The sequence below is a fragment of the Setaria italica genome, chromosome VIII (assembly GCF_000263155.2).
Source record: "Setaria italica strain Yugu1 chromosome VIII, Setaria_italica_v2.0, whole genome shotgun sequence".
Lineage (NCBI taxonomy): Eukaryota > Viridiplantae > Streptophyta > Magnoliopsida > Poales > Poaceae > Setaria > Setaria italica.
In genome coordinates, this window is record NC_028457.1 from 23,603,428 (window position 1) to 23,675,516 (window position 72,089).

The 72,089-nt window shown below is 42.7% G+C and overlaps 3 protein-coding genes across 6 annotated transcripts; 1 reads left to right on the plus strand and 2 right to left on the minus strand.

Annotated features, from left to right (window-relative positions):
- Positions 1 to 18,015: 18,015 nt before the first annotated feature.
- LOC101753475 (putative F-box protein PP2-B12) lies at positions 18,016 to 24,278 on the minus strand. Its single transcript, XM_004979243.3, has 3 exons — positions 23,868 to 24,278; positions 23,667 to 23,785; positions 18,016 to 18,703 (listed from the first exon to the last, which is right to left on the minus strand). The coding sequence occupies exons 1-3, from the start codon at positions 24,120 to 24,122 to the stop codon at positions 18,277 to 18,279; spliced, it is 801 nt and encodes a 266-aa protein (XP_004979300.1). The 5' UTR covers positions 24,123 to 24,278; the 3' UTR covers positions 18,016 to 18,276.
- Positions 24,279 to 25,961: 1,683 nt separating this feature from the next.
- LOC101753889 (putative disease resistance protein RGA1) lies at positions 25,962 to 38,454 on the plus strand. 4 transcript variants are annotated; one of them, XM_022829159.1, is made up of 6 exons: positions 25,962 to 26,409; positions 26,885 to 27,982; positions 31,712 to 34,837; positions 35,996 to 36,114; positions 37,259 to 37,536; positions 37,966 to 38,454. In XM_022829159.1, exons 1-6 carry the CDS (start codon positions 26,092 to 26,094, stop codon positions 38,001 to 38,003), a joined length of 4,977 nt encoding a protein of 1,658 aa, XP_022684894.1. In that variant the 5' UTR covers positions 25,962 to 26,091; the 3' UTR covers positions 38,004 to 38,454. The 4 variants fall into 4 exon arrangements, with proteins under 4 accessions (XP_022684894.1, XP_004979301.1, XP_022684895.1 ...); XM_022829160.1 differs by lacking the exon at positions 37,966 to 38,454 and adding an exon at positions 26,532 to 26,656 and having other exon boundaries at positions 26,269 to 26,409; positions 37,259 to 37,897; XM_004979244.3 differs by lacking the exon at positions 37,966 to 38,454 and having other exon boundaries at positions 25,963 to 26,409; positions 37,259 to 37,897.
- Positions 38,455 to 41,838: 3,384 nt separating this feature from the next.
- Positions 41,839 to 43,382, minus strand: LOC106804470 (pollen-specific leucine-rich repeat extensin-like protein 4). The gene is made up of 2 exons (XM_014805637.1): positions 43,089 to 43,382; positions 41,839 to 42,027 (listed from the first exon to the last, which is right to left on the minus strand). Exons 1-2 carry the CDS (start codon positions 43,380 to 43,382, stop codon positions 41,839 to 41,841), a joined length of 483 nt encoding a protein of 160 aa, XP_014661123.1.
- Between the last annotated feature and the right edge of the window lie 28,707 nt (positions 43,383 to 72,089).

Consider the following 72,089-nt stretch of genomic DNA (forward strand, 5'->3'; position numbering starts at 1 on the left):
ATTTTGAGCACTTTTATCTGACCAGTCTGACCGGTTGGGTGACGGGTCTGGATTGCCGGATCGGCTACAGGACCAATAATCGGTCAGACCGCTTCAGTAGGCTGGTCAAACTGGTTGGTTTTGTCACATCAGCCATGTCTGCTAATTTTGGTGTTGTTCCAGGTGCTTATTTGTCCCTTTTAACAAAATCATGTCTAGAGCATCCAAAATGACCCTTCTGTCCTGCACAATTCATACTCAAGCCAAACATGCAAAATATCAAGAGTTAGTACTAAGCAACTCTGGTTTTAACTTCACATATCTCAGACCGTGCCATTTTTGGTCATCAACACATGCCCCTCTATTTCTTGGTAAAGCTTGCGTACCAAGAAACATTTATCAGAACTAAGACTGCACAGGAATAATGTATACCACAAGTACATCAATAATGTTTCACTTTTAAGGACGATAGTGTCTATCGGCCATATTACTCGATTATGCCCAATATAAAGAAATCAGCTTATTTCTAATGTTGATACATCTTGTGTGAGTGAGATAAGCCTGAGTACATATTGCCTCGGCTATAGATTCTTGAAATAATAATTTAAAGTCATTCTCACACTCGCAAGCTATTGTGGATACATAAAGCGACCAAATTGCTATAATATCAATTGGTGTTTGCAATACTTCTCAAATTGAGAATGAAGAAAGATAAGATGATTCAGCATTGCACCCACAAGTTATTTTGACCATAAATAAAGTAAGGTGAGTAGCCAACCTAAAAGGTGAATATGACACAATCACCTCAAAATTAATGATGGCTAGATTACTCTTGAACCCCTCTTGTTTAGTTTCACCTTGTCTTTCAATGCATCTTGTATTATGCAAATAGACAATAATAAACTTTCTCCTACTACCAACTTGGCTTCAACAAGTGCTAAAACTTCATTAGCCAAAGTGGTGTCCATACCGGTCAAAATTGATCTCAAATAGCGGTCAGACCGGTTTGCACAGGATGTGCCCTCTGACATTACCCAACATCAGCCTTTAAATATCAAAGCATCCCCATAGATGTTATAGCCCGATGCTTGTTATGTCAGAATGTTAACCTCTGATTCTCGTGCCTAGGTACAAGATTGTACTTATTGAATATGACCTCTAGGCATTTACCAATATAAACATACAATGATCCATTTACACATGGATATCTGCCGCACTACCAGCAATGAATCATCAAATGCCTCTACACGATTTACGCTCATGGATCGCAAACTTTCTAGCTCGAACTGAAAAATTCAGATTTGGCTTAATTCCTAATGTTATATCTTTTAACTGGCTAAAGATCAAAACAACATCATGTGATGAAAAGATATCACCAATGTGTGGAAAAACCCTTTGAAAGCCGATCCATCAAATATAATCTCCATGAGGTAAATTAGCCACACCGGTAAGACCAGCGTCAGATGGCGGTCAGACTGGTTGCCCAGGATGTACCCTATGACATTGCTAAACATCGGTCCTCTCTCATGAAAATACCCTTTTGGACTTTGCGACCTGATGTTCATTATCCTAGAGCGACGATCCTAGATTTTTGATGCCTACAGACATGACACATAATAGAATTGAGATGATCCTCTAGACATCTACTAAGAAAGACATCTAATGACTCATTTAAGCATAAATATTTGCCACACCTCTAGCAACGAGTCATTAGATACTTCAGCATGCTTTCCAACCATCAATTCCAAAATCACTAGCCTAAATAGAGAAATGTCATATTTGGCTTGATTACTGACACTAAATACTTCAACCGGCTAAAGGTCTCAAAACAACACCATTTGGTGAAATAAAGATAGCACCAATGTTTTAAAAACACTTTGCAAGCCGATTTAGTAAATACAACCTTCATCGTGGTAAATTACTCATTTTGCTAATATCTTGCCCCCGAGCACTTAATGCACCAATAAGGTCATAAATGATCTCTCATCGGGAAGCTATTACTTTAGGACGATGATCAAAGAGATTCGTTGGCCATATACATTGCCAAGGACGATAATTCAATATCATCCTTCCGTAAGAATATGCACAACCGAAATAAAAGTGTATAGAGATATATAAATTTAGGAATTAACACCATCTCTAAGAACTAAATATTTGAAGTTCTGAAAATCAATAGCAACACCTATTGCAATCTAATCAACATGCATAGCAACTTGGTGATAATGCTCCATGATATAAAGACCCACGTGGAATCCAAGGATCAAAATAAGAGTGTGAGGGATAATCAAACATATCCAAGGATGAATTCCAAGATATTAGCACATATGGAATTTGTAAAGCAAATGGATGAGGTAATGACCAATAATTTTCATGATTCGGTGCAAACCTCAGTTTTGGAGATCGTCTCTCAAACTTCTTCTTCTCCTTCAACTGTGTTGCATCCTTTAATTGAATATCATCCTTGCTTTCAGTCTGAATGCTTCTTTTAGGAATCCATGCTATGCCCTTCTTCTTCTGCCAATTTCATAAATAGGGTGGATGGCTTGGCTTTGCTTCAGTTTTAGACAGCAGTGCCCTTTTCTTGTTTTCTGGCTTCTTCAACTTCTTTGGTTCAAATTTAACACTTGGAGGATCAATGGCTGATTTCTCCTCATCTTTGATATAAATAGCCGAAGTACTTAGCATGTCAATCGGCTTTTCACTAATTGAATTCAGATCTGAACTCCTATCTTTATGACCATATCTTTTCACTTGATAAACTTGCTTGACAACCTTTTTCTTCTCTTGGACATTAGAATGATCCTTTTCTTAAAACGGTGATTTTTAACATATGGTTGCTTTGAACATGATAGTTCCCTTGGTGCTGCATACTCTACATGATATGGTCTACCTGTCAGGATCGACAAGTATCCTAGTTGGTAGGGACCCATGGGTACCCTTATCCCTCAAGCCCCCGAGCAATGTGGAGTCAAATAGGAGTTTGACGGATGTGCAACGAAGCTTGTAATGCATTCGATTGAAGTTGCGGTGTCGTTATAGTGATGGAGAGGCTGCGCAGCGCTCAAAAAAAGAAGAAAAATTGAAGCTTCCACAGCCGTATGACCAAATGTGTATGGCTATGTGACTGCCAAGTTCCGAGACGTCTGGCATCCTATAGATCGAAGGGAAGCACATGGAGGGCGTCACAAGATGCACTCCATATTGAGTAGCCCCCGAGCATTGAAGTGATTAAAGTAATCGATGCAATGGTCAAGAATCTGAAGTGAGACTTAACGGAAAACCCATGGATTCCGTCCATCGCTTGCACCATAACATGGGACCTGCGGATCCCATCGCTAGGTTCATGCCGCCAATGCCTTCAAAAGTGGAAGAGGCGCAATTTCCTTTTCATTTCCACTCCACTCACCCCTAAGCGCCACCACCACCAACGCCATAGCCTTCGCGACAGAGAGCCCTAGGTCACGGTGCCATGTCCGCTAGCCACATCCACCACTCCTTCGCCCAAAGGCTGTAGTCACCGCCACCACGCTTTCATTCCCCAACGTTTGCGAACTAAGAGGCCTGCTACATCCGATCTGCTCCGCGAGGATTTGAAATGGAAGGAATGGTGGCGGAGCAGGCACCGGACCCATCCACCTACTAGATGAAGTCCGTGATGACTGAGGAATGGATCCAGGCCCTCGTCGACCGCGGCCTGCTCAGACCCAAGTCCCTCCTTGAGTGGAAGGTGAACGCGGGCTAGGAATTCTCCACCGAGGACAAGATTGAAGCCGTCGTCTTGGCAGCGTTCTTCAAGCGGGGATTCGGGATCCTGATGGGGGATTTCATTCTCGGACCGCTCAACTACTACAATATTGAGTTAGTACATAAGAACCCTAACTCCATCTTGGATATCACTGTATTCATCAACTTTTGGAAGCATTTCTTGAAATCCCCCCATCTCAATCTGTGGAGATATCTATATTAACTGAAAGTAGTGATTGTGGCGGAACCACCCAAATTAACCCGACTAAAGTGTTCTCAATGTCGCCTCATATGCGAACCACACTTTAATCAAGTCAATTCGGCAGTCCATCGGGTTATACCCGATAAACCACTTGTTTCGGATCGAACGAAAAGCATCTCACACGAAGGTGAGTCCAGAGATTACACTTTCAGTACTTAAAGCATAGATCTGAATTAAGTTATTACACATCCATTGTTCAAAAGTGCATAAGTAAAATGTTCAGAGTTTCAAAGCAGCGGAAAAATGATAACAACTACACGTCGAGATAAAATATCATGGCGAAGCCAACCATGATATCAATAACCCGATCCTCACCGCTCGAGGATGGATCCCACTCGACCATCCAACCTGAAGGTAGCTGGGTCAACCAAGTTAGACAAGTAGCAAACTCCTCAACATCTAAGTTACCTGAAAGTAAGGCCACAAGCACGGCTGAGTATACTAATACTCAACAAGACTTATCCGTTAGGTGGTAACTACTCCACCGACTTGTAGACATGCAAGGCTTTTTGGCTGAGGGGTTTGTTTTGCCAAAAGCATCTAAAGTAGGTCCTTATTTTCAAGTTTTAGCATCATGTTCTAGTTGATTAACCATTCTAGGTAAGCACCTATTCTAAAAAAGCATGGTGAACAAGCAATTAATTCAAACATCAGTATTAAATAATCATTCTTTGTTCCACTTCTTACTCAGTGCAAAAGCGCAGTCAAGTAGTCTCAAACTGTGAGAGGTAGATGATTCGAATCAAGTTTTTTAACCTTGAAAGGTGAACCTAACCCCACGATATATGCTACTGCTGTGCTGGGTTCACATATATCAGCTGTCCCCATCAATTTGCGGCGTTTGTCCAGAGCCCACTTCCCTTGGCATACAATGCTCCAACGGTCCCGGAACGACGCCGTACCGAGGCTGCACTTGTACCCACATCATGCCTCATTGGAACTCGGTTCCAGAGAGAGTGGGGTAAAGGTCCACGCCGGTTCAATCAGGTTTGAGATTAGTACTTTCAAACACTTGACCACTGTTCTAACACATCTCGACCTTAGTAGTTTTCCACTAGACAGACGGGGCAATCCACCATCCACCCAAAATAGAACATAGAGCCCAGCCCTGCCCATCAATCCTTATGGTTGCAACATAAGAAATCAGGCAACTCCTATAGCTCGCGAGTGATAGGAAATCACTCGACTTTTACCGTATCCCTATTTAGCATTGCAACTACTCGCCTTAACATACTAGTATTCAGTACATAGGTACCTAGGATCGTGCAGCTAGGGTTTCAAGCAATCCTTATAAACTTAATGCACAAACATAACTAGCATAAGTAGTGCATAATTTTAGAAACCAGGGTTATGCTTCGGGGTTTGCCTTCCTGAACTATGTTAGTTAGCGGGTTGTTGGAAGCTTCGGGAATCTCCTGCTCGGCCTCAACATGGTGCAGCTCTGCAGATCCTTCCTTGGTAGCAGGCGTCAGCTCGTACGTTCCGTCTGCAAGGTTCGCTTCTACACAAGATGCATATGCAATGTTCAAGTTTCATGAGTTTGTGAGCAAGATGCATTTCAAGCTAAACAGATGCATTAAGTGCAACGACCACTACACTTAGATAAACATTAAACTTTTTATGCTAGATGAGTAATTTCATGTTTTACTCCTCGGGTGTATTTGATAGTGATTATGTACACATATACTAGGTTTGTTATTACTAACTTCCAAAAAGAGAAATGTTACCATCCTAGGGTTGATCAATCTTAGATCGGAAAGTTATCCTATTTCTGAATATTTTTCTAGACCTCTTTTAGTATTTACCATGTTACCCTTACTATTACTTAATTTGTTTTCATTCATCTCTTCTGGGTTTAACTTGCATAATTTGTTTCTGCATGCAAATAGTGAGATATGGCACTGAAAATTAAACAGGAACTTAACCGTATCAAAGATAAGCTACTGTAAAATGTTGAGGCTCGGTAGACTTCTACAAAAACAATTAAAATTAACTTAAGATCCTATGGTTGTTTGCACTTAACTATTTTTATCTCCAGTCTCACAGAGATTTTGGCTCTGATGTTTTTTTAACAGTAAGTTATACAAGTGCAACACGAGTTCCAGTGAATTTTCTATGATTTTTGGTGAAGGACATCTATTTTACATAATATTTTATCATTTAATCTTGTACAAAAATATAAGCATGTTTCACCAAGTTTCATCCAGTGAACAATATTTTTCCTAGCAAGTATGTTTCACAAGTGATCTAAGCAAGGTGGTTTCATATTTTTCTCTGACAGATTCTATTTATTATGCAAAAAGCAAGATTTCACCCTAGATTTCAAAGTTAAATCTAAAATAGTGTGTAAAACATCTAAACAAGGGTCACAACTATTTTTATAAGCACAAGTTCAAAGTAACAAAGCCAATAGAGGTGGTTTCGCTATTTTACCATTTTTGTGTGATTTACCAAGCATTTAAAAGCTTAAACACTAATTAAAATCCAGTTCTAAATAAAGATCAGAAACATGCATATGAGTATATTTAAAAGAAACTAGACATCACCAGAAACCTATCAAACCAAGAATCACATTTTTCCCCTTTTTCTACATTTTTCTATGCCTTTTCAAAGTTCTCAGCTTTTAGATCTAGGAAAAATAAACAAAACCGAGGTCAACTTGCAAACTAGCCCCCAGGTCTACGGTTTAATCATGCAAAGGTTCCTGGATTTTCCCATACCCCTCTATCCTTTCTTCTTCTTCTCCACACAAACCCTTCACGCATACAAAACAGAGGCATGGCAACAGACATGGCGCCTGGCACTTGGGGGTAGGCCGTGGTAGGAGGAAAGGATGGCACACGGCAGGGGAAGAGGAGAGGGGTGGTGCACAGAGGCTAGGGCTCACCAGCAGGGGCAGGTAGGCGGCGAGGAGGGGAACGGTGCCCTCCTGGAACTACTAGACTGGCGGATGGAGGTGCTTGCCGTGGGGGGGGGGGGCGCACGGTGATGAAGGACGGTCGGCAAGCGGCGAAATGGATGGGGCACGTCACGAGGATGCTTCTAGTGCAAGGAATTGGCCGGAGACCTTCCCATGGTGGTGGATTTGGCCGGCAAAAATTTGGGGATTTTGAAGCTTTTGGCACTGGTAATGGTGGAGGAGGAAGGGGAAGCCGGTGCTTAGGTTTTATAGGCGGGGAGAGGCCAGGATAAGAACAGGCAGATGACAAAGCACGGGGCGCAGCCTTTGGAGGGGAGGCGAGCGCCAGGCATGGTGGCCCCGTGTCGTCGATGGCGTGCGTAGGGGTCGAGCTGTGGCGCGGCTATAGGGCAGAAAGGATGCGCCCATGGGGGTGGAGGTGCGCTCGGGCAGTGGTTGCGCAGCGCGGGAGCTCGTCCGGTCACGTCGTGGCCATGGGTTGGCCAGCGTCGGCTTGCCGGTGAGGCGAAGCCATGCGACAGCGGCAGTCTAGAGCACGCGGCGAGCATGCTCTGGCTACGATGGTGGAACATGACATCACGCGTCTAGGCGATGTTCAAGCGCCGTTTTCTCAAAAAAAATTTAAAGGAATTTGAAAATTTCCCAAACTAAGAAATGTAGTTCTGACTTCACTCTACAAGTCTTAGAAAGTCCATTTGTGCAAATTTGAGCTAAATTTGAAGTTAAATGAGCTCAAACTTGTCAGGAACGCTGAAATTCCAGACTTAGCTTTTTGGAGTAAAGCTGATTTTGACATTTTAGTTGACTTTGGCTCAGTTTTTGAATTGGTTCTGTTGAGATTTTGGCCAAGGGCAAAAGGGTGAAGTGGTAGCACACATCTATTACTCAAAATTTTATAAAAGCTTCACCTTTAGACAAGGACTAGAATTTGAGATGACAGAAGCCAAACTTCTCTAACAACTATGTTATTCAGGACTTAGTGATTTTGAATAGGGCTTTGAATTGCTACTGAATTTAAATCTAGTTTTTGAACATCTTCCTCTTCAAACTAGCAAAAAGTTCAAATAAGAAAAGTTGTTTGTTTTGTCAAGTTTTACAACTCTTATATGGGCAAAAATTGAAATTGTTATATAAAATTTTAAATTTATGATTTGCCTCCAAATTAAGCTTTTAAGGGCATTTTGGTCCTTTTTAGTGCTAGATTAACTTCTAAACTTTCTACTTAAGCTTTTACAAGACTAGTTAAAACTAGGGTTGTTACAGTGATGACCAAGGGGAAACCAAGGGTGATTGGTGGCTGTGGGTTTTTGTTGCTTTTGTAGAAGGTCGCCGAGTACTTTGATCTGATGATCAAGGACTCGAGCAAGGCATGGGACAAGGAGTAATTCCTTGTTACCAACCAGAAGTAGGAGTTGCCACCTCACCTCAGATTTGCACTCGTGACAAGGCCAAAATTGTCGAACCAGCTGACCTCCGAGGAGATGGTCCAATCAACCAGCTACTGAAGGAGATCATCGAGCTGAAGAAGCGTGGGCTCACAGCTGTAGCTGTGAGCATCAATTTCTACCGGAGGTTAACGGAACCGATCAAGGATAGGATCCATTGGATCTAACCCGGGAGGCGCAATGAAAGGTTACTAAGGAAGAGGTTGCCGACCGGGTATGCAAGTTCTTCGGCGGCATCATCAAGAATAAGCGCTACCCCAAGGCCTATTCCCTTTTGAGGCCGGTCGAAACGGTAAGATCTTAATTTCATCGTTTGGCTAGCTTGCTTTGCTTTTACATTTGTTTCTGCTTGATTCTATTTTACTTGTCAGAGCCAATAGTTTGCGTTTTTCTATCCGGCACCACTTTCCAGAGGGGCCGAGCAGCAGCAACCCAAGATCCGCCCGGCCACCGAGACCGACCAGCCGCCTGCTGCCCTTGACTGGTAGTCGGACTCATCCATCGACTTCTTCGACAAGGATGTGCCTATCCAAGGCAATGGTACAAAAGCCAGGGGTGCGGCTCCTACTAGACGGCGGACGCACCGGGCCATTCGCAAGGTGGTAGTGTCCAAGGTGCTGGAGGTAGAGAAGTCAGAGGCGGAGAAGAAGAAGTGAAAGAAAAGGGGTGCCACAAAGCCGAAGGCACCTATTGTGGCAGTGGCATCCCATGCGAAGACCTCATCCGGGGTGCCAAGCGACGACTCCGACTCACCCAGCCCGGCCGCTAAGAAGAAGAAGGCTGAGCTCCTCGAGACGACCGCGGCCGATGTGGAGAGGCTCAAGTAGAAGATGAAGATGGAGATCCACATGGGAAAATAGAAGGAGCCAACCCTGTCGCCACCAGCACCTCTTCGCCCAAAGTTCCAAGCAAAGAAGAGCATGTTGTGAGTATGATCATGGCGTTGTATATTGTTGGAAGTTTGTTGTATGTTGCTTGACTCTATACCTATGCTGTGCCAACCAAGCAGGGAGGTAGTGATGGAGGATGAGCCGAGCCTACATGACGTTGGCATTGGGACCCATGCAGAAGGTTGGACTCCTGATGCAACCATAGGGGCTACATCTATGACGTCTGTCCAGGTTAGGAGCGAGAGTGGCCTACTGGTGGGACCTAAGGTGCCCGAGCCAAGGTCTTCGCTACGCCAGGATGTCACCGAGGGTGCCACCGTTTCCTCGCCCTGGGCCACAGTTGCCAGAGGTGCAGATTGAGGAGACCCCCTGGGAAGCGCTAACTGCGTGGAGGCGGCGAGCTACGATGCCGATGTCGATGCCCACGAGGAGGATGATTCCACCACCCTCGACTTCTCTAGGGCGGCCCTAGCGTGGGATGCTACCGCTGACAAGAGAGATTTTGCCCAAGGTCGGAGAGCTGTTATACGTAAGTTGGATGGCCTATCTTGGTGTTGAACATCATCCCTATCTTGCTTCGTTGAATATTTGGAGTAACTTTGGTACAAAACCTAGCCAAGCGTGCGCACAAGAGGATAGACAACATCCATTGTGTTGAGGAGTACCACCTCAAGGCCGAGCGCCTAGAGGCCAAGCTCAATAAGGTCAGGAAGGATGCTATGGAGCAGATCCGACAAAAGGATAGGGAGATCGAGGAGCAGAAGAAGATCACAAGGGAGGTCCAGGGCGACCTTCGTGCTTTGCTTACTAGTACAACTTCATCCCTTATGGAGGATCTAGCTTGGGTAGATGAGGCCAGTATCTTTTCTTGAGTTTCATTGCTTTGCAGATGCCCAGAAGAATGAGGAGAGCCTCAAGAGAGACCTCGAAGAGTGCGAGGCCGCCAATGCGTGATTGCAGCAAACCATGACGTCGCCGTGCACCGTGAGTATGCTGTGTCATAGAAACTGGCCTATGAGGCTGACTAGTGCAAGGACATGGACCGGTGCTTGATTGCTACTATGCATAGTCTTCAGCGTGATCAGGTGATCAATGCAGGGTTGGAGGTGGAGCTGGAGGACCTGCGGTTGGCCGTGGGCTACGTGATGGACATGGTCTAGCTCGAGGCCAATCTTGCTGAGCCAACACCGTTGCTGGACCGCCTGAGAAGTACTCCTGGTCGGCTGAAGGCGCTGATAAAGAAAACCATCATGGAGAGCACGAAGAATGTCATTGCGCTTCTCAAGACGCATTTCCCTTGCCTAGCCGTGGAGCGCGTCGGAGCGGGGGTTGCCAAGGGCTTCGATCCTGATAGCCTTCCAGAGTTGGCCGACCAGTATCAATAGGTTGCGAAGGAGGTAGTCAAAGAGGTTGACCTATAAAGGAAAATCTATGATGTGTATCAATATGTATTGAGAGACAAGTAAGCTAGGAAATTAACTTGTGCAAATGGAAAGCTTCCATCCCTCCTTTGGTGTATATGAAAGGACATCGTATAGATTAGGCCTGTAGCCACTAAGCGCCCAGCCTTGCCTGGGTAGCACTTTGCTGAGAGCAGATCTCGAGCTTGTAGAGGGGGCGGACACAAAGTTGTTTGGGTTTTGCAAGGTAGGACGTTGTCTACATTAGTTGTATTTGCCGTGAGAGGGGTAGGAGAAGGGGTGAGACCCAGGTAGGCATGTAACAGGGGAAGCCCCCGAGCATACCTGCATTGTGGTCTATCGATCAGATCGGATAGCCCCCAAGCGTGAGTCCTCAGGTAAGAAAGCAAGAAGGTAGTAGGTACGCAAAGGACCTTTGAACTTTTATTTATTCAATACAAAATGTAAAAAGAGTACATAGCTTTTAATTCCTAGGGGTAGAAGCGCCACAGGTGTTGGATGTTCCATGGGTTTGGGATGCCTGAGCCATCTGCCCACTACAGCTGGTAAGTGCAAGGCTACATGACTTGTTTGATGATGAAGGGACCCTCCCAGGGGGCTGACAGCTTGTGCATGTCCTTGGTGGACTAGATCTAGCGGAGCACGAGGTCACCGACATTGAATGAGCGTTTTTGGACATTCCTGACATGGTAGCGTCGAATCTGCTGTTCGTGCCGTGTGTGCTGGATGAGAGCTACCACGCGGTGTTCTTCCAGGCTGTCGATTTCAACCTGCCGACTCTTTTCTGCTTCACCCTCCTCGTAGTATTGGATCCGCCGGACGTCGAAGGCCACGTCCGTTGGAAACACTATCTCGGAGGCGTAAACCAGGAAGAAGGGAGTATAGCTGGTAGCCTGACTCTTCTCGGTTCGTAGGCCCTAAATGACATGGGGTAACTTGCGGAGCCAACTAGTGCTGTATTTGGATATGTTGTTAAAGATGTGAGACTTGAGGGACTGGAGGACCATCCCATTCACACGTTCAACTAGGCCATTGCAGCGTGGGTGAGCTACTGAAGAGTAGTACACCACGATTAGGTTGTTTTGGCAAAAATCCTAGATCTCAGATCCTGTGAATTGCTTGCCAAGGTCGGTGATGATCCTATTGGGGAACCCAAAGTGATGGGTGATTTCCTCAATAAACTGGGCAGCTTTGGCCAACTCTGTGCTGGTTACAGCCTTGACCTCGATACACTTAGTGAATTTGTCAACTGCCACAAAGATGTGGGTGTATCCACCCGAAGTGGTCTTAAAGGGTCGGACCATATCCAGCCCCTAGCAAGCGAAGGGCCAGGATGGTAGGATTGTGTGTAGAGCTTGGGCTCGAACGTGTTGCTGCTTGGAGAAGAATTGCCAACCTTTACACCTCTGGATGAGCTCTTTTGCGTCGGCAATAGTAGTTGGCTGGTAAAGGCTTGAGCAGAACGCTTTCCCAACCAACCTACTTGAGGCGATGTGATTCCCGCATGAACTCAAGTGGATTTTGTGGAGGAGTTCGAGGCCTTACTTGTGGAGGATGCACTTCATTAGGATGCCGGCAGATGTGGCCTTACTATACAATTCCTTACCGATCACAATGTAGTTGGTGCTGTGTCTACAAGTTTTTCATGCTCGGCTTTGTCCTCGGGAGACATGTTGTCAGTGATAAATGCAATGAAGGGTGTTGTGCCAGTCTTCCTCCACCTCGATCATTAGGACATTGGTGGACACTAGGTCGGCCTAAGGCTGGGCATTGCTGCCATCTTGGTCTGGGTATAGGATCTTGATGCAGGTTTTTCCCAGGTCCTGGATGAACACGCCGACCAGGACTTGGGTGCGTTTCAAGCCTACCTTGGATAGGATGTCGGTGGTGACGTTGTGTTCCCTAGGGATGTGATGGAACTCCAGGCCGTCGAAATGAGCCTCGAGTTTGTGGACCTTAGTTCAGTAGGCGTCCATGGTTTCCTTGGTGCATTCCTAGGACTTGTTGACTTGCTCGATGACAACCTTGGAGTCGCCGAACGCGAGGATGTGCTTAATGCCGAGCAAGGCGGCAATACGAAGCCCGTGTATGAGGGCCTCGTACTCGGTGTCATTGTTGGTGGCCTTGTAATGTATCTGCAGAACATACTTGAGCTGCTCGCTTTTTGGGGATATGAAGAGAACCCCAGCGCCGGCCCCTTCAAGGTTGAGGGCACCGTCGAAGTACATCGTCAAGTGCTTCGACCTCTCTAGGGAGGGCGGTTCTTGAATCTTAGTCACTTCAGCGACAAAGTTGGCTTGGATCTGGGACTTGATCACATGATGTGGGCAAAAGTCGATGTCGAATTCCTTGAGTTCCACAGACCATTTCACAACTCGGCTGTGAACATCCCTGTTGTGCAGGATTTCGCTGATCGGGTAGACGGAAACCACTCGAATCTTGTGCGCTTGGCAGTAGTGAGGCAGTTTACGGGAGGTGATCAGGATTGCGTGGAGCAATTTCTGGACCTCCGTGTAGATGATCTTGGAGTCGCTTAGGACCATGCTAGCGTAAATATACCGGCCTTTGCACCATGTGAGTGTGGCCGGGTTCTTCGCGTTCTACAACTAGCACCGTGCTTACAACATGTGTTGTCGCGGAGATGTATAGCCACAACATTTCTTGGTTGACTAGGACTGTCAGGATGGGATGGGTGGAGAGGAATGTTTTGAGTTCCTCAAGGGCCTTGCGGGCCTTGTCATCCCACTCGAACTTGTCCGCCTTCTTGAGCGGCTTAGAGAAGGGGAGTCCCTTTTCACCGAGCTTGTTGATGAAATGGCTAAGAGCCGCCATCAGGCCTGTGAGCATCATGACGTCCCTTTTGCTGGCCGGCTATGCCATGTTCCTGATGGCATCCACTTTGACAGGGTTGGCTTTGATGCCTCATTGGCTGACCATGAACCCCAGGAGCCTTCCAGATGGGACACCAAAGACACGTTTGCCTGAGTTGAGTTTCCATCGATAGACCTGGATGCTGTCGAAGGTTTGGGCAAGGTTGGCAATGAAGTTCTCTTCATCTTTGGAGGTCTCTTCCAGGCCGAGGCTGATCTTCTTGACTTGCGGGTCGAGCTGCAGTGCCATGGGCGTTGGATCCACTTCTGGGATCATTAGCTGACTCTGGTCCACCTTCTTGGACTCAGCGAGCATCATGGTGGCTTTGGCCGAGTACTCTAGGGTCTCGGCTTTCGTGTCACACTTGTAGGATGTTTCAACAGCATCGAAGATGGAGATGACGCCGTTTGGAGCTGGCATCTTGAGGATGAAGTAGGTATGGTTGGGTATCGCCATGAACCTCGCAAGTATTGGCCTGCCAAAGATGACATGGTAGCAGGTCTTGAAGTTGGCAACCTCGAAGGTGAGGTGCTCGGTGAGGTAGTTGTTGGGGGTGCCAAACGTGATATTCTTGACGACTCTCTTGATAGGATAGGATCCTTTGCCAAGTACTATGCCGTAGAATGGGTCTTCGTAGGGAAGGAGCCGCTCAAAGTTGAAGTCCGTACACTTCAGGGTCTTGGTGAAGATGATGTTGAGGCTGCTGCCACCATCGATCAGCACCTTGGAGAGGAGAACTCTGTTAATGGTGGACACACTACTAGCAAGTAAGACCTAGGGTCTGGGATGTGCACCAAGTGATCTTCCCTGGAGAAGGTTATGGGCATCTCCAACCATCGCAGATACTGGACTGGTGTGACAGAGAGGAAGTGCACTTCCCGCTTTTGCATCTTGTGCTTGTGATTGCTGCAGAAAGCCTTAGGGCCATCGATGATGGTCTTCACCTCCCGCTCGGGGTGTTGGAACTCGTTGTTGTTGTTGCTAGTGCCTTGGTTGGCATCGGGGTTGCGCTGGTCACGGTGCTCTTCTTTGCGTTGGTCGTCGTGGAGGCAGTTGTCGCAACGGTTATCTTCCTTGCGGTAGTCGTTTCGATGAGGCCGTTTGTATTCCATCGGGGCGCCAAGCTCTTTCTTGAGGACCGTGCGGTCTCGAAGATTATGGCATGCATCCTTGTGGAAGGGGCATGGGGATTCGACATATCATCAAATTCCTCCCAGAGGAAGGTTGTTTGGCTCGCAGGGTCGGCTTTAGTACTGAGGACGTCAGGGGCCCTCTTTTGAGGTCAGGACGGCTCTGACCGGGGCTGGCCCTGGTGGTCTTGATGGGTTGGCGGTTTGTCATCATCATTGTGGCAATTCTTGCTATCCTGGAATTGGATGTGCTCAGCCTCATTTGTGTTGGCGTGAAGGTTGACGATCTGCATCATGTGTCCGACCTTCTTGGAAGCTGTCTGGAACATGATGTGGAACATCGAGTGGTTCTTGAGGCTGGTTCGCACATGATGTCAAGATGATGGAATATTCACCAAGGTGGAGTTTGTTAGATATTGTGTCGAATATTTGTAGGAGTCCGGTTACGATGGGACTTGAGTTGTATTTAGCAGTATAGGGTAGAGTCCATGTCATACTCTATAACCTAGGCTTTCTCATAAATATGAGAGGAGGGCTGCTGTTGTAATAATGATGACATAGCGACAGGCTCGTAGGGGGAGGCGGCACGATGCCAGGACCCCGAACCGACCGATGTTGCAGTATTGGGGAGGAGCGCCCATAGTCATGCCCCGGGGATGTAGGCTTCGGCTGAACCTCGTTAACAAAAATTGTGTCTCCGTTGTCATCTATTAATGTGGAAGTTTGTCTCGGTAGATTTAATCTACGCTTTTCGCTGGTGGACATTAGCGAGCGGCTCGTCAAAGGTGTGGACGCCACAGCCATCCGACGGATCCTGACGAGGGCGTGTGCCCACAAGCCAAAGGTGCAGCAGCTCGGCTCCCAGCGCTATTTCGCCAGCCGTCCGCTCTCGACTCCCGTTCAATGCGTGCCACTGCCGCGGGAGCGTCGGGGCCGCCAGCGGTGATGGCAGCCGGGCGGGCATCGGGGGAAGCTACCTGGGTGCGGAGGTGGCGGCGCTGCTGGCGTGCGTGATGGCCACGCTGCTAGTGCTGCTGCCGCCACTGCCCCCACTCCTGCCGCCACCGCTCTTCCTGCTCGTGCCCGTCGCCATCTTCGCCGTCCTGGTCCTGCTCGTGCTTGTCCCCTGCGACGCCAGGGGCGTCGCCAGCACCACCACGCCCTACTCTTCCTATAGCTAGATACCTGATTAGATTGGGCGCCCGGCCTTGACTCGGTGTGCTCGTCTTCTAGCTGCAGCAACACTTCATGGGAAAGACTCGGTGCGCTCATCTTCTAGCTGCAGCAACACTTCACGGGAAAAAAAATCTGTGCAGAGTAGCGTGTCCATGTTTATTGAGATCTTGCTGGTGTCGACTCTCGGAAATCCTAACAACTGCATGATCCTGCTTGTTTCCCGGATAGAAGCTGCGCGAGGAACACGACGACTATTCACTGGTATGAATTTCTGACTCCCTTGGAAGTTGAAAGTTGAAACTGAACTGAATCTGCCCCCACATCACCCTGGCCCATCTGGTTGCTAGCACGTGAGCTGCCACTCGATCGTCGTTGTGCTCTGCATCTAGTTCAATGGTGCAGAGCTCTCGAACTCGGAGGCGGAATCATAAGAGATCTCTACGAGTTCAGGATCCAAATCTGAATCAATGTCCGGGTCGGATTCTAGATTGCAACTTTGCAAGAATGAACTCAATTCGACGGTTGTCAGTTTGCCACCATCGTACTAGCAGAAGCAAATGCAGAGTGGGAAGAGCCATCAATGAAATCGGGACTGATCGAATCGAGCAGAACAAAATCCTCTCCATGGATTGATCTCTGAGGAACAAGACGAGCACATTTACATGACGACAAGGCCGGGCGCCCAATCTAATCAGGTAGCTAGCTGTAGGAGGAGTAGGGCGTGGCGGTGCTGGTGGCGCCCCTGACGTCGGAGGGACGAGCACGAGCAGGACCAGGACGGCGAAGATGGCGACGGACACGAGCAGGAAGAGCGGCGGAGGCGGGAGCGGGGGCAGCAGCAGCGGCAGCACCAGCAGTGTGGCTGTCACGCATGCCAGTAGCGTTGCCGCCTACTGGCTGCCGTCGCCGCTGGTGGCCCCAACGCTCCCGCGGCAGCGGTGCGCATTGAACGGGAGCCGAGCCGACTGCCAAGAGCGGACGGCGGGCGAAATAGCGTTGGGAGCCGAGCTGCTGCATCTTTGGCTTGTGGGCACACGCCCTCATCAGGATCCGTCGGATGGCCGCAGCATCCACGCGTCGCTTTGTGGGAGCAAATAGGCACACGATCTGGTTTGCATACCGGATGCATGGAATTTTCTTCCATTTTCTAACACCTCACCGTCCGGAGCTTTGGAGTAGTGGAACCAAGCCAAGCGGGATAATACTTTGGCACAAGGAAATGCAGAGCAGGTTCTTCGATAATATCAGGGAATTTTCCCTGTGTCAGGAAGGGTTAATCCATCCATATTTCTTTCCCAAAGGCTGCTAATTTGTTCAAAAGCATAAGCGCGGCTAACATGTACTCCCTATACACTGCTACTGGAAATTTGTGCAAAACCATACACGAGGCCAAATTACTGAATTAGAATTGGAAACACAAACAGATGTGGAGAACAAATATAGCAGAGATGGTTTACCTCCGGATACTCTTGCTTGCCGGTGTTGCGAACGCCGTAGGAACGCTCGAGAGCCTCGACCTTGTGCCGGTTGACCTCATACTCGTACTCCACCACGTCCTCCATATCGTACGCCACCTCCTCGAGCTCCCTGAGCCGCACCTTGGCGGACTCCTTACGGCGTTGTGCAACATTGCCCGGATCCTGCGCATGATCCAGGTTCCCCAGTTCCTCCAGCTTTCAGGTCATCCTTGGTCGCCGAGGACGACGAGAAGGGCGTCGAGCAGAATACTCGCAGCAAGGGCGAGAGATTCTCCCATGCTCCCCAAACCGAGAAGTGCCAAGAATCCTTACATCTCGGCCTGCGATGGCTCTGTTCCAGCTATTTGTTTGCGTTAGTTGAAGCATCTCGGCGGTTTTGACACGAGGGGTGAAGGAAGAGGAAGGCGAGGGAGTCAGAATCGAATTATCAACAGGCTGATCTGTGGTGCCAGTGCCAGTCCATGCTCCCTCCCGTTCCAGGTAATTATCTTCGAGGCAAAGCTTCTTGTTAAAAAAAAAATCTTCCAGGCAAAGCTCTGGAATAGGGCCAAGTCAAGCGGATCAATACACTCTGTTCCTCAAAACTTATTTTTTTGCACAAGGAATGCAGAGCAGGTTCCTCATAACTGTCGGAGAGAAAAAAAAACCTGCATCAGGAACGGCTGCAGGCGTATTTCATGGTTCTGTCTCGCTCTCAACTTTATCTAGTCCACTGTCATACTTTGATTTGCAAAGGCTACTAAGTTGTGCCAAGGGATTTAACACCTTTTTCTTCGAAAATAGACCACCCTTTTGGCACCAAGGGTTACATAATAGCCCTACTTATTCACTTACTCTATATGTGGATATGTTTGCAACATGCATACTTCGTACAAACTTACTTTGGGGACTCAAACAACTCAACTGAAAAATGAATGCACTCGAAACTGGGACATAATTTTATGATCAACTCGGCCTCAATCAGTTCTTAGGTCTAAATTCAAGGCCCTGAACAATAAGCCCTTTCTTCCAGTTGCCTCCAAACCTGGTCTCCTTCACACTGGCACGAACCTCTATGTCGTCGCCTCCATGGTTGTACCAGTCTCCTAGCTCCACCTCCATCCAACCATCAGGCCTCTCATGTGGGAGCCTAGGTGGAAGTCCTTCCTCACTTATGTCGTTCTCTTCGTCGCCCACGTAGCCCTGTAGGCAGACCGAGTGGGTTGATGTGCCCTCTCCGACGCTGACCGATGCCTGCTGAAGAGGAGAATCCAGGCCATAGCAGTCATCGGTCATCTTGAATACCAGGTAGGCTGCATAGCGCGTGTCACCTGATAGCATCCTGCATGTTATGGTACCGGAGATGTCCAGCCAACAAACCGCTAACAGTTCAGCGCATGTCGGGAACCTGTATGTTTTTTGAAGGACAATTCAGTTCATTTGATTTACAAAGGTGTCTAACAATAAATGAGGCACCTCAATTAGCTCCCTTTTTAATGTAATTACATCATGCCTGTAACGAGAGAAAGCCAAAGGTATTTCGAGTGTCCCATGGAAAATTTCTCATCATGGAGAAAGAGGATATAATGGATAGACTGCCCTTTGCAGAACCAAGAAAAAGGAAAACCTAATTCATTTTTTGTTCTATGATTTCTATCTAATGAGACCATTACTGGGGATAATTTATATAATGGTGTTAACTTTTGTCATCCATCTAATGCCTATGGGAATTCCATTAGATTTCACTTGATTGATATCGCACAATTGAATCAGTGGTAAATTTCTTCTGATTAAATTAGTGAGCAACTTGAACAAAACATTGTATCCAAATTCGACATTCTTACATTCTCAAACAAAACATTCTCCTTTTTCATCAGCATGCTTTCCATTTCCTTTTTATTCTGTACCATCTAAGTTTTCTTTAATAAAGTCAAACCAAAGCAATACAAAAATATTGACTTCAAATAGGTTTTAGGGAGTCCGGCCGCCTCCTTTAAATATACTATAGTGCGTCAGAGTCAGGTTGAAAAACCACTTTAATAAGCAAAACCAGGCTTCACCCAAAGAATATACACCAAAAATTTCTAGCAGAAAGACTATGTTAGAATGACATGTCGTTTTCCATCATGGAAATTTTACTCACATAGTCACATTATCCTCTGGGAAAAAGAAAAGGAGTGGTCGCTGAACAATTCTATTTTACCAATGTGAGAATACAAATTATATGTTTCAAGAAAAGCCCAATGATATATGATCCCAGATCCCCATTCAGATAATCATGCCACCAACATCTTAAATTAGATATTATAGTTAGGAAAAAGTTATGATTAGTCAAGTTTTATTAGCTTAATTTGACAGCATTCTACCATTTACATGTTTGTTAATGTTAGCTGTGTGCCACGGTTTATGTAGGCTATTTTAAACATTTTAGGCTCCGAGACAATTATTCGGGAACACAGTTATAGCTGACAGCTGGGCATAAGTTATTAGTTTTTTATGCAATTCCCAACAACAATAGTTTTATTCTTATTTATTGGATTCACCTAAGAATTTTTCCATGATAGGGCAGTCCTGTACAACTCCAGCCTAGAAAGAGTGTCATTCTACTTTTATACGAAGTGAAACTATCCTAAGTTTGACCATACTTTTAAATAAGAGTATTAACAATATAAGTCAAACTTATAAAGAAGAGTATTAACAATATAGGCCAAACATGTAAAGAAGAGTATTAACAATATAACACGAAATGTGGGATACTACGAAAATATATTCGCACCGGTGTGACTAGTCTATTCGCACCGGTGCAAACAAGAACTGACACAAATAAATACATAAACTTACCGCTGTCAATATGCACCAGCACATATATTTCAATATCTTAGATTGTTTGAAAATCAACCGATTATACTAGTATTAAATGTAGCGGTTTGAATTTTGACCGATTCGGATGAATTTGAACGGGTACGTACACGATAGTCGAGAAAGAAGTTGAATATGTATCTTTTGATGACAGGGTGTAATGTCAAGAGAGAAGAGTTGAACCGATGTGGTCTGATGGGGTGTGAAATCGAGAAGTTCAAGCACTTCATATCCTTCCACTCTATATATTTAAAGGCCATACCACTCCAAGTATCTGCACGATCTACTCGCACTCCAAAAGTCTCTTTCTCTCTCTCTCTATCTTTGCATTTCTACTTACCTCTTTCGAGAAGATCAAAGCAATGGTGGTGCCGGAGGATACCCGCCATCAGCCTATCGTAGAGATGTTCATCTCTCGCCGTGTCCTCCAACAATTTGACATATGGGATGGTGATAAGGATCGCATCGTGGTCGCCAACCTGTTGAAGAATCGCTTCGATCCTTTGGTCACCGCAAGAACGTGCATCGACACGTGCTTGGGCACATACAAGGACTGGAAGATCATGAAGGATGATAATGAGGGAGCAGCCATCGCCGACACCTTCCTCACTTCTATCTTCTGCGGACGCTAACAAACTGCATGATCACACCTAGTGTTTCTACGAGGAGTTCATTGCTTTCACGCAGGTGAAGAAACTCCGAATCCACGACACTAACCATGAGTTAGCCGGACATCCTAGGCAGATGTATTGATCGCTTGTATTTAACTAATTTTTTATATATGTACTTATTTGTAATGTAATGGTTTCAATTTATGTAAATAATTAACTTGTACATATTATATTTGCTTTACTTATTTTACTTTTTATTACACAAACATGACGGTGCGATTTAACACCGACACATATATTGGTGTATTCTAGCCAGCTTAGATTTAGATGGATTAGAATAGTTATTTAACGTAGCAGTGTGAATTTTGACCAATTTGGCTACAAGCGTTAGTGGACATAGAGAAATAACTCATTGGCTTCTCTTGGAGCGTGTGCAGTGTTAATTCATGAATCCGGAAGGTTGATGGCTTTCATCTTGCACTGCAAGTTTGTTGCCGCATATATAGCTACTGTTGTGTGGTCATCCGGCCTTACTCTTGGCGTCCACATCGATATATTCTCTTGTTCGGCACTTGCACTGCAAATTTGTTCATCTGCAGCATCGTCGATCTTCGCCAAAGGTCCTGCCTATTATCAGCTTGTTCTTATGCCAATCATCTGCTCAATATATTGACCTTATGATGATCCAACACTGCAGGGGAGGCAGAGAATGGCAGCGCCGGCACCAGTTGAGGAAATGATTGTCTCTCACCGCATCCTCTAGTAGCATCGGGTTTGGGACGGAGATCAGAATCTCATGATCATCGCCTATGTGACGAGGGACAACTTTGAGCTCTTTGTCACCACAAGCGTCTGTGTTGCTCAGGCAATGTGGCACTACAATTGCAAGATCCTGCCCGACGACGATCATGGCCATGTCTTCTACGTCAAGCTTCCTTTGCCTAAGGATGTGGCCGGGTTCCATGTCACTCCTGGGTATGGTGCAACGAGTATGTGATGTTCTGCCACGTCAAGAAGCTCATCATCCGTGAAGCATACTCTCAGCTTCTTGAGGCCAGCCGGGGTCGTGTATGTTATTTTAGTTAATTTGATGTTAGTTTAAATTTCATAATGTGGATGTCGAAGAACCGAACAAGTACTAATATTTAGTGTTATGATTTATTCACTTGTGTTTATTATGTTTTCATTTTTTTCTTATATAAACATTATTCTAACCGGTCTAGAATACAGTTGCTTGGAATGAGTACATATTCTAACCAGTCTAGATCACAGCCGCTTAGAATGAGCACATGTGCCTATATATAGGAGAGGGTGCAACACCTGAACCCTAACCCTGGAACACACTCCTTATCCCTGAAACACATGTGCCGTCCGCGGAGCAGGAGGCCAAGGCTATGGCGGCCGCGGTGACGGGCCTTGCTGAGGTGACATCACGCGTGGCAGTTGCTACAGCCGCAAGGGAGATGGTCCTCCATGCCCTTGCCGCAGCCACCCTTATCGGATCCGTGGTGGAAGCACAAAGGCCCTTGCGGCCTCCACCCATGATTTCGCATATGCGGCCACCGCGATCGTGGGGAGACAGACTGCGTTGGAGACCCGGGCCAGATCTACAGCCACGGCAGCCTCCTTGGCTGCAGCGAAGGCCCGTGCTCGCACAACCTAGGAGCATGAACTCACCATGTGCCGTTGTTGCCTCCCCTTTGACCATGAGCTCCGTCGCAGTGGTGGCGACGGCAGTGGGGCGGCTAGTGTCGTGCCCGTGGTGGAATCTAGTGGTATAAGAGATTTTGTTACGCAGGAATTGTCAATTTTACTCTTTTCAGGATTTATCATTCTCCATGTTACTGATTAACTGCTTAGTTTAGCTCTAGATGATGATGAACTGCTTATCTATGTTGATGAACTGCATGCCTAATTGATAAACTTATCTATGTTGATAATGATGAACTGCAAGAATTGCTAATTATATCTTTGTATGAGCATGTGAATTGAAAATGGATGACCAAAGGATGACAAAGCTACGAGACAGTACATATGTTGTTATGAACGTCTAAAACATACATATTCACATTCCATTGAATGTGCATCTATTGTGTGTGCAACCCATTCATAACAAGCCGTATCTAGTACTGTGTGTGCAATTCATTCATAACAAGCCGTATCTAGTACTCATTGAACGATCTGAAAGATGAAGATTATTTTTTATGGCCAATGAGAGTATTCTAACCGCACTAATCTACATGGTAGCTATAGGTTAACATACGTACACCGCTAGCACTAGTACCCGACACGCATCTGCGTTTATCAAGCACCGGTAGATCTAGGAACTCATCTTACCATCGACCAGCGAAAGTCGATTAGAATAATAATATATTCTAACACGTGCAAAAGTACACCGACAGTTACTTTTCGCTACTTTTCTAAATTTTGGTCCAACTATATGGGTTGGCTGATAATAGGAGCTGGCACAGATAAAAAGATCATTGTCCGCACTAGCATCCGTGTCGTCTTCCTTGTGCGGGATGGATTACTGACATGATTAGACACAAAAAGTGCTGACATATGGCTGAACGTTTGTGTCCTGATCGACGAAGACCCTTGCTTTTGGTTTGTGCTCACGTTTTCTCTGAAATTTAATTTCATCTGGAAACATTAAACAAATATGTGGTGGGTATCCAAAGTCGTGCAAAGCAATGTGAGAGTAGTTCTCTAATCTTATTTACACGTGTGCTAGAATGGACCTACGCATGTGTAGACACAAGAAGTGGTGTGTAGTGGCCGTGAGTATGCATGTGTGTACTCTGACTTCCTCGAGACCTCGAAATTGCTTTGCTCGATAGAACAAGTTTGAAGCACACCAGATCTGAACAAATTAAACTATAGATGCCGGATTAAGCAAACCTTGAGTCTTCGCGCGGGATCCAGCGCCAGTAGTCCGGCGTGTCCACCCAGATAATCCTCATAGCCCTGGCCGCAACCATATAGCACTTAGCGCCGGTCTCCCTGTCCAGCCACGCGCTCTGCGGGACGAGAGCACATATCAGACTCACTTTCTCAGCTTCTCCTCTTTTTTGTTTTGTCATATGAGTAAGCACAGCCTACCGTGAGGCCGTCTTCAAGGAGGGCATGGTTTCCAGAGAGGCGAAGGAAGAGCTCCTTCTTGGATCTTGGCGGAGGCGCCGGGTAGACGAGCGGGGCGAAGTCAGCCGGGAGGAAGCGTGACCAGACGGTGTCGGAGTCGGCCGCTGCGCGGAACGCCGGCGACACCGTGGCGACGATGCAGGCATCCCTCGGCCCCGCGGCGGCGCGGGAGATCACCGACAAGAGGACGTCCGCCGGCAGCCGAATGTCCTCCATCGGTTGTTGGTCTTGGTCGTCGGCGGCCGGCCGACCACCTTCAGTGCTTTATTACTTGATGGACAGGAGAGACTTCGTGGGTGGGAGCAGAAGAGTTATGGCCTTTTACTCACACTGGCCCAGAACATTTCCTTCAGGCTGTAGTGATATGGACTCTGAGCAGGTGCCAAGACCTGGACAACCCTTTATTACATCGGATAAGTTCTTACCAAGCTTGTTGATTAAGAAAAGGGTCACTATCTAAATAAGAAAAGTTTCTATCCCCTTTGTATGTAATAGAAGAAATTGGGAAAAACTTGTCCTGAATATAATATAAGCTATGGGTAAAAATGGATAATCGTCAATTGAAAACAAATTCATCTGTTCAGCCGCTTGGTACATTTTGTTCTTGTGATTTTCTTGTGTGATTAGGAAGCATCCATCTTATCGGCACATAATCCATGCTCTTGCTCCAACTCATTCTAGGCTAGAAAGTTGGGTTATTTGATACTGAAATTAGATGAATCCTTGATAATTAAGGACATTGTATATGATGACTAGCTTCCGGTTTGTCCTGTGAAAGGTCGGGACCATATCATCGACGCATTTTTATGCTTAAAAAAATGACTAAAGTTTTTAGGAAACAAGGGGGTTAAAAGGAACTAAGCCTCCCTATTTCTTTCAGAAATAAAGTATATGTGTGATAGTAAAAGGAATATTGTGTGAGGTTGGACGTCATGGATTTGAAGCCTTGATACCGCTCAGGACTGCCATGGATTCATGGATTGTTGTGTAAGGTAGGAGTGGACGCGGATTCTTTTACACAGGACTTGTGTAGACATGGCAATTTTACTATAATCGCTATGTATCAATATCTCATAAACAAGAATACTTATTTCATTAATAAATTTATATGGAAGCTAAAGATCCATTTACAAATTAAGATCTTCCTTGGTATCTTCAACAAGACGTTATTTGAACAAAGGATAACCTCATTAAGAAGAATTAGTCTGGTAGTAAAAAATGTTGCTTCTGCGATCATAATGAAATAATTAGGCACAACTTTTTTAATTACCATGCTAAGATAATTTGGAGAGTTATAAATATAGCTCCTGGGTTAACCCTATCTCGATCAATAAATCATATGTAGCGGAGTTGGTTAATTGGCATAGAGAATAAGACAAGAAGTTTGATCTTTGTAAGGGTTGTTGCTCTTATGTGTGTGATTTGATATACTCATATTAATATTATTTTTTAGAAAAAAATCACCTGTTTTTGTAGGTGGTATTCACAGGAGTTTATTGGCTGCAGTTTTAATCCCTGCAGCGTGAAAATATATGGCAAGCAAAGCCCTAGAAGTCATCGCTTTAGATATCATCGCAAGGAACGGATGGAGAAACAATAATAGACTTTGCTTATGATTTTTTTAGATTGGTGAACTATATTTCTATTTTGGTGATCAATTTTCAAGGTGAATTTATTGTAAGAACTTATCTAGGTGCAGTGGTAGAGGTCGGAAGCAATTCCAATTTCTAAAATATGCTTTTGAAGCCTTGATACAGCACACATAAAAAAAGTCAGACCTACCGTAAAGGTATCTGGGAGGTTTGCCTCCTGGATTCTGTTTTCCACTAGCAAACAAAACGACATGCTGCCACGGTACCACCCTTCTCGCGTGCTACATTCCTCTCAGTTTCCCCTGTCCCTCCTTACAATTAAGGCCGCTGCTTTTTTCTTGCTCGGAAACTTCTTGTGCCAGACAAAGTCGTCTCCCCCGATCAACTTCGCAGTAGGTGATCTTTCGCTGTTAGTTTGACAAAATGGATGGATATGAACATACACACGTTGCAGTGAAGCTGGCCATGCTGATCCAATAATTCCTTTTCCCTAGCAGCAAAAGCCCGCGCACCTTCGCTCGCACTCGCACTCGCACTCGCACACTATTGAGATTTGAGAGGTTCTTGCTGGAGCAGACCAGCAAGCAGCAGCCATGGTGGGTGTAGGGGAGATGCTGGCCGCGGCCGTGATAAAGGAAGTTGTTCGCAAGCTGCCTGCGCTGCTCCAGGCTTCGGTCCAAGGTCCGGTGAAGAGGATCAAGAGCTTCAAGGATGACCTCAACTACATGAAAATGACGCTCGAGTCCATCGAGGCTGCCATGGCGGATGCAGAGAAGCGGTCAATCAACGATGAAACCGCGCGACTGTGGCTCAAACGGCTCAAGCATGCTGCCTATGATATCTCTGATATGTTTGATGAGTTCCAACACGGCAGCCCACAGGGCAAGCTGCAGGGCCCTAGTTGGTTCAAGGTATGATGCACGTAAGCAATTTAAAATGATATAAATATTTTATTTGATATGTAACTTATAAGAGTTTTCAAAGGGCAACGCATATTTTTGTTATCTCTTATTCGTGTTACAATATCTCGTAGGGATCAAGCTCGCAGTTTGGTAACTCCACGGCCTAGCTGTTAGAGCTATCCAAATACCAATGGGTATTTTACATGGCCTTGTGTGCCTTGCCACTTTAGCACGAGCAACTATATTAGCAGTAGTGGTAAAGGATCTCCATTTTGCATAACATACTTGATTAGCAGTTTCTTCGTGTACATATTTTTTAACTGCTTTTTATCTCCAATCTCTACCGCCAAACTGATCAATATTAAACGTATACATATGCTGCGGTATATAGATTTGTAACCCTTGGATTTGTCTATTTGCATATATATGCATGCTTTCACGTCAAAATAGACATCGTAACTTGATGAATCAATTGTTTGAGCAGATAATGTTGAGCGGTGACATGGCTAAGAAAATGAAGAAAATGAATAAAAGGTTGAAACAAATAAAGGAGCAAAGCAAAAGTTACGGGATTGGCTGGGTATCATCTGAGCCCAAAAAGGATGCTGTTGAGGAACAAGAAACAACATCAGTGGTATCAGCCGTGGTTGGTCGTACAGTTGAGAAACAAGCAGTCATTAATATACTGCTTAGCTCCAATAACAAAGCTTGTTCAACTAACACACACCCTCAAGAAACTAGTCACTGTACTGTTATTCATGGACTTGCTGGTGTTGGTAAGACCGCACTAGCACAATTGGTGTTTAATGACGAAAGAATCCAGGAGGCCTTTCCTCATCGGGCATGGGTTTACTTGTACCAAAATTGGCACGAAAAGGAGATTGGAAGAGCTATAATCTCTGTCGTTGAACATAGGCCTTGTAATCTCGAGATTCTTGAATCTATATACCAACATCTCAAAAAGGTGCTCCTGAGTAGATGGCTCATTGTATTGGACAATCTCTGGGATTCAGATCACTTAGCCAAACTGCAGGGTGTACTAGGAAGCAATGTCTCGATCTTAGTTACTTCACGCAGAGAAATTCGATTGAATATGCCCAAAGCAACATTATTCCCATTGGATCCATTGTCAGACAGACTTAGCTTTGCTTTAGTTAAGCAAGTTGCATCCTCATATTTTCTTGAAGGTGATATTCCAGAAATTGCAGTGGAAAAAATTGTAAAGATGTGCAGAGGTGTACCTTTGGCTCTTAAATGTGTTGCGTCCCTATTGAAACCAGAAAGAAGCGTTAATGAACTGTTGAGTTTAATAAAAGCTATCTTTCCGCCCAAATCAGATTATGGAACAACGGATATCCAGCAAACTGTTTTTGCATCCCTTAAGCTGACATACCACTTAATGACTCCGAGTCTCAAGTTATGCTTTGCTTACTGTGCAATTTTCGCTAAAGGCTATGAAATTGATCGGGAAGACTTATGCCACCAATGGATTGCTCTTGGCCTAACTGAAAAGATGTATGCAGAGGACAGCGTCCGTGAGTTATTGATCATGTCATTTCTTCAGGATTCAGAGCCGCCTGCGGTGAGTTATACTCTCAGTTACACGATTGCAGAACTCAGTAAAATAGTTTTCTTTCTTTGTTCCATTGGTTTAAAGTAGCCGTTGGACTATAGATGGCTAAACGGGCGGCTCGGCCCGGCCTGGCACGAGCCCGATTAGGCCCGCACAGTAACCGTGCCGGGCCGGGCCAGCCCATGTGCCAAAGGAGCGGCCCAGGCTCGGCCTGCTGCCTTCTTAGGCGGGCTGTGATGGCCCGCTGGTCCGGTGGGCCTTAGCGGCCTGGCCGTGCTCATGCCGGCCCGTGGCACGGCTCTAGCTCCTGCATTTCCTCCAAATTGGTGAGGCCACCACCAAATCACGCCAAAATCACCACCAAATCGGAGCAGCAGTATAGCAGCACGGGACTTGCATCGACAAAGGGGCACGGGGAGGCGGTCGGGGAGGCGATGAAGGGCCGTGGGAGGAGGCGGCCGGCTCCGTCGCGAGAAGAGACGACTGGGGGTAGGATCGGAGCAGCAGTATAGCAGCAGGGGACTTGCATCGACAAAGGGGGCACGAGGAGGCAGCGAAGGGCCGCGGGAGGAGGCGGCCGGCTCCGTCGCGGGAAGAGACGGCCGGGGGTAGGGGGAGGCGATGGAGGGCCGCGGGAGGAGGCCGCAGAGGGCTGCGGGAGGAGGCTGCCGGGGAGTTGGGAGGAAGCGGAGGACGGGGGACGGGGGGATGCGGTGGTCATGAGGGAGGCAGCGGTCGGTGGGATGAAGGTGCCGTGAAGCAGATAGGGTTGGTTTGGGAGGAGTAGGCCACTAGTTTTAGATGGACATGGAGGTGAGCTGAACGGGCCTAAACAGGCCGTGCCACCCTTTGCTGTCCCACGGGCTAAATAGGCCAGGCCGTGCCGGGCTAGCCCACGAGCTGAGGCAGCGGCCCAGGCCTAGCCTTTGGTGTAGGTTGGGCCGGCCTGGCCTGCAATGCTGCTGTGCCGGGCTATGCCTGGATCGGGCCAAAATACCGTGCTGTGGGTCGGCCCACAGGCCGCGGGCCAAATGACCAATTATAGGGTGGTTCTTCAATTTTCTCTAGAACTTTTTATGGGGCTTGCTAGCGCCCGGGCGTCCAGCGGGAGCAACTCCCATCGGACGCATGCATCACCATCCGTTTTAAATCTGACGGCTACAGTAGTACCACAATAAATACCACTAATTATCCGACATTCCGTTGCAACATCAAAATAAAATAGCTGCAACATCGAAAATCTATGATTGCAACATGAAAAATATGCGAAAAAATAGCTCAATGTAAATATAATATTCGTGAGGGAAAATTCCCACCGCAACATTGAACACATGTTTCATGCAACATTTCCAAAAAATCATCATATGTTGAGTTGGGGTTGAGCTCGTACGGGAAGAAATATTGCAACATGAAAAATTGACAGATGAAACAACAAGAAGCTAACTATTGCAACATCGAAACATCTCAGAAAATCAATCATGCAACATCAGACAATACGTTCATCCGCAACACCCGTGCGTATCTACAGCACTTGCAACATCCAAGAATCCCTACTGCAATATCGTGAGATACCTATTGCAACATGGCAGTCGGGGGGCTATCCGTTGATGATGAGGAAAAAAACCCGCCGCAACATCTGTTTCGTGTTGCATGGAACATTCAAAATTTTTATTGAAAATGCAACATCTAGATAAAACATGTGTGAAATATATGCAACATCTAGATCTACTTTGCAACATCCACATGAAACACTTGCAACATTCTTCTGAAACACTTGAAACATACGCTTGCAACATGAAGCAAACCTTAGCAGGAGGAGCACTGCACAGCAGGATCCGACGCTAGGAAACGGTGCTGGAGGAGGATGGCGGTAGCTGGCGTGGCTCGCCCCTAGCCGCGGGGGAGTGCAGCCCGCGCCCGGCAGCGCCCGACAGGCTTCCTCGTGAATCTCCGAGGCGGCCAAGCTCATTGTGGGCGGAGCAACTCCTTTAGCGGCCGGCATGGCTCGCCTCCTGGCCGCGGGGGAGTGACGGCCCGCGCCCCCGACGCTCGAGCAGCACCCGACGCCCTTCCCAGGCTCTGGCAGCGTGCGTAGATCGGCCACGGCCTTGCCCCACAGAATACATAAGCTCACAGGAATCGGGCGAAATCATGGCAATCCGCTGCCTCGCTCGTCAGAGTGCAGCCCGTGTCGCTGTCGCGCTCACCACACTGACGCCACGTCTCGCTGCCACGCTCGTCAGAGTGCCATGGCGTGCTGCTTATTCCTCACCCGTCCGAGCGCTGCCCCAATGTCGTTGCCCCCATGCGGCCGCTACGCTCGTTGGAGTCTCATCGAGCTAAATGGTTGGAAATTGGAGAGAGAGAGCAGTTGGGAGAGATAAAGAATGAAAGTAGAAAAATGTGTGGTGCAAGTTAGGTCACGTCATTTTATACTGTTCTAATTTAATTAACTAACAACACAGGGGGTGACGGGGATTAGAGTGTCCGATGCATCGGACGTCCGCTCCTGAGCATTATCGACTTTTTATACAAAGACAAACTGACCCACTCACTAATTAGTCCTTACTACGAACACTTGAGTGCTCAACCCATCTTATACTGCTCAGACTATGTACTCAGAAGAGGCATTGCTTAATCCATTTATTTGGCTCTTTTTGTATTTATTTTTTGAGGAGTAGACAGTTAAAATTAACAATCTTATCTTAATGCTGAAAATGCACGTTTTCTCCATTATGAACCTTTTTAAATTTGTGCGCTTCTGTCTAGACCAATCTTTTTTAATATGTTGTTTTGGATACCAAGCATCTTGATATTATGTGCAGCAAACAACTATTTTGCATGAAGGCTAAGAACAACAATGGAACTTCATAGTTATGTATGATTATCCTGTGCTATTATCGGGACCCTCCACTTGATGATTGAAAATTATTTTATTGTTAATTCATAATAACTTTATCTGTCCTATTGTGTTGCATGACACACCGTTGATTTGTGTTACACTGACATTGCCATTTTTTATTTATAAGGCTATTCCTTTTATTAGGAGAAGTCTATGATGAAGAATAACTCTTTTAACATTTCATTTACATGATACAAAAGTATAATCATACTGAGGTATTTTTTCAGTACGAATCTAATGACATCAACGTTGTATTGCAAAACTTATGTATCGATACAGTCATTGATGGCAAAGGTTTGTTCAATGAACGAAGTAAGCATTATAATTTCAAACTGTGGTAATAATAAGATATGTATCAGTGAATTTCTTTATGAGTATTTTCTAGTATAATTTGAATATTTTGCATAGAAAATTCATACATAATAAGACAGATGAATTTGTCAATAACTCTGGAAATTGTATGAATTAGAAAAATGTTTGGGAAATGTATGAATTAGAAAAAATTAACTATTGTGAGAATGACTTTATATGTCCAAGTGTATATAGTGTCAGGATTGATGCTATTTTCCAATCTCCATGCAAAATTTGCTCATAATATGTATATATTCTTATAAAATACATTGCCTCGCCCATTTTTTTTATCTAGATGCAACATTTGGCATATAGACAGATCTATAGGGCCTATCTGACAAAGGTATAGTAAATAACGATATTGCATTCGTCTGAAAGAAACTAGATATATTAAGTTAAACCAAGATTGCAGCAAGCAAATTTCACCAAAATTATCTTAATTCAGCAAGTGATTTCATTGATCTGATGAGTTACTTTTTTTTTAGATCACGAGGAGCAGTTCTGGAGTTCCTTCCAAACTTAAGATGCATGATCTGGTACACGACCTTGCTAAGTTAGTTGCTGATGATGAATTGGTAGTTATCAATCAGGAGGATGTGGTATGTGCATCTGATTCACCTCGTTATGCCATGGTTTTTGCTTGTAAGTTGGAAAACTTGCATAAGAATAAATTGTTAGCTGGGTTAAGGGCTCTTCATACAAAAGATTCTAATGGACTGAAATTTAAATGGTACAATTCCTCGTTTGTCAAATGCCTGCGGATCTTGGATATTAGTGGGCTATGTACTGAGAAGCTTCCTTCCTCGATTGGAAATATGATGCAGCTGAGGTACCTTAATGCTTCAGGAATACAATGCGAAGTGCTCCCCAAAGCCATTGGCACTTTGTTAGAACTGCAATATATCAATCTACATGGCAGTAGAATTTCAGCACTACCAGACTCAGTTACCAAATTGGGTCAGTTGATGCATCTAGACATTTCGGACTGTGTGCATCTGCAGACATTGCCCAACTCGTTTTGCAATCTCGAATGCCTGCGTTTTTTGTCCCTAAAGAACTGTTGTCGACTAAGTTCATTACCTGACGATCTTGCCAGACTAAAGAATTTAGAGAAACTAAATTTGTCAGGCTGCTCCTGTCTTCACACTTTGCCAAAATCCCTTGGTGGGCTGGACTCCTTAAAACAATTGGACCTATCAGGTTGTAAGAAACTCACCATGCTCCCGAAATCTTTCATTAGCCTTACTGGTCTACAATATCTGAATATCTCAAGCTGTTCTGAGTTAGATATACCTGTCGATGCTCTTAACAAGCTAACAAAATTGAACTATATAGATATGTCATCTTGTCCGAAACTTCTAGGCCTCCCTCAAGAATTTTGCAGCCTTAAACATCTCCACACACTGAATCTCTCAGATTGTTCTAAATTAGCAAATTTACCAGAGAAGCTGGGCCAAATGGAAAGCATCAAGTTCATTTTGCTCGATGGTTGTACGGAATCGGTGAGGAAACCCATTCTACAACATAGGCTGGGTGCTGGTCTGCAGTCCTTACCAGCATTTGTCGTTGAAACAAAGGATGGCAGCATACGGAGCAACATTTCCCAACTCGAGCAGGAGAAGTTCTCTGAGCTGGAACTGTATCGCCTCGAGAATATACGGACAGTTGATGAGGCTAAAGCGCTGAAGATGCCTGATAGATCAGGACTACGTAGTTTGGGACTTATGTGGACATTAAATGTTGACCGATTCGTTGAAGATGAAGCACTGCTTCAGGCGCTTGAGCCACATGAAAATCTTAAAAAGTTAAGGGTGCAAGGTTACATGGGCGAAAGGTTTCCTAAATGGAAACTAGAACTTGGTTCCTCCCGCCAGGGTCAGCTTCAGGAAGTTGGATTAATGCATTTTCCAATGTGCAACAGTTTGCCGCAGCTTGGGCAGCTTGCAAATCTCAAGAAGCTTCACCTATGCCGGATGCACAAAATAAGGACATTGGGAAGAGAATTGTCTAGTAACACTGGAGGACTCAGGAATTTGCAAAATTTCACTTTGGAATATATGGAGAACCTGGAAGAATGGTGCACAACTATGACATCAGCTACTGGCCAGCGGAAGCAGGAAGGGTTCATGTTCCCTGCGCTTCAGGAACTGAACATATACCATTGCCCTCTGTTAACAATGAATCCCTGCCCTCCAAGAAGCATAAATTGGGAAGTAAGAGCAAGTGGTGTCTCAGCACAACTGCTTCTTCAGAAGGATGAGGTGATGCAATCGTTGGCAGACTATATGGGGTTGCAGTGTCCCTTTGCTTACACCACCGAGCTGCATGTTAGTGGCTCCAACAGCAGTTCCCCACTTCTTCCTACTGATGGATGGAAATTCAATGGTTCTCTCATCACTCTAAAGGATTTGACAAGTGATTGCTGCAGTTTGATTGACACATTGCTAGCGAAAGGTAACAGCATGCAATGTTTAGTTAACCTAGAGATTTCAGGCATCAAAGATACAAATAGCTTGCTGGAAGAAGTTGAATCAGTTGCATACTGCACCCGATCGAGCCTCGCCAAATCATGGCCAGATTGGTTTTCACAGCAACCTAGCATAAACAGTGCATCACCACATTTTATAGTAACAGGTTATGCAAGTTGTGGACTCGATGGCTGGATTGATAAAGTGACCTCCTTTCTTGGCAACCTTATACGGATCAACATGGAGGACCTTCCTATGTGCGACCACCTACCACCACTTGGTCAGTTGCCAATGCTGCAGGAGCTGCGACTAAAAGGGATGCCTAAAATAAGAAGTATTGATCGGGACTTCTGTGGGAGTCACCAATCATCACATGCATTGTTTTTCCCAAGGTTAACAAGGTTTGTTTTGAATGGTATGCCAAACCTTGAAGATTGGGTGACAAAGGTGTCAGGTGCAAGTGATCCGTGCGGCCAGGAGGAATTCATGTTCCCCAAGCTTGTCAAGTTGACAATTTGGAACTGCCCCAAGCTTAAGCTGAAGCCATGCCCCCCAAGAGCAATGGAATGGGATATAAATAACAGCGATCAAGTAATAGCGTCAAACTATGATATAAACAGTGGAGGTTATCTTGTGACTATGCTACAAGTATTGTTATGCAAAGTTCTACCCAACGATTGGAAATTGCTTCATCACCTCCCTGGGATCCAAAGCTTGGCTATTGTTAGCTGCCACGGGATGGAAGCTTTACCAGATAGCATTCAATACCTTTCCTCACTCCAGTCGCTAACTGTAAGTAAATGTCATGGCCTGAAACACCTACCTGAATGGTTGGGGGACCTCACCTCCCTTGAGAGGTTGATGGTTGTGAGTTGCCCCTTGGAGTTCTTACCAGGGAGCTTGAAGCGCCTCTCTTTCCTTCGGTCGCTCACTCTGAGCCTTTGTGACAGACTGGCAGCACTGCCAGGGTGGATGGGTGATCTCAAATCACTCGTGAAGATTACAATTGAAGAATGCAAGAGCCTTAAATCTTTGCCTCAGCTTTATCAGCTGGAACATCTACTCATTCAGTGTAATGATGAACTAGAATGGTGGTGCAAATCAAAAGTGAACCAACATAAGTTTTCTCAAACTCTAAAGAAGGTACAGTTTTCTAGCAAATAATTTTTGATGAATTTCAGCATTCAATGTTATTGTGTTATCAAAATGAGATGCACCATAGTAAGCAACCAATCAGTGCTCCTACACGTGCTAGCAGTTTTAAGAAATATAATTATTAAAAACATATAACTATTACTCCCTCCATCCCATAATATAGCTACTTCTAGCATTCAAATTTTATCATACTTTTGAGGTTAAAGTGGGTTCTTTGGCATGAGAGGTATAAAATACACTATTGTAAATCTGCATGTAAATCAATTCTGACATGTAAATCTGCATGCAAGCCTCCCACCCAGTTAAATAGGAAAGGTATAATTATCATCTTAATTAGCACATGGAATTTAAGGAAGGGTAATATACACTTTTAATATTCATCCTTAATATGTCCGGAAAAACTCTATAAGTAGTAATTATTATGGGGTAGATGGAGCAGTTGTTCGTCGATAAGTTTTGTCAAACAACCAATTTAAATTCCTTAGAATTGATAGGCATAATAACTATATAGATACCATAAAAAGTTCTCCTTTGCATCATCCATTCCTGTGTATTTGATACTTACTACAATGACATAAATATGCATTTTAACATGCACCATATTTCCTGAGATGTTTAAATCAATATATAAAAAATTAATATAAAGTAGCATCATACATAATTCATTACCACAGTGTATTAAATATTTTTGTATGGATTATTATTTTCACTGAATAATTGGTAAATGACTATTAAGGTAACATATTTCATAATTTCTAAACCATGGAAATCAATATGCATGTATACAAGGTCTTCATGGTTAGATTTTATCTTTCTATATATTAATAATGGCATAAGTGCATAATCTAGAAGTGTATATATGGGATAGTTTGTGATTTTTTTCTTCAAAATAGCAATGCTTGGTAGCTGGATTAGATGAAAATTTAGAGGGTTAGTTTAGAGTTTTTAATAATTATTGGACGAGGCAAATTTAGACGCAGATTTGTTAAATTATATTATTACAAATTCATAATAACATATGTGAATAATTAATATTTTTTCTGGCGTGTGAGATCAAACGTGTACAATTAGTAATAGTGAGATTATTACTTCCATGTTTCATATTGCTTATGTTGAAACAACAATTTTGTTGGCATTCGTATACAGGGTTTCTTCCTGGAGAGTCCTATGGGGACCAACAGCTGCATCTTACCAGCTAGATCGTTGCATATACTTTGGGGAAAAGACGACAGATACTGGAGGTTGAATTCTATTCCTGAGTCCAGGTATGATTTACAAAACTTAAAGGAGCTGAATAATTCTTAATTTAGTTTCTTGGGTGCTCTCCTTGAAATGTTAAGCTAGCACAAAATTTTGAAGCAGATTGACGCTTATAAAATTAACAAGATTTAGTTACCTTACTAATCCAATACAAGGAAATTGAGAGATTTTGGAATGTAATAAAATGTTACGCTGGATTTGTGGCCATACATGCCTATCATACAATTGAAAACTCGTTGCCAGCCATGGCAATGAACAACATGAGCGCAAAGTTGTTGCCACAAAATCCATGTGGCAGTAGTCACGTTTGCAACGACTACAATTGATGTAAAAAATATAATTGTCATGATATTCTTTATCTTGGTATAAAAATAACTATTGCAATGGTAGTAAGTTATTTGAAACAAATAGTGGGATTTGATACTTTACTTTCTAGATTTAACCATATTATTTTGCTGGACTCCACAAATTTGTTGAATATTGTGAAATAATGCCTTTCCACCATGGAAAATGTATAACTAGCTTGTAGAACTGGATATGCTTAGTAAACGCAGCAACAGTTAAAATTTGGAGTAATAACAATGCAAAAGTTGTATTGCAGCCAATTCATGGGTGGATCTATCTTTTCCAATGGCTAGGCCTACTCTAATGGGCTAAATATCAGTAGCCATGGCAATACTTTTCCCTGGTTGGGGACCCGCAGTTGAGATGAAATCACATTGCGATACTATTAATCTGTTTATAGCAATACAGAATACCTATTAGCAAAGAAAAATCGATTGTCACAATGTCAACAATATATTGCATGACAAGAAAAAAATCAAAACAGTAACTTTGCAATAATAAAAAATTATTGCAACAATTTTTTTTACAAAAATAACAAATATAGGTATCTTGATGATATTCATGGAAATAGAGTTGATTTGTTCGCATGGTACTATTGATCTAGGCAGTATCACACATCTATGAACCAAGGTTTGTGTGGTTTTAATAATTTTTTTCATGGCAATAGTACAAGTTACTTGAAGCTATTTTTGTATAAGTTCCTGTATTTAAATTCTGTTTAAATTTTGTATAAATCCTTGAAGTAAATTCTTTATAGGTTCCTTCATGTGGTTGCTCGCCCTTGCTCATTTTATTTGTTATTAGGTTCGCATTATCGATGGAGCTCATAGAAGTCTGGTGGCTCGTGATTGAGGGCTGGGTCCCTGCGGAGTTCCTCTCCACCGATACTAGTTATGATATATACCTTGTCTACAAGCTGGCAGATGAGCATGATGGCCTCAGATGGGGGGAGTCCTATGTAGCAGTGGATGGAGTACACACCACTGATGGCATTGTTTCCTTTGTCGATGAAGATGCCGTGCGTGTAGATGGCGTGGCTTACCCGGTTACCCGTTCAGAAGGTTGGATGGAGCTCTGGCTTGGTGAGTTTTACAATAAGCATGGTGATACCGAGGTAAAAGTGAGTGCCTCAGAGAAAACCGATACCTATGCCAAGATAGGGCTCATCATTGAGGGCATGGAGGTCAGAAAGAAGAACCGGAGTATTAGCTAGATACATGTTAGTAATAAACCTGATCTTGGGGAACTTGTCACACACATCGGCCTGACATAGGTTTTGCTTTCGCATGCCATGAATTTGCTATCTTTAGTGCAACAGCGTGTGCCCGCACTAAGTAAGAAAAGAACATGATTAGTGCGCATTGTCGCCCTCAATAAAGATTAAAACTGGATGGATGAGCAAAATATGCCTAATGGTATATATTATTCATCCCTTATTTGCCACTTTTGTTGTTCCAAATCAACGACACATGCTAGCAGCTAGACGTCGCTGACATCCCTTTCCTGTGCAGAGAGTCGACAACTTGTAAAAAATGGAAAGATCACATAGTGAAGGGTTTCATGCGGTGTTTCATACCTCTTTGTGACTGTTCTAGAGGCTGGTTGAGGATACGCATGCACATGAAGTCGCAACACATGACAGTGCGGTAGGTAGGAGGGATGCTCTCGCTCAGGAACTCCTCAGCGGAGCCAAGAAGGCAGTCCTCTATGTGTATCGTTATCACACTGCTGGTGAAAACACCTTCAGTACCAGGTCCAACCCCCTTTAGTACTGGTTGTGTAACCGGTATTGCTAAGTCAGTACTAAAGGGCGGTCCTTTAGTACCGGTTCAAATAATCGGTAATCGGTATTGAAGGGGACTTTTAGTACCGGTTGGGGAGACCATCCGGTACTAAATTGGCTGCTACGTCGCGTGTGGTCGAGGTCAATTTAGTACTGGTTGGTCTCCCTAACTGGTACTAAATTCTTTTTTCTTTTCGGTTGCTTTTCTCATTTTTTTCTATTTCTTTTTTGATATTAGTATTTCATATTTGTTTCCTTTACGTATACTAGTTCTAATACGTAATATATATAAAGTTGTATTTGATCTATAATATTACATTTGAGATAATATTATACATAGACATATTGCGTATACACATATATGAATAATAATACATTGCATCAACTCTCCAAGTTCAACATTTTGGATCGACTATTCTGAACCCGAGTCCTGACGGTGATGCAGATTTGATCCATCATTATGGAACTCTCCCGTAGATTTACTACCTCGTCCAGAAGAAATCCACTGAGTTGTTCTTAAATTGCCCTAATTTTTTCATCTCGAGGAGTTCTTCCTTCATGTACATAATCTATGTCATTAGCAAAGGTTGTTATATTAGATCACTAGATCTGCACAATTAGAACTAATTTATTGTTAAGGAATTTGTATACGTACTCTGAATTCGTGGTCAGTTTTATGCTAAGGACGTACAAAGCCATGGATGAACTCACATACGTAGTATCCGCATAATTATTTCCCGGATTCTGTCTGAAACACTATATATATGGCAAAAGAAGTTATGAAATATTTGTTATGTTCGAGGAAGTGACACGAGATGTGCAAATTGAATACATATTGGGAATTCAGAGTGGATATGAAGTTGCTCCTTGAATTCACTTGAGTGATGTTGACTGAAGCGAGCCCATGCTCTGCTAAGCATGTCTATAAGGTCTGTGTATTGATTTCTTGTCTCCTCAAAGCGTCCAGGATATAGACAATGCTTCAATCAACCACAATAACAAGGAGTATCAGTGGAAGCTGTACATATATGCATAGTGAAAAGCTATTTAGTCTTATTTTAACTGCTAGTTCAAAAAATAAAACAGATGAGAAACACGCTCACTTAAAGTTATACAACAGAAGTATGTACTTCTTGAAATGTTGCTTGTCCAAGAAATTATATATATTTTTCAAGGTCTGATTTGGTTTATCTCTTACATTTGCCTCATTTATAACATTCGGGTCCATGAAGCTGACGTCATACAATCCTATCCTCCAGCAAGCTTGAATATCTACCCTGCATGATATAAAATAGAATAGGGGATAAGACATCGCAAAATGACTAGAGCGCGGATTTTGAAGTTAAAGCAAATTAAACACTTACAAAACCCAAGAACTTTGAAGTTAGAGCAAATTAAACACTTACAGAACCCAGGAACTGATGAGTGATTTGTCAAGTGTGACTTGATTGTAAAGGAAACAAAGTTCCTAGAATGGCACATTTATAATGGCATCACCACAAAAATAATACCGATCTCCAATCCGAACTTCTAGCATGAGTAAACCAGTGGCTGAAGCCTCCATGTACCATTGGTGCAATTTGTACATCTTCGTTGGAAGACGGTCCACCAACTGCGGTCACACAAGCTCTTTCCCTAACTCAAACTTTCATTTACCAGCCTCAGGGTGCTTTGGGATATGATCCTCCCCTCGAAGTTGAGCTGCAGTGAGATTTGTATCTTTCGCGAATAGAAGCAGGTTCTTATCAAACTCCAAAAGCACCTGGAGCGGGGCAATCGATTGGTTGGATTGGGTTCCGAGCTGTGGAATACTTGACCCACTTTTCTTCTTCTTCTGAAAAGCCTTTGTTATTGTGCGGTCGTAGTCAGATAGCGGTGGTTTTTCTTTTTTCTTCTTTTTCTCCAACTCCATACCTCTAATGAAAGCCCGAAATTTAACCTTATCAAGTGGTGGATCTTTTTCACAAGAGGCTTTAGTGCGAATTGAGCTTTAACCTAAGGATCCACTACTTCATCAGTTCCACATCAGTTATATCATAAAGTTTCTTGGGCTCTGGTTGCTTCTTCTTCAGCTTCTTCTGCTTCTTCTTTGTAGGCGCAGTAGGCGAAACTAAAGGCATCTTTCACCGTGTAGCCTTCCTCATAATAGGGGGAGGTGGACTCACGCTAGAATCCCTGTTAGATGGTGGAGAGCGTGAACTCATGCTAGGATCCCTGTCAGCTAGTGGGCTCATACTAGGACCCTGTCAGCTGGTGGAGAGCGTGAACTCATGCTAGGATCCCTGTCAGCTAGTGGAGAGAGTGCCCTGGCAGATGGCATAGATGATCTTGCCCTTGAGCCCTGAGAAGATGATCCCAAGGTCGGGGGATTTTATTTTGGAATCCTTATGTAGCGCTTGGGCTGTAGAATCCAACCGTGGATGGCTTCTCCTAGATTCTTTTTCCTGTCACCTCCAGGTACCTCCAGTTCGAGGTCCTCCCAACCATCAACCACTCGGTCCCCCATCTTTTGCATAACCCCGAGCTGGAATCTCCATGCCATGAATTGTTTGGCCTTGTGTCGATTATTTAGCCACGCCATAAGCCACCACGATGAGCTTGTTTTTCACGGGAGTAACAAGCTCACAAGGGACCCTCCCAGTGATGTCTTCCATGGGGTGGCATTAGTTGTCCTCAACCATATCAGGAGATTCTCTAGCTGGGGCTTCCGTGGAAGCGACACTGCTTCGACGCTAAGAGGGGCTTACGTCGACATTAGCCCCCGATGATGCAGCTGCTTGTTCACTGGCTTGTTTGCTAAGAGCTCGAGCCACACACTGGTCGATTGCTTCCGTCATTCTTGCCTCTATCAAAGCTATGTGTTCTTGCAACTCTCGCAGCTGTCGTGCGGCCTTACTTCTTTGGCGACTTCTGTAGGAATCAATGTGCTCATGAAAGGCAAACTTCCATGGAATTACTCCTTTGCCTCGGTAACGTCCAGGGTGTTCTGGATTACCTAGTGCCATAGTCAGCTCGTTCTTCTATCGATCAGGAACCAAAGATCCTTCGGCCGTAGCGTTTATTAACTCAAGAAGCCTCATAGCCGCTTCTCTTAATTCTTGACCGAACGCAAATGATCAATCTTCAGGATTGAGCATGCTGCCATGAGCATAATACCAATGCTTTGCTCGCTCTGGTACTATTCCCTTAGCAATTATGTCATCTTCCATCCTCTGCCATTTGATGATCCCCTTCTTGTAACCTCCTAGCCTAAGACGATGAAAGTATTTCTTCTAACAAGCATTGTCGGTGTTGATTTTAGTTTCCTTAGTGCTCTTTTACGACTGCTTGAACTGCACAAATGAATCCCAATGATCTCTTAACTCCGGGTGCTTCTTGAAATCTGGTGTATGGCCCTTCTTTATGTAGTCTTTGTTCAGGTTCTTCTTGTACATCCAAAAAGCAATAGCACTCTTCCAAAAGCCCCAAATTTTTCACCTTTTCTTCATCTACACCTTTGAACGTGAAGTTTTCTTTTATCTCCTCCCATATCATTTCCTTCTCTCGCTCGAGGACCGTGCTTATGGGGACCGTGCTTGTGGGAACCACGCTCTTATCGATTTCAGGGCTTTTTCAGTTCTGAAAGCTTATTGTTATCCCTAACAAGAAACCCAATTTGATTCACCAATTTTGTTTTAGTATTGTCTGGAGTAGTTGGTTCACCCTCTTCATTAAGTTCCGTGATGATGATACGGCCCTCTAACTTCTTATTTGGGCCTCGTTTTCGTTTAGGCCTACTCAATCCAGATGGCTGAAAAATGAAAGAATTATTAATTCCCAATAATCTTGATAAGTAGAGAATTCAAATCATGTTTACGTATAATAATTGCTATACCTCGCCTTGTTGCCCATCATTGCCTCCCTCGGCAATTGGTTGCTCCTCATTGCCATCACTAGACATGTTGAGGTAGATGTCAGTCTGGCTGTGATCGACCTCTTCGTTTGGTGGATCGTTCGTGCGACCTTGAGCAATCAAGTCCATTAGGTATTCCTCATCCAATCGGGCCTCCTCGTCCTCTGATCATGCCATTGTAACTAATATAATATAAAATAAATTATTCTAAGAATGACTATAACTTATACAAATTTTCAAACAATAAATGAATAAAAAAAGAATGAAACACTTATACAATTTGTTACAATAAATGGCTACAACAATATTTACTGTGAATTGCTAGTAAATGACAAAAAAAAGAATTAAACACTTATACAATTTGTTACAATAAATGATTACAACAATATTTACTATGAATTGCTAGTAAATGACAACAGGAAAAGAGTTAAACACTTATACAATTTGTTACAATAAATGACTTCAACAATTATTGTTTACTGTGAATTGCTAGTAAATGACAAAAAAGAATGACTAAATAAACTTAAACATTTTGTAACAATAATTGACTACGGAATGAATGACTAATATTTACACATTTTGTAACAATAATTGACTACAAATATTAACACGGTTTCTAAAATAATTTGGTAATTTGTAAAGGTATCAAAGTAATTTTCTGGTATTTCTAGACAATTAACATGATTTTCTAACATGGAATGTTGTACAATTTACAATTAATAGGATTTCTAGCTAATTCAAGAATTTTTCTATATTTTCTAGCTAATTCAACATTTTTTCTACATTTTCTAGCTAATTCAACATTTCTAGAAATAGAAAATAAAAAAATAACATCAGCCGGCCACGGGCTTACGTCAACAGAGAAGACGGAGCCTGCGATCGGCCAGTTGTGCTTCGTAGAGGATGGGTTGGGGGCGGCACCGACGGTGTTGGGGTGGTGGAGTGGGAGAGGCACCAACGGTTGGGTCGGGGGCGACGCCGGTGTCAGGGAGGCCAACCGGTGGCGCGTTGATGGGTAGGAGGCCAGCGTGGAGTGGAGGAGGCAGTGCTAGTACGGTGAAGGAGGGGCGGTGGCGGTGGTGGAGGGGCGGCAGAGTGGGGGAGGCGCTGGCAACTGGGTCGGGGGCGGCGCCGGTGTCGAACAGGAGGCTAGCGGCGGCGGAGTGGAGGTGGCGCCGGTACGGAGGAGGAGTCTGAGGCGGCGGTGGTGGAGGAGGGGCGGCGTGAGCATGGAGGATGGGCCGCGCCGGCATGGAGGTTGGGTGCAGGCGACGGGGGGTGACGGAGGCGCGCGCGCGATGGTAGCGAGGAGGGCGACAGGGGCGCGACACGACAGCGGCGTGCGAAGGGGAGGAGGGGCAGCGGCGGAGGATCTGGTGAGGAAGGGTACGACGATCGGGGCTAAGTGTTGGGGAGGAAGGCGATAGGGTTTTTATCCCCCCTAGTACCGGGCCTCACCCCCACACGGTGCTATTCCCCTTTAGTACTGGGCCACCCCTTTAGTACCGGGTGGTAGCTACACCCGGTACTAAAGGGGTTGTTTCCCATTGTTTCGAAGACAGATGTTTTATTTTTTAAATTTTTTTTATTGTATTTATTTATTGCATAGTAAATCAAATAACGTTCATAAAATTGCAAAAAGAAGTTTGTTATCTTGATATTGATTAGATCTACACAATAAAAATATTACATGAGTTAAATATCAAATATAGTAAAATTTGTAATATTAAGTTAGTAATAGGTTATAAATGGTCATAATATTTATGTTAACTTAAAAATTAGAAAAATTAAATATTTTGACCATACAGAAATCTAGAAAAATAGTGCCTATAGTGCTATTAACATGTGTACCATGACTTAGTCATGTACTTGTTTAATTGTATCTAAATTTATTGTTTAATATTTAATGGTGCTAAAAAAATTAAAATAATTAATATTTTAACCATGCAACAATTAGTTCTTGTTTAATAACTCCATAGAACGTTATTACATTACTTTGTCACTTGACCATAAAACATAGCATAATTGTTCTAATACATTACACATCATCATCTAATGGAACGTTAATAACCTTCCTCTTGACGAACGTCCCTTGGTTGTGATCACGGCGTAAGTATGGAGCGTCCTCTTTGGCTAATAGGATGCCTGGGACAATCTCGACTTAAAATGGAGGAACATCATTGAACTGGTCATAATCTTCTGAAATACCAAGCACGTTCACGCAAAGATTGTATCAATTGTATCCTTTGTCTTTCCATATGTACCCAGGAAGCTAAGGACGTTCACGCAAAGATTTTTATCAGCTGCATCACATCGATTGCATTACGGACTCAAGGACTTTCCAATGAGGTAGCTCCCAAAATATAGACTTTTTTTCCACATAAATGCATGTTCGTCCTTGTCATTCGGAATAGGTTGGCTACAAGAGCCCTTTCCAAAGACTACCCTCACATCCTTTATCATAGAAAATACACGTTTACCATTACGATGAACAGGCTTAGTATGTTTTTCTTCCTCCACTTCAAAATGCTTCCCGTTCTTTCTTAACGGGTGCTTAGCAGGAACAAATCAACGATGACCCGTATACATGACCTTCCTATAGTGTTTCAAATACATGCTACAAGTATCATCTAAACAGTGTGTGCATGCTCGATATCCTTTGTTTGTCTATCTAGACAAATTATCAAGCACCGCCCAATCATTGATGGTTACGAACAACATTGTTCGTAGATTAAAATTCTCCCTTTTATCCTCATCCCACACACGTACACCTTCCTTCCATAACAATTAAACTTCATCAACCAACGGTCTTAGGTAAACATCAATATCGTTGCTAGGTTGTTTTGGGTCTTGGATAATTACAAGCATCATAATGAACTTCCGCTTCATGCACATCCAGGGTGGAAGGTTGAACATACATAAGGTTATAGCTAGACCAAGTGCTATGACTACTACTGAACTCACTGAATGGATTGAACCCATATATAGTTAAACCAAACCATATGTTCCTTGCATCCTTTTCAAACTCAGGAAATTCTCTGTCAACTGTTCTCCACTGGGACCCATCAACGGGGTGTCTGATCATTTCATCTTACTTACGTTCTTATTTGTGCCAACGTATCAACTTTACATGTGCCTTATTTTTGAACAAACACTTTAAGTGTGGTACTACTACAGGGAAATACCACACTACCTTCGCTGGAACTTTCTTCTTGCTGGTCTACCCCTCAACATCACCGGGGTCATCTCGTATTCCTCACCGTGATAGAGGATACAGTCATTAGGATACAATCATTAGGACAAGCCTCTAATTTCTCGTATTGCTCACCGCGATAGAGGATACAGTCAATAGGACCTTCTTCTGCAACCATCTCTTCTTCAGCCTCGCCCAATGCAGCATCTGCAAAGGCACCTTCTTGAGTCAAGTCAGGAATGTAGTTATCGTCTTCTTCATCATCATCATCTTCCATCAGAACTCCTCTTTCCCCGTGCTTGGTCCAAACTAAATAGTTAGGCATGAATCTTGAACTGTATATGTGGGCGTGAATAGTCTTTCTAGATGTGTAATCCTTCTTATTTTTGCAAATTCGGCATGGACAACAAATGAAACCAGACGGTGGCTTGTTGGACTCTGCCAGATCGAGAAAACCATGCAAGCCATTAATGTACTCCTTGGAGCATTTGTCTACGTTGTACATCCATTGCCGATCCATCTACAAAGTATTACGGAACTAAAGATATTCTGATAATCTATAGAATTATACATGAAACATAACAAACAAGATACAGATACCATTAAACTCAAATATTGCTGAAAGTTTATATAGAAATACACAAATTTAAATTTTAGACCCAAACAACATAATACACTACGACAAACCATCCACTGAGTACTATCTAGGAGGACTTTAAGCATCCTTGGGTGGCAAAGACGAAGGTTTCGCTGACCTAGCCTCATCCTGTGATTTATTTGTGCCTCCTGCTACGGTAGTACTCAGTGGACCTGAAACACCTGGGACTGTGGTGGGGCATAACGACCACCAAAAGGAGGTTCTTGACCTGCCGCAACAGCATCTTCATGATATCTTTCCAAAAAATGAAGCATTGCTCTCTCCCACGTGCTCATTTTTTTCGGCTTATCATGAGGGCCAACTATGGTTTTCCCCTTACCGCGAGGAACGACGATCGCCCTCACCATTCCCACTACCTCCAGCAGCAGTAGCCATCTCTATGTACCATAATTTATTTAGCTCATATTTGCAAATGACTAAACTATGAACAAATTATATTTCTCCCAACAATTTATTTAGCTCAAACATAATATATAAATGAAAAATTTCTCCATTGTAACTTATCCTAGAAATGACTAATTACATACCTCTATTTCATCTTTTTATCAATATGTACGATAATTTATCTTGCTCATATTTGCAAATGACTAAAATATGAACAAATTCTATTTTTCCCCATAATTTATTTAGCTCATATTTGTAAAGGACTAAACTATGAAATTATTCCTCTAACCTCATATAAATTTCTTTGACTAATACCAAACATAGCATCCAAAAAATTGTAGCTTATTCTGAAAATCACAAATATGAGCTCTAAATAACACATGCATATAAATGAAAATTTTCTCCATTGTACCTTATTCTAAAGATAATAAATTAATCTCGCTCTAAACTATAAAAATTAGTATACTAACCATGTATCAAGGAAGGATGAAGTTTCTAACCTTTAGAACACTTGAATGAGCGAAATCGCCATGAAATGGTCAAACATCCGGCATCACATCCCATATTTCACCGTGAATGCATGAAGCCCGACCTGGAGGAAATGGCTCGGGTAGGAGGAAGAAGACGCCTAATTTATTGGAGGGAAGTTACTACCGGTTGGGGGCTCCACCAGATACTAAAGGTCACCAATTAGTCCCGGGTGGAGCCTCTACCCGGTACTAAAAGCCCTCAGGCACATTAGTACCAGGTGGAGGCTCCCCCTGGTACTAATGGGTGTCCACCCGATACTAATGGGTGACCTTTAGTACCGGTTGGAGCCCCCAACTGGTACTAAAGGGGGTCACAGGGGGCTCCTAGGGAACTAGCCATTAGATCCGGGTCAAAAAACATTAGTACCGGGTTAAAAAACAACCGGTACTAAGCCTTGGGACAAATGCCAAGTTTTCCAGTAGTGTCACTAGTTATGCTCGTGCCAGGTCCATGATAGATACCATATGGTGCTCCACGCTCTTCAACATCCTATTCATCACATACTCACATCTTTCATCCAAAGCCAAGAACTAGCTCAACCTGGTGGTTAAAACTTAATAGTGTTGGCCAAGCTGGAATGAACTATTATGGTAATACCAACCGGGACTAAAGATGTTTTTTATTTTTACCCTGAATTCTTTTCGATATTAATGATAATTGTTGCTTCACTTACACACACATCTTTACCGTACATTACTTACACGTATATGCTCTTATTGTATGGCTATCGTATATATATTTCATGGTAGTATCTGCATAATATTAATTATAACTACTATATATACAATTCTTAGTATATTATACACATCAAACTAGTATTTATACAATTAATATATATATACATACAATAATTAGTCCTCTTAATTTTTAGGATCCTCCCCACATGGAGTTGCACGGCATGGCTATTGAATGTCCATCGTAATAAAATAATGTCCATCATAATAAAATTCTCCTTTAGGATTTATCACCTCATCCACCAGAAATTCTATGAGTGCTTCTTGGATTGCCAAAAACCTATCCTTCTCAATGAACACACATCATGGTGCAGCATCAACTCATCAAATGTATCAAATACAATCATAACAAAGAATTATTTCACCTTTGAATCAAAAGTTGCTAATGTGGTTGTATCCAAGCAAGTGATGTCCTCATCAAACATGAAACAAATTGAAAAATTTACATCTGTTAACTCCCAGTTCCAAAACTAATCTATTAGGTTCCATATTTTGCAAAGTTGAACTCTCAATTGTTTAATTGGCAAAAGACATACTAAGATGCATTTATTTCTAATATGTTTTCTAAAGCTAGGAACAAACAAAACAATTAGTTAATTTTGTGAACACATTCTGTTAGAGAGCAGGACCTAACATGACATTATTACTGATAAAGTATTTTTCATGATTTATCCAGGATTTATTGCTAACTGAAAAATTTATTAAAGCATAAACTATGCAATAGATAAAGCAAATTATAATTAAATCTATCTATACAATCTGGAGATGGAAAATTCACAGAAGCTAACAAATCATTTAAAATATTTACTGAGAATTTCTCATGATTTTTCACTGTACAGATTTATTTATACAAATTGAACATCACTTTATAAGCTCTTATTTTTATCAAGGGTAAAGTTGTGATTTCGCCAGATCTGATATTTCTATTATGTAGACCTACTCTCAATAGGGCTAACAAAATTATTTTTTCATTTTTATCAATTTTCTACATTTTTCTACCTAGTTTCTAAGTTCTCAGCCGAGACAATAAATTCACAGAAAAAACCAAACTCGAAAAATCTCTCCCAAAACCAATTCTCAGGCCAGAAGGTATTATGAGGGATTACCTAGTCACAGTAAATGATCAATTCATTAACTGGGCATGAGGACCTTTATTGGATGGTTTGAAAGCTATATAAACACCCTTTATGGGATAAGTTTAGGAGGCTAAATGAATAGTCTTTTTGGGATGGAGGGAGTATATTTGTAACATGTATTATGAAGCGATAAACATATCAATTTCATGTTAAACATATAGCTCATGCTAATATTTCAACTAAACACATGTCAAACACTAATAAATGTTTTTTGCAAAATGAAAAACAATGAATAGGGATGGAAGATTATAAAGAGTAATTGATGATAAAGTATAACACAACTAGATATAACAATACAGACATTTCTATATGGGTAATGCATTACAACATGAATAAATAAGGAGGAGCTCTAAAAGCAAGAAATTTTGATAGCTACGTATATATGCCAATTCATAAATTTATAGCAGTTATGTCTCATAAATAAAACTATCAGCCCGTGCAAGAGCACGGGTTTGATACACTAGTATTATTAAATCACAGGAAGATAATGAAATAAGATATTTCAAAGATGTATTTCAGAAAGCCATGGACCATCAAGGAGTCATATCAGGCCTTAAAAGACAGGGTTACAAACCCTAGCACGTTTGGCATATGAAGATTATTTGAAGCCCACCATGATCAGGTGTGTAAGGCCGACTACACAAGTGATACGAATACAAGATAGTTGGAAGGTTTTCCTAGCATTCCACCTCGACATAATTTATTTTGTCTTCAAGCTTGTACCACCAAAGACATTATTCCCGGTCAACAAGGAGGGATTTGGCTTCAAATAGTTGAGATGGTGCACCATTGAGCGCATCTCAAAGAATATAAGTGAAGTGAGTCAATTCCTCGTATACCATCAGGTACACTTACAATTTCATGGATTTCTCACCATCTGTCATAGTCCATGAGGGAACTTTTATGGGGAATTTCACTCAAGTGCATGCATGATCGTCTCAATCAATTGTTTGTCCATCGACACCTCCATGGCTCCACTTGATGAGACTCGATCCCGATCAAAATAACTAGCTGTAGAACAGCCAAGATAACATGTTGCAAGCAGCGATAACTAGTGCAACCTAACAAATAAAACTCGAAGCCAACCACCGTCTTTAACCGGCAACCTGAATCGAGGATTCACCCAACCACACTCTCAAAGAACCAACGAACACAAGCTGGAATCAAACAAACCAGGAGCACCAATTGGGAGCCGATGAAGCGGCTGCTTCTGCAATCCCTCAAGGAAATCACAACAGCAAAGGGGTAGAGATCACTCTCTAAATTTGTTAGCACATAACTGAACAAAAGGGGTTCTATTTCATTATCAAAGTCTTGTTTAATCTCTTAGACGCAAGGATTATTTATACTAGGAACAAACCTCCTATTTAGGTGTGAATGGACCTGAGAGTTTCTGGAGTTATGCTATCTCAAAGGTCACCACGAACTGAAATCCCGAGGAGCCTCGCGTGGCTGTTGGCCTTCTGTGCAGCCCCCACTAAATTTGCCATAACTCTTTATTGGTGAGTCGAAAAGATGTGCAGTTTGTTGCATTGGAAATTAGACTTCAATCCCGTTCTATCATGTACTCGTGGGTCTCCAGAGCTGTTGGGAATAATAAGTTATGGTCGATTCATTTTGCAGGTCCAAATTGCTCAAAACGGGGTCTGAAGTGTTCGATCCTATATTTGGCTCTGAACTGTTCAAAATTGGGCTTGTTAGTTTGTTTCTTGTGGTTTGATCGTTGCGCTTCATCTTCATGTAGACCAGCACCTTCCTCTTCACGAATATACCTAAGTACAACTAATGTAAAGCATTTAGGTAGTTTAAAATTCTCATGTATGTTGAAGTTGATTTTAGCTAGGAGCGAAGTCACCTTTCATTGTAACATGTGAACATATTACATGAGGACGAGGAGCCTCATGTGGCTGTTAGCCTTCTATGCAATCTTCACTAAATCAGTCATAACTCTTTATTGGTGAGTTGAAAAGAGGTGTTGTTTGTTGCATTGGAAAGTACACTTCAATCCCGTTCCATCAAGTACTCAGTGGGTCTCCAGAGCTATTGGGAATACAAAGTTATGGTTGATTCATTATACAGGCCCGAACTACTTAAAATGGGATCCGAACTGTTCAAAATGGAGCTTGTTAGCCCGTTTCTTGTGGTTTGATCATTGCGCTCCATCTTCATGTAGACCAGCACCATCCTCTTCACGAATATACCTAAGTACAACCAATGTAAAGCATTTAGGTAGTATAAAATTCTCATGTATATTGAAGTTGATTTCAGCTAAGAGTGAAGTTGCCTTTCATTATAACATGTAAACATATTCTCATGTATGCACGCTCTCTTGGGTTTAGGTATTGATACACTTGATTGGTGAAACCATCATCTTGGTCATCGAAATAATCATTGTAGCTGAAGTGAAACTTTGGTGTTGTAGTTGTATTTATCTCTAGTATAGCAAGGTTCTTTAACCTATAATCATACAAACTAAGTAGTAGCCTTGCCAAAGGAAAACAGTAAGATTTGGAGTCAATTATAGCTTTCACCTTGTATAAATCTTCAAGATTAAGAATATTAGTTGAAGACCTTGAGATGGTCTCATCATCCTCCCTCCATTGAAAAAAAGCCATCCTTGGCTTTTGTTGACCTTAAACCAATTTATAGAAAGCAGAGGGTATATATATACAACAATTTCCGTGATCAATGATTCTAGCTTCCTCATTTCTTCCTTTGTAATCCATATCCATGTATACACAATGATAACATTGTGTCTATATGTTATGCACTTTTTCAGGATGAGCTTGAAATGTGAAATTTACTTCACTAGTCTCACCATGATGAAAATTTCTTGATGTTTGTGATCCTGCAAACAACTTAGTTGATGGTAGGACAACAATTTTCTTTCAAGCAACACAATTGATTCAAAATCTCATATTTCATCATTGCAACATTGATCATTTCAAAATTTTGAGATAGAACATTCATGGAAATCTCAAAATTACTGTCGCACAATTTTTTTGAAGGTTTAGATGCATGCCTTCCAAACTCATTGCTCTCTGATGCGGACAGAAAAAGTTTGGGTGAAGGGATTGCAGTACTTTTCACATGGTCTCTTTCTCTTGATGAACAATATGAATAAGGGAATAATGGTTCCGAATAGCAAGCATTGATCAATTTATTCATCTCAACCTCAGAAAAATATGACTCACAAGATCTGTTATTCGGCATGTTCAACTAAAAATCAACAAGCTTATCACAAGTAATGCAAATAGCACATACAAAGAACTTGTTAATGAAATGTTCACAAATCAAATTGAATGTAAACTTGCAGCTATGAGCATTATTCAAAGATCTCATTGAGGTTATCATAGAAATATTCTTAAGCATTTGATCAATCTCAATTGGTTTACGAAGCATAGTGTAACACAAACATTCAGTAGGAGATAGTTTCGCAAATAATTCAGTATGAGTAATCAACTGAACATACTGAAATTTATTGGCATGTAAAGCATCACAATGATCAATCAAAACATGACAAGAATTATGCATTTTAGAGCATTGGGTATTATTTTGCAAAAATGTAGCATTCGTGTCAACATGTGAATGAACCAAATCAGCACAATACTTTTGAGTAAGCTCAATTAAAATTGTAGCAGATGTTTCATCATTATTACTCTCCATTTTACCTTGCAAATTCAGATCTGAATATTTTTTATTACCTTTCAGTTTTGGTGTTTGTGTGTACAATGGATTGCACTTCTGAATTTTGACCTCCTCCATCTTCATGCTTCATGTTTGTGGCAGCAGCAAATTAGTTTTGTACAGTGGCAATCTTCTCACTGCCCACATCTAGTGGTGTGGTATGATGAGCAACCATCTCTTGCTCTATTTTCTTGCAAACTTGCACACTTTGAGAGACAACACTAGAAGTAGGGATGAGTGGGTTAGATTTATAAACATTCTCACATGTCTTGCAATCAAGCTCTCTCTTTTTGTGTGGTGTATATCTCTCACTCATTGTGGATGCTGTCAATGTCATATTTTTTGGAATCACATAGTTCGCTATTATTTTCTCTTGCACTCAATTTGGCTATGTGGCTCTCATTCTCACGTGGGTTTTGTTGCACAACTTGCACATCAATATTTGGAGCAGCAAGTGCATGAGCACTTTCATTATTAACTCAAACGAATATTGACCAGCAAACGTAGCAGTGGAACAACGAGCTTTGCCAACCTCCAATGGCAATGGAACACCAACAATTTTAGTGGAGCCATCAATATCAGCTATGCCTTCAATCTGAACTTTATGTGGCATAATAGTGCACTTTGTTTCAGCATATCTATCCAATAATTCCTCACATACTACATTTGATGGTGTAGTACATGTGGACATCTCATCGAAGCTTGGAACAACATCATTTTGCAACCATAGATCAGGTGGAACATGTTCAACTTTCTTTTGGACAGATTTGTCACTCACACTTGGTGATGCAATAACAGAAATTTTCTTCTCCAATTCAGCTCTGAAACAAAACATTTTTGCACTATTCTCATTCAGATATATGCACCTCTAGAAACGGGTGTCAAGACGCAATCTAAATCTTGTAATGACACTAATTCATCACCTTGCTGCATATCACATTTATCAGTAGCATTGGTGAACTGAATTTCACCACAAATGGCACTAGAACAAGGCACATAACTTGTAGGAACAACAGCTCTTGCAATCTCAATATGAGAAGACGTGTCTTCATTTTCTTGCTGAACAAAATGAGGACCATCACTTTGAAAATCAGCAGCAACAACCACTTTCTTGCCTTCAAATATTTCTCTTGTTTGCAAATGATTGTGGCACTGTCCATTCTCATCTCCCTTCAATTGGTGACTCAAAACATCAGCTAGAACATGGGTATAATGCACATCATTTTCATAACTTATTAGTTCATGATGTTTCACAGCATGCATAGTGGCTTGCTCTTCCTCACCTTGCATGGTATGTGCAGCAACTTCTCCTAATGGTTCATGCTCCGATTTTAAATATTCACTGGAGGGAACATCATTGACTTCATTCTTCCCAAACTCGGAACTCAAACTGAAATTCTGGACAACAATGTCATTAGCATAAGCTGTACCACTAGAATTGGTAGAAAGATCAATCACCATATCACTTCCCATGTCAAATTGTGGCACAAACTTGTCCTGCAGCACAACAAACCTCTTGCTAGAGTCAGAAATTATTTTCAGCACACACATTAGCATCAATTGATTCACATTTGGAGCCGGCAAACCCTTTCTTCTTGCATGGAGTTGATGCTTGTTTACTTCCAACAATAAATGGCACTTCAGGCTTCAAATCAGCACGTAACCTTGTAGCGATGCCTTGGCACAAATTATGTACCATGAAATTGTGTCCTGCTGCAGCTCTTTAATTTTCCTCTCTTCTTTGATTGCAGATACCAAAAGATTTTGCACACTTCTTGCATACTTTCCCTCAATTGCAGCAGCAATATTAGGATTGAGACCTCTCTTGATGTATTCTTTTGCATCCATGTCATCAACAATATTTGCTCGGCACATGGCACAAGATAACTCATCATGATATGACTGAACAGATTTGCCTCCTTGCCTAATGCGCTTCAAACGGTGAAGTAAAATCAGCTCATACTCATGTGGAATAAATTCTTTTCTCACGGCTTTCTTAAAGTCTTCCCAACACTTGACAAAGTGCTTATGTGGATATTGGTTCCACCAATCACAAGTATAATCTTCAAATTCAAGTACAGCTCGTGATACTTTCTTTGCTTTTGGAAAATCTTGGAGTTCAAGTTCATGCTCCATTTGCTCTTCCCAATCAAGGAATTCCTCCGAATCGATACTTCCATAGAAAGGAAGCTTTGTGTACATTCGACCTGCCATGGTTAATGTCTACAAAACAGCAACCATATATGTGGAATAGGACAATATGTGGAGATGTCACAATCTCACCTTCTCTTACCAACCAAAGCTCTTATGAGTTCCCTGTAGGTTACATAAGTACTATGTGTGGTGGTAAAAAAAGTGATGGTTAAGCGAATACACGACCGGCATTCAGTTTACAGTAGCTTATTTGTGGAGCTCGGTGGGGAATAATGCACAAGGAGAAATCTGAATTCTAGTTATTGTAAAGCTAAGTAGCAATCCAAACTACATATCAATGCCTAGTGCTTATCACAAGATATGAATGATGTAAACGAAGCAACATACGCGCAAAAGAAATTTTGATTTGATGCAAACAAGGATTATTCTAGGGATGATTGATTTAAAGAGAATCACCTAGCAAAATTGCATCACGGATGATAGCAAACTAGTTACGCAAATTGATATGAAGAAGGTTCAACACTTGTGCATACCAACAATCTGATCCTTCTCCTTTCTTTCCAACACAATTTTTTTAACTTTCTCAACACACTTTTATTTGCAACTTTCTTTCCTTTTCTTTTTTTTGACTTTTTTTGCAACAAAAAAATAAGGCCAGATATAACACTTGCACAAATTGATGATAGAACCAAATATAACCAGTAGCTATCTTGATAGGATAAAAGTTACGCAAAGGATACAATGGGTTTACTTTTTTGTTTTATGGGATTTTTTTCAGAGATATGAAAGGCACAAAAGGACACGCAAATGATGATATGATCAACAACTAAACAAAGACTCTAATGGATTGCAACTTAACCAAACTCACTAGATAAACAGATTGAAATAAAAGGCTATAACAGAATTTTTTATGGCTTTTTGGTGGACAGGACGAAGAAAAAATATATGTAGCTAAGGGTAAAGAATCCTACCGTGGCAACATAGGCTCTTGATACCAAATGATGAGACTCGATCCCGATCTTCACAATGTAGGATCCCGATCAAGATAACTTGCTGCAAGCAGCGATAGCTAGTGCAACCTGACAAATAAAACTCGAAGCCAACCACTGTCTTTAACCGGCAACCTGAATCGAGGATTCGTCCAACCACACTCTCAAAGAACCAACCAACACAACCTAGAATCAAACAGACCAGGAGCACCAATTGGGAGCCGATGAAGTAGCCGCTTCTGCAATCCCTCAAGGAAATCACAATAGCAAAGGGGTAGAGATCACTCTCTGAATTTGTTAGCACATAGCTCAACAAAAGAGGTTCTATTTCAGTATCAAAGTCTTGTTTAATCTCTTAGATACAAGGATTATTTATACTAGGAAGAACCCTCCTATTAGGGTGCGAATGGACCTGGGAGTTTCTGGAGTTATGCTATCTTAAAGGTCACCACGAGCTGAAATCCCGAGGAGCCTCGCGTGGCTGTTGGCTTTCTGTGCAGTCATATCGTTGGTGAGTCCAAAAGACTGCAAGTTTGTTGCACTAGAAAGTAGACTTCAATTCCATTCCATCAAGTACTTGTAGATCTCCAAAGCTATCGGGAATAGAAAGTTATGGTCGATTCATTGTGCATGTCCGAACTGCTCAAAACAGGGTCCGAACTATTCAATCCTATCTTTGGCTCCGAACTGTTCAAAACTGGGTTTGTTAGTCCGTTTCTTGTGGTTTGATCATTGTGCTTCATCTTCATGTGGACCAGCACTATCCTCTTCACGAATATAGCTAAGTACAACCAATGTAAAGTATTTAGGTAGTATAAAATTCTCATGTATGTTGAAGTTGATTTCAGCTAGGAGTGAAGTCACTTTCGTTGTGACATGTAAGCATATCTTGGTGCAAGCTCTCTTGGTTTTAGGTATTGATACACTTGATTGGTGAAACCATCATCTTGGTCATCGAAATAATCATTATAGCTGAAGTGAAACTTTGGTATTGTAGTCGTATTTATCTTTTTGAGTATAGCAAGGTGCTTTAACCTATAATCATACAAACGATGTAGTAGCCTTGCCAAAGAAAAACAGTAACATTTGGAGTCAATTATAGCTTTCACCTTGTATAAATCTTCAAGATTAAGAATATTTGTTGAAGTCCTTGAGATGGTCTCATCACGACTCAAGGCAAGTTAATGTCTCTACCACACACAACATTTTGAGACTCCTTCTAATGCCCTCCCAACAAGAAGCTCCCTGAAAAGATAAATTCCCTACGAAAGCATCTCTACCATGGAGAATAAACATGCCATGCAAAACTTCACAGCAGCTTCTGGACAAAGTCTACCGCTTGCCAGTTCGCTCATGACAAGTCCTATAAATTTTTACAAAGAAGTAACTGCCACTGGCACAACTAGCACGCAAAGAATCTCCTTTCGACAACTTATAGTGGAAGTGGAAACCATATAATCACAAAGGCTACCAGCCATTTGGGGACGTCTTATGTTGCACCATGCACCCTTATTTCACCATGGCTGGCCGTGAAACACATGGGCGCAGGCCGTCTGCGCCCTGCCTGCGACACAGCGCCAAAGATTGTAATGTCCACACGGCGGCGCATCTGTTTGGAAATGGTTCCTACGACACGGGACAAAACATCGCAGACGACACGAGGGTCCAGGGGCGTGTTTGAGCACACGGCCACAGAGCCCACACAGGTGCGCGGCGAACCAGACCGGAGCCAGGAATCTCGAGGAGTGTCGGCAAACGTCCTCTCCTGGTTCTATGCGCGCGATGCCGTGGCTGAGGGGCTGCTAAATCTTCTTCATTTTTTTCAGAACAAGTCTGCTTATCTTCATTGGAAGATCGGACTATTCTTTGGTCGGTCTCGCGTCTTCATGGCTTAGTGGTCTGCTAAATGGGAGTGTGGTTATTATGCCACAATTATCCATCGTTTAATCTACAACATTCAGTAGTTTTGCCACATCCAGTCATTCATCTTCACACGTTCAGTGACATTGATGACAGTCTAAAATTGACAAAGACAATCGATCATCACATTCAATATTTCATTCACTAGGTTATTTTAAAAAACTGTCTGCGCATATGCATCTCCACTAGTTCCGGAAAGAAAAGAAGAAAATTGCATATTAATAAAGAAATGGAAAAAGTCCAAATTACTACCTTGCCAAAGTCCGGATAACCCGCTCAAGTATGTTTTGGTCCAATTTACCTCCTAAAATAATTTATCTTATTTATTTCTCCATACACAAGTCGAATTTCAATTTAAAATTAAAATTTTTAGGATAGTATTGGATATCATAATGTATGTCAAAAAATATATTACAATTTTTTCTAAGTATTTTCCGTATAATTTGGTATCCTAAGAATTAATTTATTATTAAATATCACACCCAACAAAAATAATGATAAAAATTCATGATATATTTTTCTAACATGCGTTATGATGTCTGTTTGCATCTTGCAAAATTTTAATTTAAGACTCCACTTGTACATGGAGAAAAAAATAGATTAGTTTACCCATAAACTAAACAGAGAGTGCTCCCTGTTTAGGTTTATCCTGAGAGCCATGTGCGTGTCGTTCGATCCTAAAAGGACGACAATGATCAAACAAATAATGACCACACATTTTGGAGCAGCATAGTAGTAAAAAGGTAACTTTTACTCTCTTTCTCAGCCACACTGCAAGCACGGGTAGAAAACTGAGCATTAGTCCTGGTTGGTAGGTCTCAAAGATCTTGAAAATCCATCCAGGATAAAATTTTCGAGATGAAAGGGAGGGTCTTTAGTCCCGGGTCATTCAACTAGGCCGCCACGCCAGGCGCGGCACGGGCCCCTTTAGTCCCGTTTGGTTTACCAACCGGGACTAAACTACATACGTGCATGCACCTCCATGCACGCCTTCATGGCGCATGCATGTACCCCTTTAGTACTTAAGATTTTTTTAATTATTTTCCATATTAATATTGTATGGAAGTCATATAAGTGTTGTATGCAAGTCGTATATATATTTCATCGCAGTAGTATGTATGTATATATATATATACACAATTCTTAGTATATTATACAAATAAAACTAGTATTTATACAATTACTATATATATAATAATTTGTCCACTTCATTCCTAGGATCGTCCCGTCGTGGTGTTGCTCCGTGTGGGTATTCAACATCCGTCGTAATGAAATTCTCCCGCTGGATGTATCACCTCGTCCACCAGAAATCCCATGAGACCTTCACATATTGCCAAAATCCTCTCTTTCTCCAAGAGTCTTTCTTGAATATTCTAAATCTGTAATTTGAAAATATGTGAATGTTACACGAACAATTAAATATAAGGAGGTGGAAAACAATTAATTAATGATAGTTTTATTTTACGTACATCTAGAACATGCGACGATGGCCCCTTGGGTCCCACAAAACTTTGCATGTGCTCACAGACATAGATCCACATAGATTATTGCCTTGTTCCTGTCTCAAGCACTTTAGTGGGAAAAAATAAGTTATGAAATATTCGTGTTATAGAATGTAGAAAATGTGCAAATTTCATACGTACCACGAAGTGTGTTCTAAATGTAAGTTTTTCTTTGAAGTTACCCTTGTGATGCTTAAGGAATCGTTTCCATATGCTGTGGATTAGAATAATGAATGATACAGTGTTAGGTGATAATTTAGGAAACCAACTTTTGCATAGAGATAAATGACCAGAATTATTACAAATTTAGCATGTCTTAAATGTCTTGATAGTCCTTCGGTGGTTTCCTCAACGAATCGAACACAACGACGTGGCTTCTATCAATCATAATTATTAGGAGGATCCAGTGGAAACTGCATACATAAATGTTTATATTAGAGCTAACTAACATTAATTAGGTAAGAAAAAAAAGAAAATAGATGGTATCCGCACTTACTCAAAGTTGTATGGCAGTAGTATGTATTCCTTGTAATTTTGTTTGTCCAAGAAATTGTATACCGCCTCCAATGTTTTCTTTGGCTGATCTCGTATCCGATGGATCCATGAAGCTAACATTGAAGTACGATTCTCTGCGACACCTCTAAATTAGCATCCTACATAAAATGGAAGACAAAGTTAGTAGGGTGACACAGACACAAAAAATTTCATATTGATAAATAGACACTTATAGAACCCAGGCGCTAATGAGAGAGACGTCAAGGGTATTCTGATGGTAGACTTCATATATATCCTTGGATTCCATCTAGAGGAGTTTCTCACCTTCGTCAAAAAAATCTATCTGTTTAACCCGAAGACCGAACATTAGCCTCTCGTCGGCACACTACTTCATGTACCATTCATGAAATTCATACATCTTCGTGGATAGCTTGCGTACCAACACAGTGCTTACTAGAGGCTTGCCTAGCTTAAAGGTCCATTTAGGTACAGTTGGCTCTGGAGCCGGTAGATCAACTTGCCCTATAATTCAGCAAGAGACATACCTGTTTCTTGCATAAATCCAACGACATGTATTTGTTGTTCTAAGGGTATTGCTGCTATAGTTTGAGCATTTTTATCTGGTAGACACCATGACTTGAAGACAATTTTCCTTTCCATTTTTTCTTCTGATCAGCCTTAACTAACGCCCGCTCGTAGTTCGGTAGTAGAGTCTTCTTGCTTTCTTTTGACATGCCAATAAAAAATTTTAATCTTGCTGGATCTACTTGCTTTGGTTCCATCTCCTTTGCTTTTCTTTCTTCATCGTATTTTCTGAAGAACTCCCTGCAAGTTGCTTTGGATGCCTCCCGCAATTCCTCATCAGTCATATCGGCCGGTAGCTTCTCAACAGGTTCATGCTTCTTTGTTTTCTTCAACCCTGGTGCCCGGCCTCAAGCTGAATGCATGGTTGATTTAAGCAACCTAAGTTCTGTTTGTGAGCACAAGGTTGTATACATCTGCACAAGGTTGTATACAGCTGAAACGTCGTCCATGGCCATCTGTTTGAAGGTGTGTATGATATTCTGAAAACTCCATGGTACGGTGTTGCTGAAGGTGTGTATGATATTCTGGCCATGAGGAATGCACCAAGGTTACGTTCACGCAAATTCAGGTCAACACACCAAATGCGCTGGACCGTGCGAGCATCGAAAGTCACCTTGCAAAACCTCTGTTGTCGACCGGTCAGACCAATCTAGGAAGCCGGTCAGACTGGTTTGCATAGGAGCGTTGTGAAAACCTATAATCACCACCTTATGAGGGATCCCATCAGAGATGGTGCGCCTAGGGTTGCTCTGTGGTCGGCAGACCACTCATAGCTTCCTCAACTGCTGTGGAGACGAAGGAGGAAGAGAAAATAGGGGTTGGAAAAGATTAATGATTGGAGGTAAGATACTATTGATTGATCAATTGGATCAACCCTCATTCGGCCATGACCCTTTAATTTATATTTATAGGGTGGAAAGTTCTTGCCCCGCAAAGAAATTGTTTTACAAGTCATGATTTACAAGGACTTCTCAATTCTACTCAGATTATGGGTAAACCAGTCAGACCGCTTTGCAAACCAGTCAGACCGGTTCGTATTGCCAGGTTGGCTACAGGACCTAGTCCGGTCAGACTGATTTGACAAACCGGTCTAGCTGGTCAGCCTCGCTAGATCAGCTTGGTGCCAATTTTGGCCACCAACACATCCCTCTATTTTTTGGTAAAATTTGCGTATCAGAAAACATTCGAAGATGAATCCATCGCACATTCATTATAAGGGTGATATCTTCAAATATCGCCATGTTATATTAAGCATCTTGCCATACACTTCATAGTATTTCTTCAAATATCTTCTATTAAGAGTTTCAGGCAGAAGCTATCCTATAATGACTCTACCATATAAGAATTTTCAGAAAGCACCTTCACAATCTTGTATGACCCTTCAGAACTTGGAGACCACTAGCCAATCTTGTTCCTCTTTGTTCCTATATGTAGAATAGTTTTCCAAACTAAATCACCAACCTGAAAATATTCCACCTTCACCTTCTTGTTATACGCTCTAGCAATTCGAGGTTTATCCCTCTCAATTTCCTTCAAAGCTTCCAATCACTTGTCCATCACCTTATCAAAATTGTCCATCATTAAATTATGATAATCAACAGCATTAAGATAATTTTGCTTAGCCCATCTATATGTGCTTAGATTCACCTCAACAGGCAAAACGGCTTCTTGACAATATACAAGCCAAAGGGAGTAACTTTAGTAGCACCATGTTTAGAAAATGTGATGAGACCATAAAGCTTTAGATAATACATTATGCCATCTCCCAAGATTCTCCTGTATCTTCTTCTTAATGAGCTTAATTAATATCTTGGTGCTAGACTCAGCTTGACTACTTTCTTAAGCATAATGAGGAGATGAATTAAGTAACTTAATACCATAGGAATCAACAAACTCATGCACCTCTTTATATATAAATGAAGTCCCTTGATTCGTAGTCAAAGTTTGTGGAATGCCAAATCTATGTATAATATGCTCCTTAATAAACTCAATCACCTCTCGATGTGTCATATTCTTGAGGGGAGTTGTTTTAGTCCACTTAGTAAAATAATCGGTAGCCACTAGCACAAAACAATGTCCCTTTCATGAATAAGGATAAATTTTTCCCAACAAAACCCATTCCTCACCCTCGAAAAGACCATGGCTTGATAATAGGATGCATCAACGCTGCTTGCACCATATGTATATCTCCAAACTTTTGATACTCTTCACGTCCTTTGTAGTAGCGAAAACAATCAGCTATGATACTAGGTCAATAAAAGCAAGCTCGCCTAGGGAGCCACTTCATGTTAGGAGCCATCTGATGTGTACCACAAATACTTTCAAACACTTCAAAAGCAAATCCTTGGTGGTCCGACGATACAACTCACCAACAACCAAAGTGAACTTGAATACCCATTGTCAGACTTTTCTATCAACTATACAACTAGGATTCTATAAATAATTAATAAGAAATCTTCTCCAATCATCTACTTTGTCCTTCATACCTTTAGAAGACTCAATGGTCAAAGTAGAATTTTTAACAGGCAAACCGGTTAGACCGGTCGTTGAGGCGGTCAAATTGGTTTCAGCTCGGTCAAACTGGTTTGGATGAAGCGGTCTGACCGGTCCCTCAAGGATATAACCCTCGGCGTCGAGAAACATCGACTTTCTTTCACGAAAAATTCTTTTCTGGATATCATAGCTAGATGCTTGTTGTGCTAGAGCATTAGCTCTCGGATTCTCTCTTGGTACATAATATATAGTATCTTTGTAAAATTAAGATATAATGTCTAAGCATTTATCAAGATAAGCATTTGGAAACCCATCTAAACATTGGCATACCTTGGAAACTATGTACAACTAGTACAAAATCACCATACTTCTCTGCATGTTTTACTCCCATGTCATGCAAAATTTCCATACTGAACAAGAGAGCTTCACATGTTTGATTATTAGTACACTTATATTCCAACCGGTTAAGAGCTTCAAGAACAGCACAGTTTGGTGATATGAAAATAACACCAACACCGCAACCGCTTTTGTAAATCAATCGATTAAAATGCAATTTCAATGGAGTAAAAGTAACATAAATGATGTTTCAATCTAATTTATCATCAATCTTATGCTAAACTATAAAATCCTCTACAATTTGGCCTTTCATATATTTCAAAGTTTCACAAGCCAAATTATAATCAATAAAGAGGATAAGCCCATTTACTAATTCTACCACTTAAAATTTGTCTATGCAATATATATTTAATTACTTTAGTTTGACATGCTACTATGCAAGTATTTGAATGTAAATAATGCCTCAACTTGGTACAAAGCAAAAATATAATGATAAGCATAATTTATCAATAAATACATACCTTGTTTCGGCATCCTATAACCTTCTGCTAAATAAGTAACAATATGCTCCTTCCCTTTGGTTTCTTGAGTCAAAACAGCACCAATAAGACTATCTTCAGCTGCCACGTACAACTTGAAAGGAATTCCTCTCCTAGGTGCTTGACGAACGAGTGGTGAAGATAAATAATACTTGATCTTTTCAAAAACTTCTTGCTGTTTTGCACCCCAAGTAAATTCAGCTTCATCTTTCAACCGAAGAATAGGAGTGAAAGCATTCACCTTCCTGGACAAGTTACAAATAGTAATTCACCTTGCCCAAGAATTTTTGTAACTCCTTTTCACAAGTAGGACTTGAACCTTTTTAATAGACTCAATTTTCTTAGGATCTATCTGCATGCCCTTTTCATGAACAATAAAGCCTAAGAACTTTCCAGCCGATTTACCAAAATTGCATCTAAGTGGGTTCATCTTTAAACCATATCGACGCATTTTTTTTCCTTGCGGAGTCGCTAAAAATGTGTTGACACAAATTCAGGTCAACACATCGAATGCGCTAGATCGTTGAAAGTCACATCACAGAGCCTCTGCCCTCGACCACAGTCAAATGGTCCAGGAAGCCGGTTAGACCAATTTGCATGGAAGCACCATGAAAACCTAGAATCACTACCCCAAGAGGGACCTCGTTAGGGATGGTGCACCTAGGGTTGCTCTAAGGTCGGCAAGCCACTCGATGTTTCCTCAACCCGCCGTGGAGACAAAGGAGGAATAGAAAATAGGGGTTGGAAAAGATAATGGTTTTGAGATGAAAAGTAATGATACTATTGATTGATCGATTGGATCGACCCTCAATAGGTTGTGGAGTGTTTGTGGAGGACGGCCCCGAAGTAGACCTCGTCACAACAGTCAGAAAGTCTCGCTCCGAAGGGGTAAGGACCCCCCCTAGTGAAGCCAGTTGAGCGAGTGTCTATCCTAACCTTCTTCTAATGGACCGAAATAAATGCGAACTGCAAACTATAAAAATAGTAAAGAGCAATAAAAGCAAATAATTTTCATTAACTTCGGACCTGCCGTCCCATCGGTTACAGTGGCTCCGCTATTTATAGGGAGATCAACAGCCACAAAGTACAATTACAATTTACCGTTACCCAACGGCTAGATTCCAAGAATATTCTAGGGTACAACGGGAAATACGGCCTTCATACGGATCCCTTCAATTGGCGTTTCGTACAGCCTCCTTGCCCATGTGGCGGGCAACGTGGTTTCCTGACGTACATAGGGCTTCGGAAGCCAAAGCACCTTTCGCCGAGCCACTCCATTTTCCCTCCAAGGATAGTCATGGTGAGGACGAGTCGAATGCCGATGCTCCACGGAGCCCTGAAGGCTATCTTGTCATTGTTTTGCTTCGAAGGAGCCTTTGCATGCCTAAGGGCCCTTCATCACCGCCTTCTTCTTCCCTGCATTCAGATTTCACCATAGAGCAAACAAGCTGTTATGGTTAATGTCGAAAGGAATCCTCCCTCCAAAGGGGATTCCGAAGGTGGTTTCCCCAACAGTAGACCCTCGTGAGCGAGAACCATCTTCTCCTTTGATGGGCCGAACTTACGACCTAAATATCATGGTGCAACTGTCCTTCGAAACTCCCCAAGATCGGCCCATGCATGATTTTACTTTCGTGCCCTTTCCTTATTATATTTTTCCATATTTAAAAACCTTCCTTAATAAAATTTCCCAATGGTTTTTATGACTTTTTACCCTTGTTACTGTTTCTCACTCGCCCAGTCTATAATATGGGGTATTTATAGACTCCAAAATGCTTTCATTGATAAACAACCACTTAGCTTCATTTGGTGTTTCTTATGGCTCCAAAACGCAAACATTCTTTGGGTGACGACGAGGGAAATACGGTACCCAAGACTATCATCTTTGAACAGAGCAATCTCAAGGCCAACGACATTGGTCTTCTGAAGGATAAGAGAATGGTCGATACTGCCAGGGCACTTGGTGCCGAGGTTATCCCCAAACCTGAGGACAACGATGTTGTCATTTTTTGCAATCTTCTTTTCGCTGGTCTTCATTTCAAATTGAATCCTGTTGTCATGGATATTCTGTATCTGTTTGATATCTATCTCCATCAGTTTACATTGAATGCTCTTGTTCGTCTCTCGACGTATATGTGGATATGCAAGACTACTAAAATCCGTCCCTCGGCTGCTAGGTTTGCTGCTGCACACAAGGTCCACTACCAGCAAGTATCTTTTAGAGTACGAAGGTGGCAAAGTGGTTGAAAAGGAGGCTCAATTTGGATGTCTTATCTTCGTCTATCACACTAGCATACTCTCTCCTGTAGCTACATATCATAGCAAGAAAACGGCAAGCCCCATCGAGTTGTTACGAAGAAAATTACTTTTTTGCACAAAGAGTACAAAATTGATCTTCCTCCATTCTCCGAAGGTGATGAGTTTATCTCTATGCTTCGTCTGTTTGCTCGGAAGTACTAGACTCGTGATATTGTGGAGGAGTATTGAATGCTGGGTGTGTGGCCTGTTCGTGATCACTGGGAGGTCCCTGACTCTGATTGGGCAAAAGTCGATGGTTCCATTCCTTGTCCTGACTGGACCAAGTTCTTTCGATTCACCAAAGATGGTGAGCTTCTTCGTCTATGCTTTTACTTTTTCTTATTTCCTTCATAACACTTTATTGCTTATCTGTTGTTCTTCGTTATAGAGGTAAATGCCATCAAGGCCGAGGAACGCAATGATTGCATTCTTGGGGTGGAATCTCCTTCGGAATGCGAGGAAATGCGGAAAAAACATGGTGGATCCCGAGGGAACCGTGTTTTTTCTTTCTTTGAGGTTGAGGCTCCTATTCGCGAGGCAATGAAGAAAAACATGTTGTATTTGGAACAGAAAGCTTGGGAAAAAGTAGCCAAGCTTGCAGAAGCTAAAGGTGTTGAAGCTTCGAAACCCACACCGTCCTTGGTTCAAGAGAAGCTGGGAACTATGAAGCGTCTTGAATGTACGAAGAAAGGTCGCCGTCCTAGATCAAAAACTTCCCGAGTTATGAAGAAAGCTCGTGTTGAGGAGGCTGTACTTAAGGATGCCAGTGAGGGTGAGGATGTTGCACCCCCAAACTCCCCTTGTGCCAGCGATTCTGCTATTCCCACGTTACCTCTTCGTCAAGCGCCTCCTAAGGGGCAATCTACTAGCCCCAGGGCTACATCTCCTTCGGAATCCCTTATGGTTCCGCTCAGCCCCCTCTAGCCAGAGAGCGATGGAGAAGTCAACATTGATTCGACTGTAGCTAAACAGGTGCCTTCGAAATCTGACTCGTCGTCATCATCGTCTTTGTCCAGGACTAGGCATTCTACGACTCCATTAGCTGCCGCCTCTATCAGCGATTGTTCCGATGAGGGAGAACCTGAAAGTAGTGGTTACTTGGTCACACCCGAGGATCCTAAAATGGCTACACTTTGCATTGGTGCTCCAAAAGATGCCAAGCTTATCGGTGGTAATATTATAGATTTCTTAGGCCTTCGGAGTGGTGGTCATGAAAGAAAATTTTTGGATGAGGCTAATGACAGTTTCTATTTCCCTCGTGAGGATGAGAGATTCTCCAGACTCTATTTGGAGTCCATGATGGAGGCTTGTGGGGACCTTGCTCTCAAAAGCTTTGTCGCTGCCCGTTGTGCTTCTCGCAAGCTTCGTTGTGAAATAACTGGCGCTCCTTCATCCATTGAACTCGCTGCTGTGCAAGCACGTGTTTCTGAGCTTGAAGTTGAACTTGCTTTGGACAGAAGTCGCAATGATCAGCTGACTGCTAGGAAGGAGAAATTCGCCAAGGAACTTGCCGAAGCTCTGGAAAGCCTCAAGGAGCTCAGAACCAAGCTTGATCGTGCTTCTTCATCATGTGACTCAATGAAGAAAAACGTGGAGACTTTGATGGATGAAGTGACTGAAAAAACTGAAGCACTAGGGGAGATTCGAAAAGAGTTGTCCCGTTATCATGCCTGCCATATTAAGGGTGCCGAAAGTCTCCATGAGGACATTGTGCATGCTCTTGAATAATTCAATTTGTGTCCCCCTTCATTCGATATTGGTTACTGCTCTGTTGTTCAATTTTATGACTGGGTTAGCATCTGCTTCAACCTATTGTGCAAGAGTGGGAGAATGTTTGGTGAACTCAGTGTTGTTGTTGGCGTTCGAGCACTTGCTCACTCCATCTGCTCGTTGTTTCCTTCGGATCAGCCCTCATCCACAAAAAACCTTGAGCAAGAATGATGTTCGGACTCTTGGGAAGGCTTCTCATGTGTGGCCTTCAGACACCAAACTTTTCCTCGAAAATCTTCCTATCCTTCCCAAGAATATTTTAAAGAACTTTATGCATAACTTCTTCAAGACGAGGGGTGCTCAACTGACCCACGATGAATCTGAGCACCTTCATGATAAGGTTTGTTGCTTTGTTCACCTCAGTCGACTTTTTTTCTTCTTCGTTTTGCTGATTCTATTTTATCTCATTGGCACAGCTGAGGAATCGCTTGCAAGCTGATGTCTCTTCTCGCCTTGCTGCAAAACGTGAGGAGCGTGCTAGGACCTCTTCGACTAAAAGTCCCAGCGACAACTAGATCTAGTCGCCACCAGAGCTATGCGCTAGGGTTCTGTTACCTGAGATCTTGCCTGCTGATGCTACCATTATCTCTCGGCCTTCTTTGTCTGTTGCCCAGATGCGCTTTCAGTCGATGCTTCGAAGGATCCAGATGTTGCTGCTGCCTCAACTACTCCACCAACTACTTCAAAGCTTCCTACGGAGGGCTCTTCATCGCTTCATGAAATTACTACCTCATCTATATGCCTCCTCACGCTGCTACTGATATTGCTTCTTCTGAGCCCCAGCTGGAGGTGTGACGCCTCATGAGATGAGAGTGTGCTTTTGGACTGTCTGTATAATGCGTTGTAACTAACTTAAGTTGGTTCTTGCACATGTCCGTTCGTCAGATCCTGCACAGGTTACTGAAGGTATGACTCCTGTTATGTTGCATTACAACAACTACTTCATGTCTTCTGGAATTTGGTAAAAGATTCATGCTCATTGTCCTTCCCATTTGCAACTCATCTTTCCTTTCATCCTTCCTTTTGGAACCCTTTTGAGGACCATGTCGCCTGTCTTGATGCCTGTGTGCTTTATTTTCTTGTTTGGCCACTCCATCGTTTCCTCCTGATAATGCTCAAGGTTTTCTGCTGCTTGCAATCTTACTTCTTCAATGCTATCAATTGAGTTTCCTCCTGATAATGCTCAAGGTTTTCTGCTGCTTGCAATCTTACTTCTTCAATGCTATCAATTGAGCTCCTGAAGTCTTTTTCCTCTAGTTCTTACTTTGTCCTCCAGGACCCATGTTTGACTTTTTCCGGTGTCGTCGCTTCTTCTCCGTAGAACAGCTTGAAAGGTGAGAACTACGTTGTTCTTGAGTCCCTCGTATTATGGGACCAAATGACCCTCAGCAGTTCGTCTACCCATTTTCCCCTCGGGAGGTCAGTTATGTTTTTCTTGATGCCTACAAAAATGGTACCATTTGCCCTTTCCACAGCCCCATTCGACTGCGGGTGATATACTGATGCGAAACATAGCTTCGTACCCAACTGGTGACAGAAGTCTTTGAAGTCTGAACTGTCGAATTGCTTCCCACTGTCGACTGTTACCTCGTAAGGCACTCTGAAGCAACAAACGATGTTCTGCCAAAAGAAATTTTGAATTGTTCTGGAGGTTATGTTTAGTACTGGTTTTGCCTCTATCCACTTGGAGAAGCACTCTACTGCGATGATTGTGTAAGATAAATTTCCCTGTGCGGTCAATGCCCCATCATGCCAAAGGTCAGATCGGAGGTATCAGCTGTATTCATTTGCTGCGAACTTTCTTGTATGGGGCATGCCGCTGACAGTTACTACAGTTCCGGACTACTTCGTATGTGTCTGCTACTACCGAAGGCCAATAGAAACCTTGCCTGAAAGCTTTTGCTGACCAGCGCTGTTGTTCCCATATGATGCGAACACATGCCGTTGTGTATTTCTTGCAACAATTCTTTACCTTCGTCAATGGCGATGCATTTTAACAATGGAGCACACACTCCCTTTCTATACAAGTTTCCCCCCTCATGCAATAATTTCTTGCCCGAAGGGCTAATCTTTTCCCACTCTTCTCATCCTCTGGTTCATAATAACTGTTGAGGAGGGCAATTATTGGTGCCCTCCAATCTTTGTTGTGTATTGCGTTCACAAACTTGATAGGTGGTTCATCTGTGCTGATTGACTTGTGCGATAAAGTCTCATAAAACACATCCGAGGGTAATGGTTCTTTCACTGCTGCTGCTTTCGCAATGATGTCGGCCTCTTTGTTGTAGCCCCTTGGCAAACTCTTCACTGTGAATCCCCAGAAATATTTTTCCATGCTTCATATAGCTTTTAGGTACTGAGCCATATCGGGGTTCTTTGCCTTGTATGATTTGTCAACATGTCTTGAAATCAACTCTAAATCTATTAAGATCACTACCCTTCGTGCCCCCACTGCTCGTGCCTTCCGAAGGGCTAGAAACAATCCTTCGTATTATGCCACATTGTTTGTACAATTGTCACAATTCAATCTCAGTGCTTATCTTAACTTGATGCCCAATGGTGACTTCAAAATTGCCGAAGCCGCTATGCCTGCATGACAGTAGGCTCCATCACAATGGACCTCCCACACTGGTTCATTGATTGTGCCTTTGGCCTGCAATGCTGCTGGCGTCCAGTCTGCGATGAAGTCTGCTAACACTTGTGACTTTATGGCACTCCTTGAAACAAAGTTAATGACATGTTCTGCCAGCTCTGCGGCCCAATTCCCCATTATTCCTTTTAATTCTTTATTTTCAAGCATGTCTCGAAGGGGGTACGAGGTTGGCACTGTGACGTTGTGGCTTTGAAAGTAGTGCCGAAGCTTGCATTTTGCGATAACTACTGTGTAGGCCATTTTCACCATCTCTGTGTAAAATAGCTTCGAACCACTCAAGGCTTCAGAGACATAATAGATGGGCAACTGTGTTAGCTTGTCTTCAACCCTTCGTTCTTCTACCAATACCGCACTGAGAGCCGTATCAATTGCTGCGATGTACAACAATAAATCTGCCTTCGGAGAAAATCTCGTCATGACGGCTAGCTTCTCCAGATAATCTCTCAACTCTTTGAAAGTTTTCCGCTCCTCAGACCCCACTGGAAATTGCTATTTGTTCTGAGGACTCTAAAAAATGGCAAGCTTTGTTCTACTGCTTTAGAGATGAATTTGTTGAGCGATGCGATTCTACCTGTTAGTTTCTGGACTTCTTTCTTGGACCTCAGAGGGTGCATTCTCCGTATTGCTTTGATTTTCTCTAGGTTTGACTGAATGCCTCGCTTGGATACCATACATCCCATTAGCTTTCCCTTTCATACTTCAACAATGCATTTTTCTAGGTTGAGTTTTAACGTGTACTTCCTCATGTTGGAGAATATCTCCCGAAGGTCACTGGTATGGTCACTATATTTTAGACTCATTATTACCACGTCATCAACATACGCCGAAGCGTTTCTGTTTAATTGCATCCCAAGGATGATCTTCATGTAACAACCCTAGCTAAAATAACCTTGCTTAAGCTTGGATAGAGTGATTAGGCACTAATCTAGCACTTGAAAGGTCAAAAATGCCCTTTAGATGCTCAAATTAGGGGTAATTCATAACTTGAAATTTTATATAGCAACTTGAAATTTTGTCAATATAAGAGTTGTAGAGTAAACCTTGTAGAACAAGTTTGTCAATTAGAGCTTGGACTAATTCACCATAGAACCTGTTTAAATTCTAGGCTAAACTCAGTACCAACTCCTAAATCAGCACATAAGTTCTAAGTCTCAAACAGTGAAAGTATTCAACTTGGCCTGCAAATTTCTACAAATTCTAAACTGAACTCGAGCTAAACTTTTTACAAAAGTTTGAGTCCTAAGTGTGTACTACAACTTCACCCATTTGGCCTTGTCCAAAATCCCAGTAGAACCAATTCAAAAATTGAGCCAAAGTCAGCTAAAACGTCAAGATCAGCATTAAATCGAAATTCTGTCAAGTCTGGAAATTCAGCGTTCCTAAGAAGTTTGAACTCAAATAACTTTCAATTTAGCATGAATTCGAGCCTAATGTCTTTCTAGGAATTGTAGGGTATTGTTTGAACTGCAAGATTGATATGTTGAGTTTGCCACATTTCAATTGAAAAATTTGCACAAAATTCACCCAAACCAAGCCCCTTCACGCTGTACATGCGCCCGGATCGTGCAAATCGCGTCCGGCGCGTCGCAGAGCACCGCGTGGCGCCGCCACACCGGCGACCCACTGCAGGCCAACCTCCGGCAAGGACAAGACCCGACAGTGCCCCTCGGTGCCCAGTAGCTTGCCGCGCCCATCTTCGCCCTCTGCACACCATCTCCCACGCCTAGTGAGCGCGCCGCCCTTCACCACTCCCGCACGCCGAGCCCCGCCACATAGCTGCAGCTCGCCGGCGCAAACCGCCTGCCCAACCAACATCGAGATAGCGACCAGACAACTCCCTCCGCCCCGCCAATGAGCGCGCAAGGCAAACCGAGCGTCCACGTTCCCTATCCCGCACAGCCAATGG

Excerpts from the sequence above, each read along its gene's own strand:
- LOC101753475 (XM_004979243.3), bottom strand. The coding sequence starts at position 24,122 with ATGGAGGACATTCGGCTGCCGGCGGACGTCCTCTTGTCGGTGATCTCC. Across the intron at positions 23,786-23,867 it reads TCCTTGAAGACGGCCTCACG|AGCGCGTGGCTGGACAGGGA; the intron begins GTAGGCTGTGCT and ends CTCGTCCCGCAG. Across the intron at positions 18,704-23,666 it reads ATCCCGCGCGAAGACTCAAG|GTTCCCGACATGCGCTGAAC; the intron begins GTTTGCTTAATC and ends AAAAACATACAG.
- LOC106804470 (XM_014805637.1), bottom strand. The coding sequence starts at position 43,382 with ATGCCGGCGCGGCCCATCCTCCATGCTCACGCCGCCCCTCCTCCACCA. Across the intron at positions 42,028-43,088 it reads GCGTCGCCCCCGACCCAACC|CCATCTGGATTGAGTAGGCC; the intron begins GTTGGTGCCTCT and ends TTCATTTTTCAG.
- LOC101753889 (XM_004979244.3), top strand. The coding sequence starts at position 26,092 with ATGGTGGGTGTAGGGGAGATGCTGGCCGCGGCCGTGATAAAGGAAGTT. Across the intron at positions 26,410-26,884 it reads AGGGCCCTAGTTGGTTCAAG|ATAATGTTGAGCGGTGACAT; the intron begins GTATGATGCACG and ends TTGTTTGAGCAG. Across the intron at positions 36,115-37,258 it reads AATTCTATTCCTGAGTCCAG|GTTCGCATTATCGATGGAGC; the intron begins GTATGATTTACA and ends ATTTGTTATTAG.